General features: G+C 44.4%; 1 long non-coding RNA gene across 1 annotated transcript; it reads left to right on the top strand.

Moving 5' to 3' along the window:
- Nucleotides 1-36,438: 36,438 nt before the first annotated feature.
- Nucleotides 36,439-41,735, top strand: Gm31469. The gene is made up of 3 exons (XR_379585.2): nt 36,439-36,487; nt 37,283-37,329; nt 41,479-41,735. It is a non-coding gene; the product is annotated as a predicted gene, 31469 (long non-coding RNA).
- Nucleotides 41,736-72,089: the final 30,354 nt, after the last annotated feature.

Raw genomic sequence — 72,089 nt, 5'->3', positions numbered from 1 at the left:
CTTTTTGCTTTCTTTCTTTCTTTTTTTTTTTTTTTTTTTTTTTTTTTTGCTTTCATTGAGATGATCATACAATTCTTGTTTAAAAAAAAAGAGCACTGCTAGGGAGGTGGGGAAAGAAAGATTAAAGGAACTTACTGGCTAACCAGTCTAGCCAACCAGTGAACGCTAGGTTACTTTGTAAGAGTTATTGAGAAAGACACTAGATGTTGACATAGCTTGGCTCTGGATTCCATAAATATGCACTTACCTCAATGTGCTCCTACATGCATAACACACACACACACACACACACACACACACACATGAGACACACAGAGAGAAATATAAGCAAGTCATATATATATATATTCTATAATTAAACTTGCTAGAACCCTCTCATTGCATTTCTCTCGATAAACAAATTTTTTCTCATTTTGTTTCTCTTATAAATGGACCCAAAGTGTCACACAGCAACCACTGATGGTATTGCAATACTGTCGGGCTTCAGTGTAATTGCTAAGCAGCATAGTATATTTTAGCAAGAAAGTTGTTTGGATTAACACTCTAGCTTTGGGGCTTGTGGTGGCTTCTTTTTGTCAGTTTGACATAAACCCTGACATACTTGAGAAGAAGGAATGTCAGTTGAGGAAATGTGTCTGTCAGATAGTACTGTGGACGTGTCAGTGATATAGGTGGGCACAGTCCACTGTGGGTGGTGCCATCTCTAGCCAGATAAGCCTTGGCTGAATAAAAAGGCTAGTTAAGCAAACCAGAGGAAGCAAGCCAGAGAATAGCATTTCTCCATGGTCTCTGCTTCAGTGCCTGCCTCTAGGTTCCTGCTTCAGTTCCTGCTTGGTTTCCCTCAACAGACAGAGTATAATCTGTAAGGCAAATAAGCCTTTGCTCTCTGAGTTGCTTTGGGTTGGTACTTATCACAGCAACAGAGAAGCAAACCAGAGCAGGCCGAGCCCAGTCCTCCAGACTTCCTTATGTCAAATGTTTTGTGAATAATTGTAGGGAACAAAGACCATAGTGAGTTTGCTTTATTCCCATGCAAAGAAGACGCCAGCTCTCCTATCTCTGGGACACTGTAGTCTCTATTTTTTCTTTCTTAGTGAGGAAGTATTTGTGCTAAGCCATTCACACTGTTCCCTTTTGTCTTTCTGGTGGCCAGTGGGCTACACCAAAAACCTTGGACTCTGTATACAAAGATGTCAATAGCTACAGGAACAGAAGTCAGTAATGAGGGCACACTCCTAGGAACCCTTAATTTCAAAAGCTTTGCTAGTGGGGGTACTGTTGAGAGAATTCCTTCCATAGGAGGTTTAAATAATGCCTACTCCCTCCAAGACTCAGGAATCAGTGCAGGAGAGGGGGCAAAAAGAATGTCAGAGCCGGCCGAAGGGGTCGAGTTTTGTACAGTAGTACTCTCCTAGCAAAACAGCTCCCATCTTCATCAGCTCAGCCAGGCCTGCTTCCAGAAGACCACCCTGCTTCCACCTCCTGGACCTGTAGACTGTTGACATTCCCTCTGGGAATGAGGCTATGGTTGGGCCGTTGGGCCCTCGCCGGATACGCCAGTCACCCCTCCCAGTCATTTGCAGGAAATTTTGCCCTAATTGTGTGTGGCCTTGGGGTCTTAGGGAGGTGCAGGAGTGCATAGGCTGGGGAAGGTTAACAGAGGGGTGGTTCCATTTACTGGGCTATGGAGGGGATGGGGGCAGCAGAGCTCAGTTGAGGCCTTCTACTGTGGCTGCTTAGAGGTCACTTACACACTTACCATCAAACTCTAATGCATGTCCTGTAAAGAAGTCCTATAAATTCATTGATTCCCCAGGGTTAACTTCTCTGGAATCAAACTGTGGCTTGTTGCTGGGACCACATAAGGAAGAAATATTCATTGTTCACCTCTTCCCAGGGAAGGCATTCTCACAGACAGCTAACCAGCATACCAGTTCCTTTAAATCAGGCAATTTCAGTTGGTAAAACACCAAAGCCTTCTGGGAACTAGCATACACCCCAAATAAACTAGCCATAGACCCCACTGAGATGATGGCTTAGTGAATCTCAAGCACAAAGACTGGAGTTTGAATTCCCAGAACTGATGAAAAACAGCCAGATATAGTAAAACACAAGTCTGTGATCCTAGTCAGTGCTCCTACAGCAAGCTGAATGATGGAGCCAGGAGGTGATGGAGCCAGGAAGACCCCTCCTACAGCAAGCTGGATGATGGAGCCAGGAAGGTAAATCCTACAGCAAGCTGGATGATGAAGCCAGGAAGACCCACCCCCCCAGAAGATTATATGCTGGTTAGGGTGGAGTTTTCCACTGTGTAAAACAAGGCCCTGGTTCAAACAAGGTAAAATGCGGAGATTGACACTCTGACTTCTCAAGCATGCCATATCATGCCATGTGTGCACTTGGGAATGTGTGTGCACACTCACATGCACACATGAGTCACAGGGGGCTGCTTCCAGTCTTTTCAAGCTATCAAGCACAGAGGGTCACAGTGCACATAAGGATGTAGAACATTTCAGAGGCAGGCACTGTGTCATCTGCTTCTCAAGCGCAAGCATTTGTCACAGCTTGTCACACTGAGTGGCCTTGCCTACTAAGAAAGCCAGAGGAAAGGCATTCAGCAAATGTCTTGCAGAATTCCCTGGAGCATTGGAGTGGCACTGAGCATGGAAATCTTTGCTTCTTTCTCCCACTCAGTTCATCAAACCCAGCGTCGTAGCTACTGAGCCCAAACCACGTACAGGCCTTTAACCAGGAAAGAGAGACCATGACCAAGGAAGTTCCAGTAACAAAGCAAAGAAAGAAATGGCACAGTGAAAATGTCAAAACCACCAGGGGATTGGGAGGAGGATGGACAGGAAGTAGAGATCTGGTGGGACTTCCTGGAGGAGGCAATAGCTGACTTTAAAGGATTTCAACAAGGAGATGCTTATGGGTATGGGGAAGGGAAACTAATTCTGCTGAACTAAGGGCTGTCAGACATTCTCGGTTGTCTCTCCGGGGATGACGGTTTTTTGTTTTTGCCAACTTCAAGTGACAAAGAAAAGACATTTACTGCCAACTTCCCAAATTGCACAGGCCATGGCCTGGGGCGGGGAGGGGCGGGAGCAGGGAAGCTCCGAGGTCGTCCCTGTAAAAGTGGCCAATTTACAGTTATGGCTATACTTGAGTCAATTAAAATGTTTTATTAGCAGGGATTTGAATCCCTTACCTTCATTAACATTTAACAGTAAATGGGAGAAAAAAGGTAAATAAAATATTATCTGGCTTTTTAAAGGTCATTTCAGCCCTAGCATTATGAAATGTTGAGCCGGAGAAGGGCGTGCCGGCCCTTTGTGTGGGTTCAGTAGGCAAAGACACCATGCCTGTTGGATCTGCAGCCCGTAGTCCAGTGCCGGCAGCTGGAGATGCCTCCTGGCTGGTGAGGTGTTCAGAGGTGAATTAGTTACACTCGCTACATTTGGGCAAGGAGACTGGGAAGAAGGCGATCTGACACGGGCGAACTCGTTTCTTGCTTTAGATCTCAGATTATAAATCATCTGGACTCTGCCGTCCTTTGTAATTGCTCCCACGCTCAACACCTGCTTTTTTTTTTTTTTTTTTTAACAACCTTGGGCAAGTTGCCCAAGTTGATTAAATGACATACCTAGCTATCCCCCTAAAGAAAGAAGTTGAAGGAAGCCCAGTGCCTAGACTTAGAGAGGTTTCGTGGGGGATGGAGGAGAGCCACAAGCAAAATCAGGGAGACAGGGCCACATACCATGGACATTCTACATCAAGGCCTGCTGACTGGAAGCCAGCCAGACATAGAAGCAGGGTAACTTGGTAAGGACACGGCGTTCAGCTTGAAGGGAAATCCTTTTTGCTTTCTCGGTTTTCTGAAGTGGAGAGCCAGAAGTGATCTCAAAGCTGTTCCTAAGGTGCCAAGGGAACAGGTTATCCCTATTGGTACCCCTTGAAGTCAGAACTTAAGGGGAAAACCAGCATCCTTTTACCTCAGAGAGCCCTCAGAAAGCCCCATGATCCCCGAGTAAAAGGGAGAGAAAGTTCTATCATAATGAGCAGCCTAAGAAGATTGCTCTCTATCAGTGGACTGCCTGAGGATTTGGGGGTTTGACGGATACTATCCTTGCTCCAGAGTTGGTGTCGAGAAGGGCAGTGTTAGTCTCGGGTCCACAAAGCCCAGAGCGAACCCAAAGCTCTGCTGTGTGCTGCAGTCTAGAGCACAGTCTTGCCCCGATGAGTCAGGGTTTGGTTAAATCCCCCTCTTGGGCCTACTTCATCTGTAGGAGGGCTGACTTTACTACACCTGGAAACAGGGGGAGTGAGTTCTCAGCAAAATAAATATTTCCTAACTTAAAATAAATATTACTAATCACCGAGACTGTGTTCTGAGCACAATGAAGCTATATAAACACAAAGAGCAAAATTAGAAGGGGAAACAGAATATTTACATGCACAAATATAAATCCCAAATCTGATATTCATAGCTAAAAGCATCTAGAGTGGTTCTAAATGTCAGAGGCGGCTGCTCGCCGTCCTACTAGTGCTGCCTCAATTAGCATGGAGGAGACAGCCTTCTCAAAACCCAAACCTGAAGGTAAATACCACAGGCTCTGGTGCAGCACAATGAAGACATTTTCCCGTTCCATTTAACAGCTTTATTTTTGTCTAGCAAAGAAATAATATTTTTCCCTTGGAGATAGATATTCAAGGCTATAAACAATTACTCCCTAATCTGGTTTCATTTCTGAGATAGGGTCTTCCTAGCTCAGGGTAGCCCCAAACTCTCTGTGTACCAAAGGATAACCCTGAACCTCAGATGCCCCTGCCTCCACCTCCCGAGTGCCAGCTCCAGGCAGGAATCACCACACCTGCTTTATGCCGCGCTGAGGATTGAGCCCAGAACTTCCTGAATGTTAGCTGGTCGAGCACTTACCACCTGAGTCACACCCCTAACCCTAGATCTGGGTTCTTTTCTGGATTTTACGTGAATGCTTCTCTGTGGTGTGTATGCATGTGTATGCTAATGTGTTTGGGGGAGGAGGGAAGCACACGTGTGTGCGCGTGGAGGTCAGAGGACACTGACCTTCCTTAATCACTTGCTGGTTTATTTTTCCGAGGTGGAGTCTGTCCCAGGGTGTGGTCTCTCCCAGACTCTGGAGTGTGGTTGTTGAGCTGCTCTACCCAGCCAGCTTGAGCTGGGGATCACCCGTCTCTGGCTCCTGAGTGGCAAAACTGCAACAGCGCTGCCATGTGGGTGCTGAGGGTCTAATTTCCAGTTGTCATGCCTCTGCAGCCAGCACTTTGCTCTTTGAGTCATCTCTCCAGATCAGAGTTCTTAAGGCATAGATCTGTGTGCTTTCTATTTTCCAAAGATGTTGTTCTATTGGCACTTGTTAGCCACTGAAATGGGCATCCTTTAAAAAGATACACTGTACATACAGAAGAAGAAATCAGGCACTGTATTTTTTTGCCTCGGTGATAGATGATTCATACGTAGAAGACAGATAGACAGGTAGACAGAAAGATGGTGGATCTATCTATCTATCCATTTATCATACACGCATATACATATATGATAGATGGATAGATAGATTCATAACCATAGATGATGGATGGACAGTGTCTTAGTCAGGGTTTCTAGTCCTACACAAACATCAGGACCAAGAAGCAAGTTGGGGAGGAAAGGGTTTATTCAGCTTACACTTCCATACTGCTGTTCATCACCAAAGGAAGTCAGGACTGGAACTCAAGCAGGTCAGGAAGCAGGAGCTGATGCAGAGGCCATGGAGGGATGTTACCTACTGGCTTGCTTCCCCTGGCTTGCTCAGCTTGCTTTTTTATAGAGCCCAGGACTACCAGCCCAGGGATGGTACCACCCACAATGGGCTGGGCCCTTCCACCCTTGATCACTAATTGAGAAAAAAGCCTTACAGCCGAATCTCATGGAGGCATTTCCTCAAGGGAGGCTCCTTTCTCTGTGATAACTTCAGCTTGTGTCAAGTTGACACACATGACCAGGCTGTACAGATGGATAGATGGAGATGAAGCAATAGAGAAGATGGACAGGTGGATAGATGATTGACAGATAATAGATGGATGATAGAAAGATGAGAGAGAGAGATATTGAATAGATAGATGATAGATAAATAGATTTTAATGCTATTCCTACTTTGCTGTGCAACCGTACTGCTAACTAAATCTGAAAGGCTCATGGCTGTGTCTGTACCTCTGTCCAGCTCTTGGGGAAAACTGGAATGAGTAGTTAGCTACAGTGATAACAGGGGTGACCCTGTCTTTCAGTTCCTCCTAGGTTAGGATTTATTTTCAGTTCCTAAATTAGGCAAGAAGTTTCACCACACAGATGTACTGATTCAACCAATGAAAATGAACACCTCTGCTGGGCATGGATCAGGGTGCCTGTCAATGCCTTGTGTCATCTAGATACAAATCAGGTTCCATCTGCAGACAGAAAATCTGTATTCATACAAGAAAACAGAGGTTGGAAGTGGGATGCGTGGTTTGCCTGAGGGCTTACACTTTGTGGCGATTTGTGTCTCTGCACCTCCAGCCTCCTCTGCCGTTGCTCAGATCGTCCCACATCTCTGTCACACCTAGAGATCAGTTCCCACTTCTGCAATGAATGGATGGCCACAGGAAGTGCCTTTCAAAGCTGAAGATGACAGGTGGGCGAGGTCCCCGGGGGAGCTGAGTCAAAGGAGGACTCACTGAGATGGAGTTACTGAAAACCCCGTCCACATTTTCAAGTGAAAATGGCAGACACAACACATGTGACTCACTTGCCAGGGACAAAAACAAGTCTGAGGTGAATGGAAACCTCTTGATAGAGTTGATGTTGAGGAAATGAATGGTGAAAATCATGGTCATTTACCAGAACAAAGCCACATGCACACAGACGCATACACAGATACACACACACAGACACACAGAGACACATAGTCACATAGACACACACAGACAGACACACACAGACACATAGTCACATAGACACACACGGACACATAGTCACATAGACACACACAGACACACACATACACACTATTTCATCCCCTCCCCTCCCCTCCCCTCCCCTCCCCTCCCCTCCCCTCCCCTCTCCTCCCCTCCTCTCCTCTCCTCTCCTTTCCTCCCCTCTCCTGAAGTGTCCCCAGCTCTCATGTGCCAGTAGCTTGGTTGCCAGCCTGTGGTATGACTGGGAGATGATAGAGCCTAGTGGCAGGAAATCCGATCATCAAGAAGGCATGAGCCCTTGAAAGGGACGCCAGGATTCTAGCCCTTTCTTCTCTCTTTACTTCCTGGATACCTTAGGTGAGGCAATCTCCTGTACCCCATGTTCCTGCTATGATATTCAACTTTGCCACAGGCAAGGAGCCAGAAGTGGTAAACTCTGAAACTAGGGGTGGGGGGAATATAAATCTTTCTTCCTTATAAGTCGTTTCTCTCAGGTACTTTGTCATAGTGTTAGAAAACTGAGTAGCACACGTGGAGTATATATTACAGGGACTGACATGGTTCCCTGCGTAGGCTTGCAAGGGACTGAGACTGAAGAATAAAGAAATAAATAAGGTAAGAAATGTGGTAACATAACCCTCTGTTTCTGAGCTTACATGCATTCACAGTGAGCGTCTATGGAGGCCAGATGTTAACACCACATACCCTCCATCATGCTCTGCTTTCTCTTTTGAGACAGGGTCTCTCCCTGAACCTGAAGCTCACAATTTCAGCTAGGCTGGCACGCCATCAAGGCCCCAGTATCTGCCTCTCCCCACCTCCTATGCTGGGGTTACAGTCCCAGGCTGCTGTGCCCTGCTATTTACATGAGATCTGGAGATCCAAGTTCAGGTCCTCATGCTTGCACAGTAAACACTTTACCTTGACGAGTCACATCCCCAGCTCCAGGATGAACAATTTAAAATGGCATTCTGACAGTTTTTTTTTTTAAAGTGTCCTATGAAGAAGATTCCTCATATGAATGAGGACATCCCTGACCCTGAGACGCTGTGCCTTGGGTCCAGGGACTAGCAAGAGAAGATGAGGATTCTCTTTTAGCTAATGGGGGAGGCAGTGTTAGGAATTTCATAATTAGGCATATTTCTATTCGTTAATCACATCGAGACCAGCCTGGCTCCGGCCCTCTTGCCTGCTGAGAGGGCATGACAGAGTTACTCACGTGCATGAAGGATGGCACTCTGTGTGGCAGCCGTCGGCAGGCATGGTAACAGGGCTGAGCCTGTGGGTCAAGGATGGTGCCCTGATTCAGACTGCATGTAATTAAGAGGTTTGCATGGCGTAAAAAGTGGACCTGCACCATCACAGACCACATACCCCCCCCCCCCCGCCCACACTTCAAGAAGCCACTCCTACAAAGCAAAACTCTGAGCATCTTCCTTTTTGCTTCAGGGCTTTAAAACAATGTATAGATAGTGTAGTGCCTGGCAAAATAAAAGTAAATAGCCTATCGTGGTGACTGTGTTTCGAGTACAGAGGTTCTCAGTGACTGTGAACTGAGCAAGCATGTATGCTACGCTACACTGCACACACACACACACACACACACACACACACACACACACACACAGAGAGAGAGAGAGAGAGAGAGAGAGAGAGAGAGAGAGAGAGAGAGGCATGAAGACAGAACAAATACACTACTGAATAAAAATGTGAATTTGAGGACAAATGAGGCATGAAACACATTGGCCAATAAACAACACAAAGGAAGGTCATACTAAATGTTTTATCTAACCAGACTGGGGAGTACTAGAGCCAAGTATAGCCATAATTAAAAGACCCTCAAAGAGGATGCATTTCCTAACAAATACAAAGGATTAGTGTGCGTTTATTTTGCTGTAATTCAGATACAAAGACGCCTAGGAGCTTAGCATCCTGTGTTTATGAGATGAGACTCTCTGAATGCTTATGATGTCTAAAAGCACAACACTGACCTGTCATGAGAAACTAAACTATACCTAAAGGACCTGTAATCACAGCTCTTAGGGACTGAGGACATCTCACTTAGGAAGTCTTTCATCTTGACAGTGCACAGAGCCCCTTTGTAACTGGTCCATACATGGAGAAGGCGGGTAATGTTTTCCCCATTGTCTAGATGAGGAACTAAACACACTTAGGAAGCTTGGGAGATTTTCTCAGGTGCCTGTCTGTGGTCGAGGAGGAGTAGAGCCCAACTAGGATACCTCTGGCTCCTTAATCTACCTTTGTTCTGACAGGAGGTTAGACCTATCAGGACCACTCTAAGGCCTGATCTGATTGGTTCCTGTTATGTGAGTAAATGTGGGTGTTGCATGTGTGTGTGTGTGTGTGTGTGTGTGTGTGTGACTGAGGATGCACTCACTGTTGTGTGCACATGAAAGCCAGAGGACAACTCAATTTTTCTACAGGCATTGCCAATATGGTTTTCTAAGAAGGGGTCGCTCAGTGGCCTGGAGCTTGCTGATTCAGCTAAGATAGCTGGCCAGTGGCCAGCCTGTCTCTGCCTCTGTAGTACTGAGATTGCAAACATGTCCAGATTTTTTTTACAATGTGGGTTCTGGGTTCTGGGGATTGAACTTGGATCCTTATGACTTCCCTATCTGATCCATGTTCTCAGCCCTGCCTGTGTCTTTTAAGGCAAAGCTGACTTTAGGAGGGCATTTTTCATGGATATATGTCATTCTAACTATCCCTTTCTCAAAGGAGATAGAATGGTGTTCTAGGGACCAATAGCCAGTCCTGCTTGCAAATCTTGCCTCGGTTAGACACTTGCTGTGGAGCCTCTGTGAACCTCAGTTTTCTCTTCCACAATGTCTATCTGTCCTGAGGTTTGGCTGCTTGTAAGTGCCTTATGTTTTTGCTTCCACTCTCTATAAAGGTTATGCTGGAGAGATGTCTCCTCAGGGATGCTCAGAAGTCATGTGCAGCAGCCTGGACCTCCCACTGGAATCCACAGTGAAAGGATCCAGGCATGAGAACATTTCTGAGTACAGAGCATATCAGATTCTAAAGAACAACGACACCAGCTGTCTTCAAGAATCATCTACCCTGTCTCCAAACCATAGCACACCCAGGAGTAGGTCAGAAGAAAAAAAAAATCTATATATTCATTCAAGATTCTCAGACCAGTCTGTGCAAGGGAAAAAGGTTTCCAGGCCCTGCAGCTTCTGAGAAATACCTGAGCCTCACAAGGCTGGGATTACTGAGCTCCTCCGGGGAATCTCTGTCCGTACTAATTAGAGAGAGCAATATTGTTTCAAAGCATTCCTTACATCTGTCTTGCAATTCTTCATTTGCTCCAGGATTTTGGGGTGCTTGGAGGCTAAGGCCTGGCTCTCCCAGCCTGCCAAGCCCTTCAAAGGTGAAGAATGGCAGGAGCCGTGTGAACAGGTGTCGGGAGGAGCCGTGGCTAGACTCTCAAGTACTCTTCTCTTCACCTTACCCTCATTATCCTCGGCCGTCAAGCCAAGGCGGCCTAGTGATGCCTTCCACACCTTCAAAGGGAAATATTGGCTACACAGGGCTGCTGCTGCTACTGAGTCTCCTGTGGACCTGCTAGATCCCCACAGGGATCATGTCAAAAGAGGGATTCTCATTAGACTTCTTTCACTGACATCCAGTGGCCCAGGGGAGGAAAAGAGAGATGAAGGTCCAATCACAGGTGTGGTGACTTGTGCTGAGAACCTGGAAAATTCACACTTAACCTCCAAGGATAAGAACTGTACAGATAGGACCCATTTGCTTAGAACCCGGGGGAAAAATATATATACTTTGTGATGATGGATGATTGTAAAATTCCCCCGGGGAGTTTATTATTGGCCCTTTTAGTTCATATACAATGTTCTTCGAAGCACTCCATTTCTCTCTCTCCACTGCTGGAAGAGAGGTTCGTGTGTCTGAATATTTGGACTCTAGCTCATGATGCTCCCTTGGGAAGCTGTGGAACCCCCAGGATGATGGGCCCTGAGGCTTCTGGGACCTACCTTAATTCTGCCTTCTTCCAGACTAGGCTTGTAATATGATAGCCGCAGGCTTCCATTTCCAAGGATTCAACCAACTCCAGCTGTCTTGTCTTCCCTGCCAGGGTGGGCTCTAACCCTGAATCAGGGGCTAAGAGAAACCTCTCTCCTCGCTTGAGTTGCCTCAAGCATTTGGTCATGTTGATGAGATCCACCACACACCCACAAACCCATAATACTCAAACGTCTAGAAATCATGCAACAGATCCTTGACCCAAGACAAGAGATAGCACGCATATTGTGTTGTCATGGCAACCGGTATGGATGTGACCAGAGACAGAGAAACAGAGCTGTGTGGACCTGTGAGCTCAAGCAGGTGCGTCTGGTGTATTAGAAGGACTAGAGCAGGGTCAAGGTGAGTGAGCAGGGTGGAGAGGGAAGAGAGAGCATATGTTTATTTTTGTCCTACTCTGTTGAAGAAGGATCACAGATTGGAAGACAGATACCCCAATGCCATGGGAAACAGAAATTCTTCAGCCTTAGCATTCCTAGCAAATGTCCATGAACACATATGTCATAGTACGTGTGTGGAGGTCAGCTACCTGGCTCATTCCTCTCCTTCCACTTTATTTAAGACATGCTCCCTGTTGGTTTTCTACTGTGCACACCAAGAGAGCTGAACTGTGAGCTTCTTGGGATTTCCCTCTCTATCCCTCATCTCCTCGTAGAAGCACTGGGCTAATGGAAGCTCCAGCTAAGCAGCCAGCTTTCATGTGGGCTCTAGAGAGTTGAGCTCGGGTTCTCACAGTTCCTTGCAGGGCAGGAGCTTTTACACACTGGGTGATCTTCCAGCCATTGCTAAACACAATTATCAGTCTTATTCCCATAAAGATGGATGTATTGTTTTGTATATATAAGGAAGACATACAAAAATATTTTGATCCATTTGGGGGAAAAATAATCCCCATGAACTTGAATTTATCCTTAAGTAGATCACAGGGTATAAGATAAAGATTTGAACAATGGCCAGGCCTGGTGTCCTTCCTCGTTTCTTGGGAGTGGCTCCAAATCTTGTAGCAGCTTCCTGGGAAATTGATCCTTCCCACTCTCTCAGCCACACCAGTTCCATGCCTAGACTACCTTAGCCTATGCCCAGCTCTGGAGACATATCCATACTGTCCACAGACAGAAGCAATGGTCCTGAGAGTTCTACTAAAAAAAAATAGAAATTAAAAATTAAAAAATTCCCTCATGTTAAATATGGCACTCAGTCCCATGTTTACGTGGGAACCCAGAGCTGATATGCATGCTTATCTTCTTTGGAAACACAGAAGAAAAATAAAAGCTCTTCCTTTGTGGTTCAGTGCCTGGGGACTATGAAGTGAATGACCAGAAGACAGATTAACATTGAGGCTGGAGAGATGACTCAGCAGTTAGGGGCACTTGCTGCTCTTCCAGAGGTCGCAAGTTCAGTTCCCAGAACCTACATTGGGCAAAAAGAAGAAAAACTGGGTCATTGGGGTTTTTATGCACAAAAAATGTGTATTGAGGAACCTAATAGCCAGGCGCCAGGGCAGTTAGAAGTGGTACTTTATACACCATGCTTAACAGAGAGTCCAAGTGTGGCGAAGCTAGACAAAAGAAAGGGAGGTGGGGCTTGCAGGAGTAAGCTGTGACAGAGTTAGTAGGGACCGCATGGTGAACAAGGGCTGTCTCATTCAGCTCAGCCTGCAGATGAGTCGTTCGCCATTGTTTTGAGAAATAACTGAGTCCATCTTCTCATAGAGAAATCCATGTCCTGTTTTCAGACAGGAATGAGGAGAGCTAATTGCTTCCAGTTTAAAACATGTGCTACACCAGTGGTCCTCAACCTTCCTAATGCTACGACCCTTTAACAGTTTCTCATGTTGGGGTGACCCCCCCCCACATACCATATTATTTTTGTTGCTACTTCATAAGTATATGTTGCTACTGCTATGGATTGTAATATAAATATTTTTGGAGATAGTTTGCCCGAAGAGTCATGACCCACAGGTTGAGAACCACTGTGCTACACTGAAGCCATCTATGTGAGTGGTACTCTCTGGGCCCTTCAGTAAAGTGATTTTGATGTTGGCCAGCATGGAGAACCCTCCAAGGGGGTCTTGGAGCTGGGGTTAAAGGCTTGGGGAAAATGAGAGGTTCTCACAAGATCTGCCTGTCTCCATCCAGCCGGAAGAGTTGAGGAGGCACAGAGGAGGGATGTGCTGGGATAGTAAACATTTTCATTACACTGGAGCTCAAAGAAGTGCTGCGAGCTGGGGACAAAAGCTGGTGCTCAAAAGCTGGTGGAGCACCGTCAGCAGGGTGTCCACACATCCTCCACCCTAAAATGGGAGCCATTTGGCCAGGCATTGGTGAGAGCAGCCAACATAATTACTTCTTCCCAGATCTCACAGTTCAACGGGATGTAGGGACTGCCCAGGAGGGGACCAACCACTCCAGCTAGAAACCTGCAATGCATGGGGAAGATTTTTGACAGGGAGAATTGATGATGTCTATGTATCAGCCCATGGAAAGGGACAGGGACCAAGGTCAGCAGGCGTTCCCCCAAGGTTAAGACCTAGAAATGAAATTCCAGAAACTCATCTGCTTTAGTTGTAGTTGTTGTTGTATTTACTAGTAGGATCAGAAGAGAACAGTTCCCTTGCCTGTTTTGGGGGGAGGGGAGGAAGGGTATTTGGGGTGGAGGAACTGTTTTATGGCATAGCCCTGGCTGGCTTGGAACTCTCTGTGTACTAGGCTGGTCTGGAAGTCACAAAGGCCCTCCTGCCTCTGTTTCCCGAGTGCTAGGATAAAAGGTGTGCACTTTTTAAAGAAAACATCCTGACCACAGTTTCTCCTCCTTCCTCCCCCCACCTCTACCCACTGCCCTTCCCTTTCTCTTCAGAAGAGGGTAACCTCCCATGGATATCAACAGGTCTTGGCATTATCAAGTTGCAGTAAGACTAGGCACATCTCCTATTAAGGCCAGAAAAGGAAACCCAGTGGGGAGAAAGGGTCCCAAAGGCGGGCAACAGAGTCAGAGACAGTCTCTGCTCCTGCTGTTAGGTGTCTCACATGAAGACTGAGCTACATAACAGTTACATATATGCAGAGGGCCTGTGTTCAGTCTCTGTGAGTCCCTATGGGCCCAGGTTAGTTGATTTTGTGGGTTTTCTTGTGATGTCCTTGACCCCTCTGGTTCTTACAATCCTATCCTTCCTCCCCTTCCTCTGCATGATTGCCAAGCTCTGCCTAGTGTTTGGCTGTGGGTCTCTGCATCTGTTTCCATCAGTTGCCGGATGAAGCTTCTCTGATGACAGCTGGGCTATGAGCATGGCAGAATACCATTAGTGTTGGGGTCCAGGAGTCACCTCACAAACCACACAAACACGGATCTCAGTCAGACAGGGATAGTTTATTGAGCAAACGTCCCGGGACTGACTGACCAGGGCCAAGGTCCAGATTTGGAAACTGAACCATGACTCCGAGTTAAGACCCTACAGAGTTTTTAAGCCCCAAATCAGCAAGCATCTGTCTCACGTTATTTTACCAATCAGAATTTAGGGAGAGAGGATTTCCTTAGGAACATGTTCTTATTGTACATTTATCCCATTGGTTTGGGGGGTATCCATCTGTCACAGGGGACTTGCCTTGTCTAACATTTATGTCTTAACTTGTCTACCAGGATGGGATTTATATTGTCTAATATTCATGTCTTAACTTGCCAACCAGAATGCCAATTACCCACAAACACATCTCTTTCTGCTAAATAGGATGTCAGTTCCCAGGGAGATCTTGGGAACTTAAACTTTACTTGACCACTACTCAAAATGGAAGTCTTATTCCAAATAGTGTCTTATCTTGGTGCAGGTGTCTCTCTTATGTTGGGGTCCATTCCAGGGGCAGCTTATATTATAAAAGCTTATACACAGGTGCAGGAAGTGCTGTTTAGGTGGTTGGTTCAGGTCTGAGCTTATGGTAGGTAACTATATGAAGCAGTTGTACTGACTTCTATCTTGATTGATTTCAAGGAGCACAGCATATGTCAGAATATGTAATCAATCTTGGCATTAGAAAGAAATTACTTCATTGACTTATTTTTTATTTTGGTCAGTCTTGTTTGGTTCTATCCTATGTCTCTGGGCTATCCAGCCCCTGGTTCCTGGTCCTCCAGGCAGTGTCAGGAGTAGACTCCCTCTCATGGCATAGGTCTCAATCTGGACCAATCATTGGTTGGCTACTCCCACAATTTCTGTGACGCCTTTACCCCAGTACATCTTGAAGGCAGGACAAATTGTAGGTTGAAGATTTTGTGGCTGGATTGGTGTCCATTCCTTCCACTGGAAGTCTTGCCTGGTTAGAGGAAATAGTTGGTTCAGGCTGTGTTGTTGTAGGTTATTTGATCACATTGAACCCTGAGATTGTATTGTTTACTGGAAAACCCTATTTCTAATTGTGGTATGGCTCAGCCTTAGCACACACACTTAATTTCTCTGACTGGAATATACACATACACCTAGTACACACCTTTAATCCCAAACAATGAAGTTAGTTTGTAGAAGGGAGTCCCCATGTTTGAAAGTGATGTCTGATTGAGGGACAGACAAACTGATGAATCAAAGAAAGATTTGACAGAACGATACGCTCAACTCTCAGGAGAAGAGAGAGGAAAGGGAAGTTACTTAAGAAGCAGTGCAGAGAGAGGGGGCAGCTTTTACCAGGACAGTTATAGAGAGAAAACAAGCTAGACACAGGTGAAAACAGAATGACCCAGAGAATGAAAAGTAGCCAGAAGATTGCCAAAGTGAGTATGAAGCCAAACAGAGCAGCTCAGAGGCCAAGAGAGACACTAGGTTCAATCAGTCAGCCTGGAAAGGAGTGTGAGCCAGAACAGCTGGATTGAGCCAGTCATCCAGAGCTCAGAAAGAACCAGAAAAGGTGAGCTTATTCAGCAGCAAGTTTCAGAGGCTGAAAACATTCTAGACCTAGATAAGACTGTACAGAGGCTAGACGTTTGTAGGACTAGGCGTAGGTTAGCAGACAGAGGAAGTACGTTTCAGAGACTACAATTACTACAGGAGAAAAAAAAAAGATACTTATATACTCTGTATGTCCTATTGCTATGAATCTTAGCTAGGGTCAACCTCATAGGTTCCTGGGAGTTTCCACTGCACTAGAAATGTTTCCCCTCCACCATTCCAATTGTCCCTCCCATCTCCCAGTACTCTCTCTCTAAGTCCTCCCCACACCCTATCCCTCCTGTTTCCATTTTCCTCTCCTCATCCAGACTGCCCCTTGTCCCCTCCACTCACAATACCTATTCTATTGCCCCTTCACAATGAGATTCTTGCATTCCCCTCCCCAGCCCTCCTTGGTACTTAGCTTATCTGCACATAGAACCATACTACTATAGTCAATGTTGACCTCCCATCCCTGTTAGTGCTACAAGGTAAAGACAGACAGATATGGAGCACAACCCTAATCCTAAACCACCTTGTAATCTCATTTATCACTTTGTGTTTAAGATGGGGCTCCAGGGTGGTATATTGGGAAGTTGTACAACTTTTGGGGAACAAACTTAATTACCTTATGCGTTTTATTATAATGACTAGTACATTCCATTTCTTTTTTAAATTTTATTTTTAATTCATATTTATCTGTGTAAGTTTTTGCCTACATGGATATATGTGCACTAACTGTCTATCTAGTGCCAAAGGGGGCCAAAAGAAGGTGCCACTGTAACTGGAGCTTATGAATAACCACGTGGGTGCTAAGAACTGAGCCTAGTTCTCTGGAAGAACAGCAAATGGTCTTAACCTCTAAGCACCTCTCTTACCCCCATAGGCTTCGTTTCTATTATTGCTCAACTCTGCATAAGAGTTAGGGAATGATCTGATAAATGACAGAAATGAACTGTCTGGGCCTCCTCCTATGAAGGATATCTTGACCATCAAACCGCCAGGTTGTTCCTCTGCATCTGGTCCACAGGTCAAAAGCCCTTTACCCTGGAAGCCAGTTCTACCTTATCAACAGCCTCTTAGGAAATTTGTATATTTTATTCCTCCTGCTCTGGTTCAGAAAGCCCTCCTCTCCCCTACTCTCTGCCAAAGGCCAGCTGGACCTTAACAAAAGCAACACACTCACTGCTCCAGACCCCACAAGTCACACATGTCTATTAAGTCCTGCCTTAAAGCAAATTCAAACTTTTTTTTATGATCATTTGCAAGAATCAGAGATCTGGCAATCCACCTTCAGAATGACCTAACGCATAGTTTACCACTCAGAGCCTGGGACCCACAGGTTTTACTATAGCAATGCCTTCGGGGACTCCATACAGCCCACTAATTATCTGTCATGATGTAGAGATCAGGCACGAATCAAACAGGCACAGGAGAGAAGAATCTCACCTCTGCTTTCCTCAGTTTCTAAAGCTCTGAATGCTGCACAGAGCAGATCTTGGTGAGGGGCAGAGATGACTTTATACTCCCCAAGCCCACAATCCTCTACACAGGATGGCTCCTTTTGCTGCTGCGATTAATAAGTTCTATCAACTGAGACTGTCTGAACAATGGTGAGCTCACCTGTGCCCTCCTTTTCTTAGGGCACAGTGTGAGTCTGTGATAAGAATGTCTCTCGACCTTGGCCATGGCACTCTGCCCTGAAGGAGGAAACCGGAATTTGAGTTTGGAGGAGACTATCTGATTTGATTCATCTTCTCTGATGTGGACAGTTGTACCATGGCCCTTAGGCTGCCCTGCCCTTCTTGAAGTCTAGGAAGAAGCCCTACCCTTTGATAAGCAAACTGACATCAGTTGTGTTCGATACACCTATGGAGCTGTCCTTTATTCAATCTACATCATAGCAGAGAGAAAGGAAAGGATTGAGCAGAGTACCCCATGACACCTCCTATTACTTTTTAGGGTTTTTACATTACAATCCCAACGGCCTTTGTTAGATGAGAATTTGGTATCTATGACCAGTAGCTTCAGTTTTGAAGATTTAAAAAACATTATTTGTACTTATGTGTCTCACATATGTCTGTCTGCCATGTGTGTGCAGATGCCCTTGGAGGCCAGAAAGAGGGTATCGATCCCCTGCAGCTGGACTTCCAGGTGATCTGTGTGTGATCACCAGATATGGGTGCTGGGAACTTAACTCTGGTCCTCTAGTACAGCAAGAGCTCTGAACTGAAGAGACACCTATCCAACAAGAGCTCCGGTTTTTAAATTTTAATCTTTAAAATTATGTTTCTGTATGTGTGTCAGTGTCTTCAGAAGTCAGGAGAAGGTGTTGGATTCCCCCGGAGCTGGGGTTACTGGAGGCTGCGAGCTGCTGGATGTGGCTGCGAACTCAGCTCAGGTCCTCTTGTAGTGCCTTTAATTGTAGAATCGTCTCTCCAGCCTCAACCCTCTCAGTTTTGGAAGGGAGTGTTCTTTCTCACAAAGCTCCATGAGGACCGGAGCTCACTGAGGCTGCATCTCCAGCACTCTACCCTTGTCTGAGACACAGAAATACTGCTCTTGAATTACAAGGATCCCTGCGTTCAGTTGCCAACACCCACAACAGGCAGCTGCTTATAACTCCAGATCCAAGGGATCCAAAACCCCCATAGGTTACTTGTTGACTCATAGTTTCTGAGATCTGATAATCCATCATGGTAGGGGATGAGAGAAAAGAACAGGGCAGGGAGTGATGTGCAGGACATCTATGAAGTAGGATAGCGTATATAGGAAACCAGTTGGTAGGCAAACAAGACTGGGAAGGCTGACTGACGCACACAGGGCAGAGATTCTCGGGGGAAAGCCTGTAGTGCCCAAGGTTAGAACTCAGGGCTGGAGACTCCCATAAAGGGTCACAAGCCTCCTGACCTGGGGCCACTGAGCCTCTGATTTCCTGGCCCACTTCCCCACTTGGAAGTGTTCTCTTCTCTTAATTGTCTTTGCTTTTATCATAATCCTTGATCTGAGTGGGACACATTAACCTGCAAAACCCAGCAGGAGTCCTCCAGACTCCAATATCCATCTGTAACAGGAAGACATGACAGAGATGGTGGTGTTGGGAGCTTGTGGCAGTGACTGTCCACATTAAGTAGACTAGGAAACAGAACTTTGGGAACTAGGAGCCAAGTTATAACCTTTTAAAAAAGATTTTACTTTTCTGGGCAGTGGTGGCATACATCTTTAATCCCAGTACCCAGGAGACAGAGAGGCAGGCCGATATCTGAGTTTGAGGCCAGCCTGCTGATCTACAGAGTGAGTTCCAGAACAGTCAGGGATACACGGAAAAACAAGCAAGCAAGCAAACAAACAAATAAAACCAAAACCACATAAACAAAACAAACAAAAAAGAAAGAAAGAAAAAAAGAGAAAGATCTACCTTTAAAAATACCTTATTTTAAACTATGTGTATATGTATTTGGGTGTGTACACATGTGGGTCCAGGTTCCTGTGGCGTCCAGAAGAGTTTCCCTGGAATTAGGATTTAGAGTTAAAGGCAGCCGTGAGCTACCTAATGTGAGTGCAGGGGACTGAATTCAAGGTCTCTTCCAGAGCAGGATACATTCTTAACTGCTGAGCCAGGCCTCTAGCCCAGTGTTCTAACCACCTAAGGCCCTCTCTTCCCTCATAACTAACTGTCACCAGGTAGGCCCCATCTCCCAAAGGCCCCATAGCTTCCCTAAGTGGCGTTACTGGCTGGAGAATAAGCACTCCCAACACGAAACTGTGGTGTTATCTCAAACTGTAACAGCGGATGCTTAATGAACCACTGATGTCCTTCACCCGTAGAGCAGCAGGTAATTATCTTCTGTGACCTTTACCCAAGCCAGGGCTTCCGAATGACTAGCCCTTTCTTCTCACCGGCAAACTCGAGCACATGCCTACTCGTAGCCACTGGAAAAGCTACAGCGGATGAGTTTTGAGTAGTCTGAACGGACGGCTGCGGTATTCAGCCAAGACAGCATGCTTATGAAGAAGCCGGCATTTGTTGGCTGATGGGAATTTATGTAGCTGTTAATTTTCCTTTCTTCTCATTTCCTGTGTTTTCAAAATTCTGAATAGAGCGTATATGGCCTTAAAATTTTTTAATTATACTTTCTTTCCCCTTTCTCCTTCCTTTTTTCTTTCTTTTCCTCCTCCTCCTCCTTCTCTCTCTCTCTCTCTCTCTCTCTCTCTCTCTCTCTCTCTCGTGTGTGTGTATGTGTTTGACACAACACCTGTGTAGAGGTCAGAGGACAGCTTGCTTGCTGGGGTCTACTCTCCTGTCTACCCTGTGGGTCCAAGGATTGAACCTAGGCTGGATGGCAAGTATCTTTAACCACTGTCTTAGTTTGGTTTCTCTGCTGCTGAGATAAACACCAAGACCCAAGGAAACTCGTAGAGGAGAGGGTTTGTGTGGCTTACACTTCATGTCATAGTCCAGCATGGAGGGGAAGTCAGGCCAGGAACTCAAGGAAACCTGAAGGCAAGAACTGCAGCAGAAACCATGGAGGAATACAGCTTCCTGGCTTGCCTCCCCTGGCTTGCTTGGCTGCCTTTTGTATATAACACAGGACCATTTTTCCAAGGATGGCACTTCCCACAGTGGCCTGCGCTCTACTACACCCATTGTTAATAATAATGATGATGATGATGATGATGATAATACCTGCTCCATACACTTGCCCACAGGCCAGACTTCCAGAGGCAACTCCTCAGTTCATGTGTCCTTCCTTCTCCCAGATGACTCTGACTTGTGTCAAGGTGATGAGAAACCAGACAGTACAGCCACTGAGCCATCGTGCTGGGCTTCCATCGCTTTAACAATCTCATTTTTAACATGACTCAAAGAGAAATTATAGTTCAGGTTTTGACCTGACTTTATTCTCAGTTTGTGTTTGAGAGTTGATTTCAGTCCTTCCAGCGGTAAGCTGGAGAAGCTTGGCGGGAGAGGCTGGGCCTCCATGATGTGTCTGAGAGAGGTGTCATCAGCTCACCACCCCCACTGGTGATTGATTGGTGTGTGAAAACACACACACAGTGGCTTGCAGGCCTGGGTTCCCTTCCCAGCACCCACAGGGCCGATCACAATCCTCTGTAACTCCAGCTCCAGGGCTTCCGCCCTCCTCTGGCCTCCAAAGGCAGCAGGCACAGACATACACACAGGCAAAACACCCATACACAGAAGTGAGGGGTGTAGAGAGCACCAGAAAAGCTGACTGTGGGATCCTAACTGTGAGCAGTCGGCTGTATAGTAAGACAGACCACGACTAAAGAGAGCCACGGAACCAGCGATCACTTAATGGTAATGATAATGGTAATAAAAGTTGTATCTCGACTGATTCTAAAACCAGACTGCTAAACGAGGAGGAATGGAAAGCCATTTCTTTTGCAAATGCTATGCTTTCTCTCCCTTTCTCACCTAGAAAAGGGTTTAACTAGGATTTCAAAGGCTCCTGGCACTTCCCGGGAGTTTGGCCACTCTCGGATTGTGAGGCCTGAGTGCCAGCTATTTGCTCTGCCAGCAGTGTGTTAGGAAAACCATCCATTAAAAGGATTTCAACACAAGCCTTTCCCCAGAAGCCTTTGTCTAACGGGATAATTTATGACCTGCTCAGGAATCTGGTCTTTACAAAACAGTAAATTCACACTTGCGAAGGACTTCAAAGCCCTCATTATGAGGCTTGGTAGCAGAAGGCATCCTGAAGCCCAGAGAAGAGCTACACATCAGTGAGGTTTTAATGATCTTGTTCAGTTTTACCATGCTGTGCAATTGGGACAAGGCTCAACAGCCCCTACGTTTGGCCTCTGCTTGCAGAAATTCAGCCGTACATGTGAATCCTTTGATAATATTAAAACAAAACAAAACACCATTTTATCCACTTTCCATGAAGTGGGGAATCTGTGGGATGTGAATAAGAAGGAACTGAGTATCTTCAGCCGTTCAGTCCCTGGTGAAGTGTTGCAGGGATGGCCTTAGGAACAGGCAACCCCCTCAACCAGTCTTGGCCCCCAGGTATTTCTCTAAAAAGAGTAAGGGATGCGATGGTTCTCAGAGCCCTGGGCTATTTCAGCAGATGCTTGGGGCCAAGGGTTATCTTCCTAACACATAGTCATGTGCAATAGCTAAGCCAGGTGCTCCAATGGACAGTTAACCTGATTGCGCAAGATCTTTCCCTGGTGGTCAATTCCCAGCAGCCAGACCTAGGAAATGGGATTTAAATAAACTGTTGGGGTTATTCATACCCACACCAAAGTGGATAGAAGGAAAACAAAACAACAGAGTAGAGCTTTCAAACTGGGAGGTGGCGGCACATTTCTTTATCCCAGCACTTGGGAGTCAGAAGTAGGCAATTCTATGTGTGTTCAAGGCCCGTCAGGTATACAGAGTGCGTTCTAGGACAGCCAGGACTGTACACAGAGAATCCCTATCTTAAAACAAAAAAACAAAACAAACAAAAGTTAGGATTTCCAACTGGAGAACTTTGGGACAAGTAAGGTCCAGCCCTTGGCTGTAGAGTGAGGAGCAGAAATAGTCCCGAAGACGGATGGTTCACTCACCCCTCTAGCCCTTTCTGCCTCTAATTTTTCCCTCTGGAACTCCACCTTCCATTTGGGCAAAGGTGATGGAGTTCATCTTTCCTGTGTTTCCAAAGGCATGAAAATGAACCTGAACTGGAAGCTTTTCAGTTTGGCCAGGCTGGCTGACCACTGTGCTCCAGTGCGCGCTTGCTCTCTCTCTGTCTCTCTCTCTGTCTCTGTCTCTGTCTCTGTCTGTCTCTTTCTCTCTTCCCACAGGGCTGAGTGTATGTACTACACCCGGCTTTTTACATAGGTGTTCGGGATCTGAACTCAGGTCCACACACTTGAACACTAGCTGCCTGAGTCTCTGCCCCGCCCCCTTTTGTGCTTTTAGACCAATAAGATCGTGTCTCAGGTAAATATTTTTCTGGGACCCATTCTACTCATCAGTTATCTCCCTGCAGCTCACTGTGCTGCAGGGAAAGCCTCATCAGCCTCCACTCAGCCTCCCTGCTCGCCTCCGCATTTTCAAAGGTCCTTCTCTAAGGCACCATGAACAGCTGCGCTGCGGCAAAGGGCAGGGGGGGGGGGGAGGTAGAAGCTGGGAGTTAGCAGTCACTGAAGCCATGGTGACATGGAGCTATTGGCAACATTGCCTACATGAGGGACACAGGAGGGGACAGAGCTGAAGGGGGAAGGCAGTGAGCTCAGCTTCTGATACACTAAGCTTGACATGCCACGGGGGAGAGCCTCTTTCAGACAGCTAGGAGAACATCCGGGAACTATGCCCAGAACTATGCCCTGAAGCTTTTGCACAGTGGAAGGCTGCTCTCTGTACAGCCCAGTGGTTCCCAGATGTAGCTGCACTTCACAATGACCAGGGAACAGGGAAGGTCACCTGCCAGAGCTGTGGCTGGGCACTGAGGTGAGTCCCAGCATTGAGCCACAATTAGAAGTGATTGCTATTTGAACAAAAGATGTGTTCCTCTGAACACATCTCTGAAGCTATATGCAATATCTACATCCCTAGAACACCAAAAGGCCATGATTTGAATGAGGAGTTGTGCCTAATCTTATTGTAACTTGTTATGCCATGTTTGTTGAGACCCCTGGGCTCTTTTCCAAAGAGAAACAGAGGCCGGATGGATATAGGAGAGAGGATGTGTATGTGTGTGTGTGTGTGTGTGTGTGATGTTGGGGTTCTAAGAAGAGAGGATGGAGGTGAAACTGTAGTAAGGATGTGATATATGAGAGAAGAATAGATAATAGATTAGATAGATAGATAGATAGATAGATAGATAGATAGATAAATTTTAAAAATTAATTATTTCTTGTAGATGCTGTAACAAATGATCACAAAGCTAGTAAAATTGTGTAACAAAATAAATGAATTATCTGAAAGCCGTGGAGGCTGGACATCTGAAATCAATATCACTGGATGGAATTAAGGTACAAGCAAGGCCAGTTTCCCTCTAGAGGAGTTTGGGAAGAATGCTGTGAGAATTCTGGAATTTTGTTGCTTTGTTTTTTAATCCCAGGTGTAGAGACATGGGGCTGCTTCGGACTGTACACAGCAGCCAATTGTGATCGGTCTCCTGCCCTAGCAGAGGTGTGTTTTTTGCCAACTGCAGATAGTGTCTACAATTGTGTAATGTTTGGAATTCTGGGAACTTTTCAGAGGGCATATTAATGCTAGAGCCCCAATAGGTGGGAGTTGGTGGTTGGTGGTCATTTAGAGGAGGTGGTTAAGGTTTGTTAGCAGTTGTGCTCAAAGAAGAAATGAAAGAAATTAGATTCAGGGATCTCTCTCTCTCTCTCTTCTACCCTTCTTTCTCTCCTATATAGTGATAGGGGATGAAACTGGGGTGGGGTGGGGTGGAGGAGACAAAGGATGAGAAAAAGAAGAACCCAGAAAGTAGCAAAAACCAGCTACAATCCTGTAATGTATACACACATTGCTCGTCTTTGGTTCTAGCAGCTTCTAGCATCCCAGCTTCCCATGGCCACGCCCTCTTCATTTCTGCCTCCAGAGGTTCATTGTGTTCAGTTCATTTTGAAACTCTGATTCCTCCTCACGCAAGACTGCAGATGATTGCACTTAGGTCTCACCTGGATGCAGAGTGACTGTCCTGGTCTGCCTTCTATTGCTGTGACAAATGCAATGACCAAAAAGGCAACTTGAGGAGGAAGGGGTTCATTTTAGCTCATAGCTTACAGGCCATTACAGAGGGAAAATCAGGGCACGATCCCGGAGGCAGGAACTGAAGCTGAAGCCATAGACGAATGCTGCTTAAATGTCTTGCTCCCTGTGGCTTGTTCAACCTAGGACCACCTACCCGTGAATGACACCACCCAAATTAGGCTGAACTGGTACACAAAAATCATTAATCAAGAAAATGCCCTACAAGGACTGGACAGATAACTCAGTGTTTAAGAACACTGACTGCTCTTCCAGAGGGCCTGAGTTCAGCCGGGCGTGGTGACGCATGCCTTTGATCCCAGCACTTGGGAGGCAGAGGCAGGTGAATTTCTGAGTTCAAGGCCAGCCTTGTCTACAGAGTGAGTTCCAGGACAGCCAGAGCTACACAGAGAAACCCTGTCTCAAAGTAAAACAAACAAACAAATAAACAAAAACAAACAGAGGACCTGAGTTCAATTCCCAGCACCCACATGGCAGCTTACAATGGTGTCTAATTCCAGTTCCAGGGTATCTGACATCCTCACAGATGTACATACAGGCAGAACACCGATGTACATAAAATAAAAATAAATTACTAAAAAAGAAGAAATAAAATGTCCTACAGACTTGCCTACAGGCCAATTTGATGGAGGCATTTTCTAAATTGAGATTCCCTTTTCTAGATTACCCTAGCTGGTATCAAATTGACAAAAACAAAACAAGAAGCAAGCAAGCAAGCAAACAACTAAAAAGCCCACAGTAACCTTCTCAAGCCAGATGTCTCACTTAGGATACTTCTGCAATGCATTTTGTTGCCACATAAAGTGATATTCATAGATGCTGGGTGTTAGGCCAGCTATCTCTGAGAGACTCAACATCCCAGCCATCCTCCCAAGTTCCTGTGTCTCCACATCTAAAGTACCTGTATCTTCAACTTCTCAATCTCCAGTCTCAACCTGTTCCACCATTAATTTATGACCAAACTCCTACTATCAGCTCAACAGTTTCAAATTGATCAGCTAACTCAGCAAAGTCCTAGTTTCTTAGACTGAAGGTCATGACTCCATGTGAGGTCAGGCAACGGAACAGTAGCATTGCAAAAAGTTAAGCCATAGCTAAAGTTTTCTGAATGTACAGTATCCAAAATTAATTCAAAGTCAAATGCATAATGAATCAGGGATTATGTTCAGCACTCTTCACCCATGTCACATGGTGTGACTTGATGACAGACAGCATTGGTTCCTAGTGTGTGACAGGCACACTTACAGTGCGCAAGCTAGTAGTATATCATGAACTCTCAACCAACACTGCCTGGCATACTTTGTCGCAGAATCAAGACTACAATATTTCCCTGTCAGCATCATCTCTTAGTATATAAGTATCAAGGTTTATCTTTGGGTTATACTCTGCTAGAATGCCTGATCTTCTAAAAATTGCTGATTGAGTTTCTTTTCTTTTTCTTTTAAAGATTTATTTCTTTATCTCTCAGATAAATCGAAGAGCTACATGCTCAGCACCTTTCAAGTTTGGCCCCACCTGCAAATAATGTGACTGTGTAAGACAAATACTTTATGATTTTTAAAATATGAAGGAAATTAGTTTGGTCTACTGAGAGGATGAACACTGACCAGGGATGAGGTATATATTTCAAGCACACAGCCCCAGTAACACACTCTTACTGCAACTAGAGCCTCCCTCCTAGTTTCCAGACCTTCCTAATAAGGCTGCCAAGTCCTGAATCCATCACCTGAGCATGTAGCTCAGTTCACAGAGCGCTTGCCTAGCGTGCACAAAGGCCGGGTTTCCATCCCTGGCTTCCCATAAACGGCACATTTCTGTAATCTCAGCACTTGTAGGGTAAAAACAGGGAGCTCAGACATTCAAAGACATCCTTGGCAAGTTCAAATCCAGCCTGGGGTACATGAGATACTGTCTAGAAAGAAAGGAAAGAAGATGGGAGGAGAGGGGAGCGGGGGGAAAAGAGAGGGGAGGGGAAGGGAAGGGAAGAGAGAAGAGGGGAGGAGAGAGGAGGAAAGGAGAGAAGGGAAGGGGAGGGGGAGGAAAAGAGGGGAGAAAAGGGGAAGGGAGGGGGAGGTGAATGGAAGGGAAGAGGGGAGGGGAGGAGAGGGGAGGGGAGGAGAGGGGAGTTTCAGTTTGGAGGAGGTCTCTGTGGTCCTAAAGTACCTGGCTTTTAAAGTCCTGCACAGCTAGGGTGTAAGAAACTCAGACAACAGTATCAATCTCATACAACCTTTGGACAGGGCCGTGTGTAAGTTAACACTAGCTTTGGCCACGTGATTGCTTCTCTCTTGGAAGCAGAAATAAAGACTCTCTGGGCTTCCCACCCAGGCCCTGGCTTTGAGCAGGCTGCAGCTGCCTCTGAGGTTGCTCTCTGGCCAGGATGTGATTGAAAGTTCACACTTTAAAAGTCCACTTAAGAGGATTTAAAAGAAACAACAACAGAAGCAGGTGGCACAGGAGTGACCTAGTCACCTTTTGCCCCTAGCACCATTTCAACAGCTGGGAAGACCTGGGCCAACCAGCCGTGCTGGACCATAAACCTCCCTGTGACGCCTGACCACCCGCTTCTGCTGTGAATAGAGTGCCTGGAAGGGACTCAGGCTAAAGCAAAATAACCTGCAACATGAGACACAGTCCCAGCTAGAACACAGGCACATGTGCAGGCAGGCAGAGTCTAATCTAAGGACCTGTAACTTAGGACCAAAGGTGTTTCTGCCAGCTCACTTGCCAAGCAGAGGTCCTGTGTTTGTGTCTTAGATCCGGTGAAGTGGACAGGAAGCCTGGCCGTTAGACTGCGTAAGCAGCTGTAATGTCAGGGACCTCAACCCACAAACAAAGCAGTTCAGGAATGAGCCCAGCTCAGGAATGAGCCCAGCTCAGGGCCTTTGTGAAGTTTAGATCTGGGAGTTAACATGTCACAACAGCAGGAGATCAGCAAGGACAATCGGGGGTGGGGGTGGGAGGATGTGAAGAGGCCCAAAACTTGATGATGTTCTCATTCAAAGGAAAGACTATTTGATCTTTAGAGATCATGTCTTCTATTTTGATATAAACTGCCAAATTCAAATGACATATGACATACGCCCTTCAGACTCCTTGCACACCATTTGGTCTCTTCAGTTCTGGGGTACCCATTCGAAGTGATTCTGAGGAGGATTCTTTATAACCGGGTTCTAACCAGGCTGGCTAGCCAGCCATTTGTGACAAGGACTGAGGTAAACTTGCAGAGCTGACACTTCTGAAGTCACAGACCTACCAGGAGTATGTAGCTCCCTACTTCCATGTAATTAGCAAACTTAGACAAAGGAATGAGGTTATGGGGGCCAGTGCTACAGGCTGGCCTTTCTATTTACTACTAGTTATTCAACTACTAGATATTATAAACAAAGTGTCACTCATTCCTGCTCCCTCTCCTGACACAGTGGCCCTAATGCCCCGCCAACTATAGTCTTAGAGACTCTTGTCTGCACTCAGCTCCTTCTCTTGTATCAAAATCATGCCAGTTCAATGACAACTGAAAGATAATGTCACCAAGAAGAGCAGGAAAACAAGGCTGTTCACCCTACTTCAAGCCATAAATGTCTTCACAGAAACCACCATCTTACATTCATCTTTAAAACTTAATTTATCAAGCACAGTGCCATGTATCTTTAATCCGAGCACTCAGGAGGCACAGACAGACAGGTGGATCTCTGTGAGTTCAAGACCAGCCTGTTCTACCTAAGTAGATCCTACCAAACAGACAAAATTTTAATTTAACATTTAAAAATGTATCATCTGTTTCCACAACCTGTTCACAAGGTTAGTGAACTTAATCTGTCCATAAAAATTCGATCTTGCGCTCTGCCGTCATATTATACACATGTATCAGATACATTCCCATAGATGCTGCAAAGAGGACAGACAGGCAGACAATTCATGCACAGGCATACTCAAGCATACTCACAGGACACACACACACACAATCACATACATACCCAATATACAAAGAGATACATACATGTGAAATCTCTTCATAGAGTATCTTTTAGTTATTCTTTGATAATGTCATGCATGTTAATATATCTTGATCATAAGCATGCACAATGATTGCCTCCTACTTTCTGCCTCTACCTCCAACTTCTCCTAGTCTGTGAACTTACAACTCCCCCCTCTACTGTACCATGGTACTTCCACCATGTCTAGGTCTTCTCTTCACAGTCTCTCTCTCTGTTTGTTGTTGTTGTTGTTGTTTGGCTTAATAGTTTTCTGATATCAATTAGTGCTGCCTGTTGGAATGTTGATTGATCTTGACTTGATCTTAACAATTGTAGCTGCTGTGAGTTCATGAGCACAATGACCACATCACGTTTCAAAGACTGCATTTCACAGGCCCTGCCCCATCATCCTGCTTGTACATTCTTTATATTTCTCTTCCACAATATTCTCTGAGCTTTGTGAGAGTGAGGGTTGGGAGAGATGTCTCATAGACTTAGTCTTGATAAGTCACTTATTCTCAGTATTCTGACAAACTATGAGTCTCAACTGGTATTTGATTCTTGGAGGTAGTTTAGCCCATCTCTGCTTCTTCCAGGTGGTTTGACTTGTCTGAAGGTCCCCTCTGCAATGTGGCTTGTCTAAGAGTGACTCTTGGCAGTTGTTACTGTTTACATACTCTTGGAAAGGGAGGGGCCTAGTGAACCTGGTCAGTTTCAGGAACTTCCTGAAACTCTGGTTGTTTACTTCCTGTCTTAAGGACCTTCTATGCAGAGTGCAGCCTCTCCAAGGAAACTGCAGCAACAACACAGACATGGTTGGCATGGGGGATATGTTGACAACTTTTTCTCCCACAGCAGCCTACACAGCACCTTCGAGTACTATGAAAACCAGTGAGAGTGAGCAGGAAATATTCAGCTTGATTTCTTTATGTATTATGACCAACATGTGTTATAGCTTTGGCAGTAGGGACTTATCATCTAGTTCTAGTGGTAACAAGAGTGATGGCAATAGTATATACTGTTTGGAGGCTCTAGTGCCTCTGTATGTAGCCCATGCCTAGAGAAACCTTTTTTTGAACACAACACATTTAAGTAGAAGTTAACCCATGAACACACACACACACAAACACACACTTTGAAACTAGACTAATTTGACATTGGAAACATATGCTTCTTTGTAAAATCTCTCCTTTGAGGAGTGAAATTAAAATTTTCACTGTACCCTAAATTACTGGTTGATATATGCTTCTGTTATGTGCAAGCAAAGATTCTAACATTCTCACGATAAAACATTTTGCTTTTGCTTCTTTAAAAACCACAATATTAAGTGTTATCTAGAGTTTTGAATCTATAGTTGGACCTAGGAATTGAAGCTTGTAAGAAACACACATATAAACAGACCAACTTATGGTTCCCGTGGGTTAAAGCAAGAGCTGATGGCTGGAGATGAATCACCAAGAACAGCTCACAAGGTGATAAAGGAACATATTGGAGATGTTTATTCTCTTGTACTAGCAGAAAAGCCTGACTCATGCAAAGTTGTACATCACTGAGATAAGAGATGAGGTCACCAAGCAGAACTGATACCAAAGCAGATTCTTACAAGTTTGCCCTCTCACCTCCATTACACAAACATCTTGGGAGGCAAGAGGCTCTGTTGCAAAGTATATTTGGATAGTGGAAAAGTAGCTATTTTAAAGATAAAATCAGGGTGAGCAAGATGGTTAATACTGATTGTCAACTTGATAGGATCTAGAAACACTTAGGAGACAGTCTTCTGGGCATAGATGTGAGAGAGTTCCAGACTGGGTTAGGGAATGGATGGCCCATCCTGACTGGGCACCACCGTTCCATGGTCCAGGATCCTGGACTAACCAAAAATGGAAAAGAAAATTGAATGTCGGTATTCCACTTTTTCTGTTTCCAGGTTGTAGGTGCTGTGTGAGCAGTGGGATAAGACTCTTGCCCTGTGTCTTGCTCTCTGTGATGGACTCTACCCTTGGACTCTAAGGTCAAGACTCTTAAGTTTCTTGCCAAAGTGGCTATCAAGGATTTTGTGAAAGTAACTAGCACAGCAAACGGGCCAAGTCTTCTACTAGTAGCCATTCCCTGCCAACTGATCCCTCTGTCAGACTTCACCTGATATGTAGTGCTAGAGAAAAGGATCAGGGCAGTAAGCCCGATGGGCTCCTGATGGTCAGGAAAGCAGAAGTGGCGATGAGTTAGGCTTCAAGGGGCTCAGGCTGAGAACCTAGAGAGGCAGCAGCAATGAGTGCGGTAGAAGTGAGATCATACCAGGAGATTAAAGAGGAGCTGTCGGGGCTTGAGATACATGAATAGGCTGTAGCACTGAGGAAAAGACTAGAAGAAGAGAAGAGGTTCAAGATGCAAGACGGGGGATAGTCTCAAGGAAGTCAAGGTGTGATGTTCCAAAAAAGGGGCTGTGAATAAGCTCAAAGGCACAGGGAAAGAATAAGCCTAGGATTTGAGAGTGACATCCTCTCATCCAAGGATGGAAGAAGACAAAAAGTGTCATTGGAAAGTCTTCCCATTAGGAGAAATGAAGACTAATGCAATATTAAAACAGGATTTGAGTTCCCTTGATTTCTTCACTAGGGCTTGTATGAGAGGGAGACTTTCTGTAACTGCCAAGCTTCAAGTCCTAGGCAGTGAGTTTGGGGGAAGTTTCAGGTCTTTTGTTCCATTGGGCATGTGCACACACATACACATAATTAAAAATTAATAAAATAAACTTTTAAAAAGAAGGTGGAGAGAGAGAGGGAGAGAGAGAGAGAGAGAGAGAGAGAGAGAGAGAGAGAGACTAGTCCAATATGAGGTGACCTGAATGAACACTAGGGACATAGGAAAGAAAAGAGGAATAAACTAAAGGTAAGATGATTTTTGTGTGTGTGTGTGTGTGTGTGTGTGTGTGTGTGTGTGTATTAGTGTGTGTGTATATATATATATATATATATATATATATATATATACATATATATATACATATATATACGTATATATATATATATATATATATAGAGAGAGAGAGAGAGAGAGAGAGAGAGAAATTTTGTTTATGCTCAGTGAGCCAGGTTACATAAATATCCATTTCTTCTATTATCTAGTACACTGTTATGAAAGACCATGATAAAAGCAGCCAGGAAACTATAAAAAGCCTTGAATTCTTGTAAAAAAAAATAGGTGAAGTGGTTGACAGATCAATGCAAGGACAGAGTGATGGATGGGAAGACAGAGTATCTAGCTGAAGAAAAAAGTATGCAGTAATCTTAAACTGCTACTTTTTAAATGTGACTTCAGAGCTAGGCACAGTGGCCCAAGCCTTTCGTCTCAGTACTCAGCAGGCAAAGGCAGTGCACTTTAAGTTTGAGGGCAGTCTGGTCTACAACGTGAGACCCTATCTCAAAACAAACAAACAAACAAACAAACGTGACTCGTGCTGGGGAGAGTATCATTGCTGTATCACAGAGTAGAAGAGGATAAAGGAAAGAATTCAGTCTTTCCTCTGAGCTGGGTAATATCAAGGGAGGTTGGGATCTTTATCTGCAAGTGTTTATGTGATGAGAACTGAAGACAAAGCTTACATGTTATTAGTTCTCCCTCTGTCGTGTGTGTGTGTGTGTGTGTGTGTGTGTACATCCAGTCAAGGGCTTTCCTGGGCAGCCTCCACCTGGGGGACAATACAGGAGCTCTGTTCTTCCTTTTGACTCTACCACAAATGGCTTCCAAGATCACTCTGAAGTGCTCTCTAGTCCATATGAAGAGGAGGGATTATGAAAAAAATCACACATGGGGAGGTTCTTAAGAACCATGCTAATTTCCCTGTCCATCCTTTACTGGAAAAGAATCAGAGAAAAGCGGTCCAGAGGTGCTCAGGAATAGGAAATATCCAAGAAAATATAGATGATCTGCTATCACTCTCTCTGAGGAACCAAAGTGTCCAGGGACAACAGACGTTATTGATACATGTCGAAGATAGATGGCGAGTGATGTATTTCTACAATAGGATGGGAGTCTGTGTTGGGAGTGAACAGACAACACTCACCACCACACAGATGGGTTGGCCTTCCTGCTTAGATGGGGAGGTGTTCTGGGACTCAGAAGCCCAGGAACCACCTAGCTCTGAGGTAGGACAGTGTCCCAATGGAAGGTCATCCTGAGACACGGGAGCCCAAGAACCACACAGCTCTGAGCGGAAGCCGCCTCTGCAGAGGCACTGCAGCTCCCAGGGGAGAGGATCCGCAGCTGAGCAGAGGAGCCTGGAGCCTCAACTCTGCTGTATCAACTCTTCTCTTCTCTTCGTTGCTGCTGCTTCTGATGAGAGTCACGCCAGGCAGCAAATCTCATAGAAGGGATTTATTGGAGGGTCCAGGGTGTAGAGAGACAAATCCAGAAGTGGCTGCCTGTGCTACCAGGAGGGAGCAGACAGCAGGGAATTGAACACAGTTCAGAGCTTCTTATAGGGGTTCTTGGAAGGGTGGTGGTGGAGATTTCCAGGGTGAGAAGCGGTGGAATTTTAAGTCCTGAGCTTGAGGGAGCTCAGGGATTGGTGGGTTTCCAGTTCAGAGATTGGTCAGGTTTTGTGCCCGGGGATCGATAGGTTTCAGTGGTGTACTGGCTAGTTTTGTGTCAACTTGACACAGCTGGAGTTATCACAGAGAAAGGAGCTTCATTTGAGGAAATGCCTCCATGAGATCCAACTGTAAGGCATTTTCTCAGTTAGTGATCAAGGGGGAAAGGCCCCTTGTGGGTGGGACCATCTCTGGGCTGGTAGTCTTGGGTTCTATAAGAGAGCAGGCTGAGCAAGCCAGGGGAGGCAAGCCAGTAAAGAACATCCCTCCATGGCCTCTGCATCAGCTCCTGCTTCCTGACCTGCTTGAGTTCCAGTCCTGACTTCCTTGGTGATGAACAGCAGTATGGAAGTGTACGCCGAATAAACCCTTTCCTCCCCAACTTGCTTCTTGGTCATGATGTTTGTGCAGGAATAGAAACCCTGACTAAGACAAGTGGGAAGTTCAGGGATTGGTGGGGTTTACTCTTCAGGGATTGGTGGCTTTTATTCATACTTTACACCTAAAATTAGCATAATCTGGGAAGGGTCCTGTTGAGGGGCTGGAGATGACCTTTGTGATAAGTTACAGAGGCCAAAAGCACCATTAATTACAGTTAAGGAGGTCTGGGGGAGGGGCTTGGCTGCTGGAGCCCTGACCACTTTCCTGTCTTAAGGGTTTTTTAAAGTTTACAAAGTATACAAAGTTTACAAAGGGAATCTACTGCAAGGGAAGTGTTTTCTGCCATTCAAGAGGGCATGAATATCTAACAATTGGACCTAACAGCCTACAGTATGATTTCATTTATATCTCTATCTATATGATTTGTATATATGCCATCTAATTCTTTCAAAACAAATATAAACTCCCAAATAGACGACATGGAAACTATTGTTTAGAGAACTATGCTTAGACAATGAGCTTCGGTGACATCACAATTGATGAAGTATCTATCTTACAGCACAAATACCTGAGTTCCATGCCCAGCATCCACAGGGGTGGGGCGAGAAACTACCACACACACACAAAAATTGGGTGGGGTGGCTTAGATTTATAATAATCAGCTCTAGGGAGGTAGAGAGAAGGGAATCTTGGGGCTTGCCCACCTAGCTAATATGATGAGCTTCAGATAGATGAGAGACTCTGCCTCAAAACACAAGGTGGATAGCTCCTGTGCAATGGTACCTGAGACTGATCTCCATTCTCCACATAGATGTCCACTTAAGTTCACACATACAAATACACACACACACACACACACACACACACACACACACACATGCATGCATGTGTGCACACATACATGCATACACAAATACAGGGAACTATTACAGCAACACCCAGGAGCCTTTTTGAGGAGCAGGGAGCTTACTACATCCTCCTATATCACAGTCAGTCTCTGCCATCAACTTGACACTCCATGGAGGGCCTCCATTGAACTGGCCTGGGCCATGTCAGTGGGGCATTTTCTTCCTTGTTGGGATGAATGGCCCAACCAACTTGCCACCCTGGGCAGGCAGGCCTGAGGTGTGTGTACAAGGAAGGCATCATAGGAAGCTAGTAAGCAGTGCTCCTGTGTGGTCTCTGCCCCTGTTCCTGCCTCAGGATCCTGCCTTGCTTTTCCCAGTGAGAGACTGAAACTCACAAGCCATAGAAACCCTTTCCTCCTCAAATTGAATCCTGATGTTCTGCACAGCAACAGACAGCAAACTATACCACTGAGCAATGGCTCTCTCTGTGCTCAGGAATTTATTCTCCTCTCAAGTAATTTGTAGCCACATGTAGAAATTCAAAAAGCTAAGCGTTTCCCACATAAGAGGATGGGGCTGCAGGGCACAGAGAAAGGTGTTTTCCCTCAGGCAAGAACACCATTGCCTCTGGCTAGCTGAAGCTTTCCCTTCTCATCTATTTGACACAAGCCCTCTGGGCTTTTTCTTTTTCTTTCTTTCTTTCTGATTTACCATGTTGAGGGGGAAGAAAAATCTGTGCGCCCACTTGACATAATTGCTGAACACCCAACCCAGTCCCCACAGGTCCTGCGTAAATGTTATTATCTGCTCTTGTCTCCCATAATTACCACCCCTTTCCTGAGTTGATGAACAGTTTCTGCCACCGACTGGCTTTGCAGTTAGCAAAATGCCACTTTGCTACGGGCCTCGCTACCCATCTCACGATCTCTTTATCTATGTTTCCTACAGTAACTTGTAAATTCCAGTGACTCATATCTCTCTTGTTCCAGACACTTAACTTTCAAATCTGTATTTTCCACCCTCCAGTGCACAATTTGTTTTACATTCTCCCGCTTCTCCCTTTCATCATCCTCGAATCCTACAGCTGGGAAAAGCCTTCCTCCTGCAACTCGGCCCAGAACACCTTTGTTTGCCCCACTTTGCAGCCTCAAACATGCGCTTTTGAAGGTAGATAATTTGAAGTATTCCCATGTCCTCTCGCATAAAAAGGCATTTGTACTGGTGTCCTTCAGCCGAAACTTCTGTCAGCCTCCTACTGAGACATCCAAAGAGCCGGTTGGCTTGCAGCCGTTGTTCCAGAAAGGGTGGCATTTCTGTGGCAGGATTCCCACTACCTCTTGACTATGGGATAGACTGTGTAAGTCTCAGAGAAGGAAGGAAGGACAGGCAAAGGAAAGAGCAGTCTCTCAGGTTTCATTCCAGAAACGACCTGCAGGGAGGAGGACTCTAGTTCAACAACCAGGGAAGGTGGCATATGTTTACAGGCTGTGGTAGATAGGGCAGAAAAAGGGAAGAGGGGCTGTGGTTTCCTTCTGGGGCCCTGTGGTTGGCCATTGCTAGGTGTAGTTGAGGAATTAAGGTGAATGGCAAGCTAGACGAATGATAGGTGAGGGTCATTACCAGGGTGATGGATGGAGCAGGCCGGACAAGAGTCTAGAAAACCAGAACCGAAGAGCTTTACAAAACGGTGTGGCGACAGCCAACAGGTTGGTCAATGCTGAAAGGACCCGTTGCAGCTGGGTGCTTCCTCTAGACTAAGTCACCGGCAGGAATGATGTCACCTAAGAGAGAAAGTTGGTTTTTTAAATTAGGGGGTGGGATAATGCTTTTCTTTTGTTGTCTTCCCTTTTTTCTCTTTCCCTGTGTCAACTTGCAAGGGCTTTTGAAGGAGTTTTCAGGCTCTTTAGGGTTGAACAGCTAAGCTGGTTGGTAAGACTCATAGGCACTCTCCAATTCAAGGACCAGACAGCTGTAAGAAAAAGAAGCCAGCTGTAGATCCAACACTGGTGAGTGAAATAAAGCCCAGGCCCCAATGTTGTGAACTCAACAGCAGTCACCAAGTCAAGTAAGACACACTGTTCTTGTTCAAGGCTTAACTGCCTCACCCACTAATGTCAGTCATTTTAGTGGGTTTCACCTTCAGGTTTAAGGGTCTCTGATCAGGGCAGGCATTTGTAAGTAGTATTTGGGGGATAGAAAATCCTGTGACACCTAAGTGAGAGTTTATTCACTCCCACCCCCCACCCCCAGAACTCACCCTCTTTCTATTGTAAATTTCATTGGATAAACTTATGGTGAAGAACAAGACCCTATTTTGATTTTTTTTTAAATCTTTTTTTAAAAAAATATTTAATGTATGAGTGCTCTATCTGCATGTACACCTATATGCCAGAAGAGGGCATCAGATCCTGTTACAGATGGTTGTGAGCCACCATGTGGTTGCTGGGATTTGAACTCAGGATCTCTGTCTGGAAGAGCAGCCAGTGCGCTTAACCGCTGAGTCATCTCTTCACCCCCCCTAAAAAACCTTTATAAAAATCATTTACAACTTTTAAAAAAATGAAGCACACGAGCATAGTTAATGTTGGTTACAGAAAGCAGTGGATGGTTTGGTTTAACACGTTGGATAGTTTAAAAGAGCATTTAAAAGAAGACAAACCCAAGAGCCCAAGGACATTAAACACTCAAAATTGTGCTCCCCCCATCACTAGAATGGTGTGATGTTAGTATTTATCATTTCAAATCCTTAGCTCTTCCTGGACTAACTGAAAACAGAAACTTCTTCCCCCCTCCCCCCACAGGGACCTATATTCCTTGTGGGAAAACGCGAAAACATTTCCAGCTAACGGTATGTATTGATCACACAAAGGCTCACCCATTTTATCAGATCCTTAACGGTGCTCCCAGACCTCTAGGACCACTTTAAGATGAATTGATTTTAAAAGGAATAACAGAAGTCACATCGAATTAGACATTAGGGGGGGGTTGGTTTGGTTTAGTTTGGTTTTGCTTTTCTCTTCCTTTTCGTTTCATTTTAGACTTTTCCCTAACTGAATAAGGTAAAAATTTTTAGAAGTGCTTTCTTATAAAAGGATTATTTAATAACATTTTATAAATAGCCACACTCGGGAAGTGATAAATTAAGGCTACTAGCCACTTTCAAATTAGGCGCGCGCGCGCACACGCGCGCGGACACACACACACACACACACACACACACACACACATTTGCACAGGTTGAACTGACAGGCTGGCAATTTTCGCCTTAAATTGTCTGCGTTTGCCTGGTTAATCTCGCATATTAAATAAAAAACACGAAGTGCTTTATATGGCGTATAGACGGTAATGTTTGATTCCTAGAAAGACTCCGGGGTGGGGGTGGGGGGAATGGAGAAAGATTAAAGAACTCTCACTCTCCGGCCCAAGATCCAAAGTTCCACCTACCCTCCTCTCTTCAGCAAGTGTCTCCTCGGAGAACAATATTAAAGGGATCTTAAAATACAATCAATCATAAAATATAATTTGCATGTCAGTAGGGTGTTTGGGGATTGAGGAAGGGGCTGTGTGGGTAGGGCTGCGGGGCGGCTGGTGGGGGAGGGGAGGCTTGGCAACCCATCCACCCTCAAAGGCATGAGGCACTAGAGGGTGTCCTTTTCGTGCTTCTCCGGGCAGGCAGCATCTGTTCTCCAGCACCCCCAGAACAGGGATGCTCTCCTCCCCTGTCCAGTGCGTCGGGTTGGTTCCCTCCAGCCCGGGTGTGAGGCAGCCAGCCAGGGGGCTCGGCCGGCCGAAACCCTGAAAAGTCACAAATCACTGGTTCAAATAGACCCGCTTCTTCAAAGGAGCGCTTGGGGGTGGCGGGGGAAGAGGGCGGGGACATGCTGAAAGCGATTTGAGACCCCCCTCGGAGAGCGGTTTTGGCACCTGGGCCATTATGCTGAAGCTTGGACTATCAGACCAGTAACAAGAGACATTGAAATGTACCCTATTAGGATGGTCCATCTTCCCTGGATTAGTCAGGCATTCCATATAAATAAGTAAACACCCAAGTCACCCCCACTAGACCCCAAAACACCCCCCTTCCACTTTCTTTCTCTTGATTTTTTATTTTCTGAGAGGGACCAGAGATTAGGGGAAAAAAAGAGGTCTTGTGTATTCAAAATGCTAATTCAGACTTCTTTCTCTAATGCACTCATGAAACATTTTAATTGTCTGACTTCGCATTCAAAAGCCTTGTTTGCGACTCCTAATTGCCGGCTGCTTTGAACAAATAATTGAAATGCATGACTTGTGGGGTCTGCTTAAACAATTATAATGTGCTTTGCCGCTAGGTGCAGGTTCCCCCGCCCGCCCCGAGTCCCCTTTTGCATAATGACTAGCAGCCAGCTTGGTATTTGCAGCCCAGTTAAAACCGTGCTAATTTGCTGTGGAGAGCTGGGGCTGAGGCGGTGGCAGTACCTGCGTTAGTGCTTGCCACAGCAAAAACGCCTCCAATAGTTCAAGTGAATGTTACCAAGACCTTTTCAATTTCTGCTGAGAGAATCCCACTGGGGTTTGCTTTTCAAAATACAAATCTTTCACGGGCCTGTTAGTTTTGGATTTCCACGCAATTTATGGTGCCCTTTCCCTGCAAATTTTTCCCAACCTGATTTTTAACAGTTTCCAGCAAATAGGTCCCTGGGTCTCCAGTGGCCGCAGTTCGAGTTTAGAAATGAAACAAAACAAAAGTGCAGAGATCCTGGGAATGCCCCAGGCGCTGGCCACTGTGGGCGGCTCGGGACCACACACCGGGATGCCCGCGAGGAAAGGCTCCCACTTTTAGAATCTAGAACACTTACTGCCAGATGAAGAAGTTCTTTCTGGCCTCTTTCTGGGGACTCTGAAAGGAGAAGAAAAGTGGGAATTCTGCTCGCTTTCTTTTGGAATATTTGATTTTTTTTTTTTCATGGTTGCAGCGGAGTTCCGAACCCGGCACAAACCTCTTAAATCAGACAGTTCATTGGCATGAGGTATCTCCACACATCTGGGCAACCATCAGTACTGTACCCTTCATCAAACAGCCAAGCCCACAGCCTTTCACACAGAGCATTCTTTCTCCCTCCCCTCAGCCCCTGGCAGACACCATCCTACTTTCTGTCCCTATGAATTCTACAAGTCTAAATGAAGCAGACACACAAATGAACCATCTGTAAATGTGCCAGGAAAGAATCAAGTTTTTACTAATCAAGCACATTTTCGAAAGAACCATCAAGTTGAACAAACCATTGGGCATCCTTTAACTTAGTTATTTCTGTCGGAGGCGTTTGTGGGAGGTACCTAGTAGGTTAAAATGGTACACTTAAAAAATAAACTGTTTGAAGTTCTTAACTCTGCATCGAGGGGTGGGAACCCATTAAACATGACATCTTTGTTCCTGGGGACCCCCTGCATGCTCGCAGCAGTCTGGTGAGGTGACCACAGAAGGCAGTGTGCGGTGGCCCCCGTACTGCAGTTTTACATTCTGTCAGTGTTCAGTGCTTACGATGGATGACCCGGTGAGGATGTCTGTCTTACACAGGTGGGAAGATGAAGGTCAGAAAAGCTGGGTAACTTGCCCAAAGTCACACAGCTTCTCGGTTGGGGAGAAAGGGATTCAAGCCGGGTTAGAGAGTGAGACTTCAAAGCCCCTTTGAGGCTGCTGAGCTGCGCAGCAGGAAGGAGCCACAGGAAGTGGTACTTCAAAGATACTTGGCTATTTGGCTGGGGGAGCAAGGATTAACACCAGCTTGCCCCAAGACACAGGTGTAACACTTGTGAGGAGGCTGAGGAGAGGGAATTCCTTACCATTGTTATGAGTGCTCGGAGGCCGGACCAGGTTGTAGCCAGCGGGTGGTATTAGAACCCTCTGGGAACCTTTCTGGCCTGGTGTTTCTTGGTTTTACTAATCTCTAGAGAAGAGTCTAAAGATTATCTTCATAACCCACTTAGGAGCTGAGAAAGACATTCATTCCAGGAACAATAGCTGGCTTTTATTGGGTGGTTAACGCACACCCAGCTTTGGGTCATTTGCAAATGCAGGCAGCCTTATTCTCAAGTTCACATACTCTGCAATACCCTAAATAAACACTCCTCAGCTACAACTGTCCCTGAGGCTGCACCACTGAGCCCTTCATCCCCATTTCTCCAGTGGGAAGCCCACACATCTGCAATTGTGGGGGCTACATTGCCCCAGTGAGATGCTCAGCTCTGGATGGGCCAACCATGCCATGCAAAATGACAGAAGCCAACTATGTGGCTTTTCTAGGATAAATCCAACCCTCTGGGTCACTGTCTTAGAAATATTTGCATTGTTAATCTTGTTGCCTAAAGCATCACCAAAGATCTCCCTATCCCCCAAAGTTAAAGTTAAACCTGCAGATGTGGTCTACGATGGAGAGACTGGACATCTACGACAGATTATGTCAGGAAATATTCACTCCTCGAAGAATGCAGGAGAATGTAAGGATCGGTTTACATCAGACCCACGCCCTAATCCTGTGGCTCTGTGAGCTTCAGCAAATTCCTTCACAGTTCCAAGTTTCAGCATCCTCTTTGATAAAATGGAGATTACACCCAGGATTAGAAAAGTGGCTCAATTCAGAGAACGTTTGCCTTGCCGAGCAAACATGTGGACCTAAGTTCAGCCCCCCAGCAACCATGTGAGAAGGTGGGACATGTTCATGTCTAATTTCAGCATCAGGGAGGCAGGGACCGTGAACTCCAGGTTCAGAGAAAGACCCTGTCTCAGATAATAAGGTTGAGAATGGTTGACAAAGACACTCAATGCTGACCCCTGATCTCTACGTGGATGCTTGCATACACATGCACCCTGCCCCACCCAACCAGTACCTACTTCAAATAGTTGAAAGTGTTACCTGGGTACCAGTGCACACAACCCACAGTTATTCTTGCAATTGGAAATATAAATTAGCTGTATTATTTCACCAGAAATAAGCCAAGCTTTTGCTCTTACTTGTAGATTTCTGGGAAGAACAAGCTGCAACATAACCACAAGAGACAAATAGCAAGCAATTGGACAGCTGATGAACAGCCTCCTGTCAATCATCATCCTAAGTGAGCCAATTGTTCTGACTGTCTGGTCTTCCAGGATTGTGATGTTGCCATTGCTGGGCACCAGGCCAGCAGGCAGGCTGAGGCTCCTTCTGTGGAAGAGGAACTTGATTTGCTTGCCATAGAGAATTGCCTGCCTTGCCTTGGCCGCACAGCTCATACGCCATACAGAAAAAAAAAAAAAAAAAAAAGTAACTGTTCTTTTGCCAACACCTGCTTCTGTCAACACCCTCTACCTCCACCCTGTCCTCTGCTACTGTGTCGAAAGCGCTGAGGTCACTCTCAGTTGGCTTTTGTGACTGCAGTTAGAGGAACAGATAAACTGGCAGAAACACAGAAAAAAAGAAAACCCACCCAAGATCTCCGTTCTGACTTATTTTCGAAGATTTGACTCACTGGCTGCCACCTGCTGTGCCGGGCAGCATCCCTGGGCACCAGAGCTGACTCAATTTGCCCATCTAGTCTGGAGCAGGAGAGCACACTCAAAAGCACGCCTACTCAGCCTGCTCTGTTCTTCATTCACAGAGACTTTCAGGACTTAACCTCAAGCATTCATGGCTTCTTTTTATCCTGCACCCAGACCAAGGTCAAATACAGTCAAAGACTTGAGGGGGGTGTCTCACCAGCACCCTCACTGTTAGAGAGGCAGCTGGCTGGGACACTTACCAGGTTGAGATAATTTAAGCATCAAAATGAAGAAGGCTGGAGCTGGGAAGAGTAAAGAGACTGCTATGCAAGTCTGAGGACCTGAGTTGAGAATCCTTGCTGCTTTGGCAGCCAAGCATGCTTTGGCTGGGTTTGAGTCCTGGGACCCATGTTAGGCAGCTTACAACTTCCTGTAACTCCATTTCTAGGAATTCAGGGACATTTTCTAGCCTTCATGGGCACCCAAATTCTCACAAGCACATAACCCCCAACACACATAATCAAAAATAAGATGAAATAAGTCTTTTTAGAAAAGCACAAGGTAGATGGAACATGAGGAATAGCCAAGGTTGACCTCTGGCCTACACACAGACACACGAATAATTGTAAGTTCATTAAATTTATAAACAACAAAAACAAACAACAAAACAAACAAACAACAAAACAAAACAAAAAACTTCCCCTGTCCATAAAGATAACTTCCTGAAGCAGAAAGGCATCCATCCCTATTGATGATCACTGGGATAGGCCATTATGCCAACATCCTATTCTAGAAGTTGGTAAATAAATGTAAAGAATTATGCTGATTTCTATGAAGCTGGGGAGATGTCTCAGCAGTTAAGAGCACTTGCTGCTTGCAGAAGACTCAGGTTTGGTTCCCAGCACCCACATGGTGACTCACAAGTATCTATAACTCCAGTTCCAGGGTCTCTGATACCTTCTCCTGGCCTTCATGGGTGCCAGGAACACATGCAGTGTACTTACATACATGTAGGCAAAACACACACACACACACACAAACTTGAAAACCTTGTCTGGCCTCACTGGGAGTGGATGCACCTAACTTAATGAGTCAGGGTGGGGGATACCCAGGGAGACCCCAGCCCTCTCAGAGAAGAAGGAGAGAAGAGATAGGGGAGGGACTGTGGGGAGGTGACGGGTGATCAATTGGGATATAAAATGAATGAATGAATGAATAAATAGATAGATAGATAGATAGAGAGAGAGAGAGATAGAGAGAGAGAGAGATAGAGAGAGACATAGGTAGGTAGATAAATGGAAAAAATAGACTTAGAAAAGAATTATTGTACTTTCCTGTCAAAACTGTCTTAAAGTAATGGTTGAGCCTTTGTGGATAAGGCATAGCCTTCTTTCGTGAATGCTGGTGAATACTTAATGTTGAAGGAACTGTCAGGGCTCCCAACATGTGTCTCCCAGATACTGCATCTAGAAAATCCAGAAATCCACAGAAGCAGAAACATGTAACTTTTCTTCTCACCTTGCTTGTGCAAGGGACGACTGTAAAAGGATGCTCAGACCTTCCTTGCCTGACAGTGAATCAGTCCAGAGATCCCATGTAATAGGTGTCCTGCTTTATGCTGGAAGAAAGGAAGGAAGAGGCAAAATATCAGGAAGTCCTTAAGCAACCAAGCCTTAGTAAGCTCTCCTACTTCACTATGATGTCTAACCCCTCTGTGCAACTGTCCATTCATCATGCCTTTATAAGGAACACACAGATTATGGGACCAGGGCTGTAGCTCAGTTGATAGAGTGCTTACCTATCTTAGTATACAGTATAGCAACACATCACCTATCTATCTATCTATCTATCTATCTATCTATCTATCTATCTATCTATCCATCCCCATCTCCCCATCTACCCATCGTCTACCTACCTCTTATCTATGTAGTATGTGTGTATGTATGTATACATGTATCTATCAATCTATCTATCTCTTTATTTATCTTATTATCTACCTACCTACCTATCTATCTATCTATCTATCTATCTATCTATCTATCTATCTATCTATCTATCTACCTATCATCTATCTGTTATCTATCTTCCATCATCATTTATCATCTATCTATCATCTATCTATCTATCATCTGTCTACCTACCTACCTATCTACCTATCTACCTATAGCTTGCACAAGACACTGCATTTGAATCTCAGCACTAACATACCATAATATCACGACAGAAACCCGTTGGATACTCTAGAACTGTGTCTTTAGAATAACTGGTCCTGTTTCCTTGACAGATGAAGTCAAGAAAATGAAGAGGAAACCAGGAGTTGGAGCCTGGTGTAGATAACCCACTAGAATGGTAAACTTGCAATTCTGTTACTTTGAGAGCCCACAGAAAACAGTGTGGTCTGTATAAGAGCCTGGCCACATTAGAAGATCTGGTTGGGTGCTGTGCTTAGTAGCAGGTGGTTGATGGAGCCAGGAGTAAAGCTTGACTTATGAACTCTGGATATTCCTTTTCTAATCCCTCAACCAGTTTCTGGTTAGTTTAAATATTTGTTGCTGTTTTTGTTGTTACCCTTGCTTCAAGTGTTTTCAACTATTGTTTGTACGTGTGCATGATGTGTATAGAGGTGCAATGCGTAGCACAGGCATACCCTTCAAGGTCAGAGGTCAGCTTTGTGGAGTCAGCACAGTACTTGTGTGGATTCCAGGGACTGACTGAGCTCAGAGCACCAGGCTTGCAGAGTAAGCACCTTTACCTGCTGAGCTCTCTCACCAGCCAGACTTTTCCTAAATTGTGTGTATAATTTTGGTCTACATGTGAAAAAAACATACAAGATGTACTAACTAAATCTCATGTGTCATTCCTGAATGTGTCGTGGTACCATTAAGCCAGCTGTAAAAGACATTTTAAGAACACCATGAAGTTGACCATCTATTGGCTGCAGAGATGGCTGGGAGATGACATCCCAACATCAAGTGAGATGATGGAGATTTGTTTATGGGGGCAAGGATCCGTTTTTATTTGTGTTTGACTGCCATTTTTGAAAGAAAAAATCACGTTAGTAATGTATTTTTTAAAAGATTTATTATTTATTTATTTATTTATATGTATATGGGTACACTGTAGCTGTACAGATGGTTGTGAGCCTTCATGTGGTTGTTGGGAATTGAATTTAGGACCTCTGCTTGCTCCTGCCAACCCCTCTCTTTCTGGTCCAAAGATTAATTTATTATTATAAATAAGTACACTGTAGCTGTCTTCAGACACACCAGAAGAGGGTGTCAGATCTCATCAGCACGTGGTTGCTGGGATTTGAACTCAGGACCTTCTGAAGAGCAGTCAGTGCTCTTACCCGCTGAGCCATCTTGCCAGCCCCTAGTACTGTCTTTTTAAGTGTTCCAGTGTGAAGATCTTAGTAAACCACGTGAAGGATCAGGTCAGTAGCTGCTAATTGTAGAGAATCAGAATGAGTGTTTATTGGATTATTTTCTTTTGAAATGCTCATATAAATAAGACAGAAAGAGAAATACCAGATTGAAAAAGAGCCCAGAATGCTTGCATTTCTGTACAAAGTAACCAAGTAGTTTTGCCTAATCAGGATACAGTCAGAGGGGAAACATCTCCAAGCAAGTGTGTACAAAGGTGACTCCTGAGTAGAGGAAACTTTCTTCTTGACAGTCTTTAACTCAGTGCATTTGTCCCACATCAAAGTGTGTGCCAACATGCAGGGTGTGTTCTTTAGCATGCAGGACACTGTTCCCTATGATGGTCCACTCAGAGGAGGCTCAGGAGGCGGTGCAGAGGATTCGAGAGTCCCAACTAGAGGAGCTTTCAGCTTCTGATGCTTAAAAAAAAAATATGAGGGGAAATACTGACTGGCTTATTTAAATATGATTCTAAGAAGTTACCAGACAGGGCTAGCAACTCAGTTTCTCCTTAACACATGGACCTAGAAGAATGTGGGTATCTGGACAACTCTAGGTTGTATGGAAGTGGGATGGGATCTGCTCAGTTTTTCAATAACATGGAAGGATTTCTCTCTACTATTATCTAACAAAAACCGGGGTGGGGGAGCAACAGTGTGGGATGAGGAATGATAGATATTTTCAGAAAAATGGTATTGAGGATGCAATGTGACTACGTGAATTTGAGTGTTTGTGTGAGGAGTGTGTACGAGCACGTTTAAATGTGTATAATGAATGTCTGTGTGTGAGCTTGAGTGTGTGACTGTGTGTGTGTGCTTGGGTGTGTGAGAGTGTTTGAATGTGAGGATGTGTGGCTGAGTGCGTTACTTTGTATGGACATGTGAGGACGTGAATGTGTGCGTGGTCTGTTTCCCCAGGTCCTATTGGTCCTCTGTAGCTATTAGGTTTGTGCTCCATCCTTGATGATAGGATGGGTTTGTTTGTACTTAATCTGACTCTTAGAAGAATCCTTCTGGAAGCTAGCTGCTTTTTAAAGCCAAGGGTTAGGGGAACAGGGCGAGATGGAGGAGGAGAGAGCGCCCTCTTCCTGTAGCTTCCCAAATACAGCAGAGAAGGCGAGAGGCTCAGTATTAGATGGGAAAATATGGCTGGTCCTTTTTCTCATGAATGCAGTCAGGCTTCAGAAGGCAAGAGCTTGACCTCACCAGGCAGCTGAACAGAACCTGCTCAATCTGGACTCCTATGTCTGCCTTTCCTCCTCTTGAAAGGTGACTCAGCCTTGGTGAAGGCGACACAGCAGTTTCTCTCAAACCGTGTTTCCTTCATGACCGAGTACCACAGTTTGGTATGTGCTGTCTCCATTCCCAGTGGATGGTCTCTGGTGGGACCTCTCTTTCTGCCCTGGCATTAGAAGCCCAGCAAACCAAGCTCCCAAGGAGCAGGCGCCTCAGCAGCTCCTCAAAACCTCTCCAATCCACTGAGAAGCATTTCAGAGCCTCGAGTCCATGTCTCACGTGGAGAGAGGGTATGCTCCCACGGAAATGACACAAGGCCAAGACAAAGGAAGGATGGGTAGATAGCTCCCCTATAGTGAAAAGGACAGCAGCTCACATTTCAAACTCTTTGTGTTTGAATTCAATGAGATAATAAGCAAAAATATTATCACATGTCCAAACCATGTCAGTTCATACCGGAATACCTAGGTAAGCAACCCAGTATGTATTTAGCTGTAATTGATGTTGTCCTAGAGAGATCAGATAATCATAGTACTTTTTTCCCAGAGTGTGGGAAAATTGCAGTTACAAAGGAGATTTTGAGCAAAGCTTACAAGGAAGGACAGAGCAGTTCTACAGCACAGACTTTTCCTTCCTACTTCCTCTTCCTTTTCCTCTCCTCCTTCTTCTCCCTCTTCCTCCTACCTCCACCTATTCTCCCCCATCTCCAAGGGACAGTCATCCCCCAATTTGCTTATCAACACTGCCCTGCTCTAAAACCAGCATGGAGCCACACATGAATCCCCTCCTTCCTCAGTACACATTCCATTATTTTCATAAGCCAATTTCTCCTTCACCAGGAGGCATCCTTCCTACCTGAAGACACTTCTTCCATAGCCAGCCCTCCTCTCCGAAGGACCAGGGCCTTCCAAGGCACTATTCAAACACATAAAATAAAAATAAAGAAATCTTTAAATGTATCTGGTTACCCAGATCACCATTATCTGGTGCTGAGGCAAAACACCATGACCAAGGCAACTTAACAAAGAAAGTGTTTAATTCAAGTCTTTTGGTTCTAGAGGGTTAGAGACCATGACCATCATGGCGCGGGGGTGGTGGTGGTGGTGGTATGGCAGGTGGAGGAAATCATGGCACTGGAGCAGAAGCTGAGAGCTTAAATATAATCCACAAGCATGAGGCAGAGAGAGCACACTGGGAATGATGTAGGCTTTTGGAACCTCAAAGATAACACCAGTGACACACCTCCAACAAGGCCACACCTCCTGATCCTTCCCAAACAGTTTCACCAACCGGGACCAAGTCTTCAAACATAAGACTCTATGGGTACCATTATTATTCAAACCACCACACTATCACACATCACTTTTTTTTCCTGCCAGTCCCTATATCTATGTAACCCCAAACACCGCTCCCACTGTTAATATTTTCTGATAGTGGGAAATCATTCTTTAATTTTTCTTTTATCAGATTGCATTTGCTTTGTCCAAAACAAATACATATTTCCAGTTCAAAATTATCAGTTAAGGCGGGGGTGGTGGCGTACACCTTTAATCCCAGCACTCGGGAGGCAGAGGCAGGCGGATTTCTGAGTTTGAGGCCAGCCTGGTCTACAGAGTGAGTTCCAGGACAGCCAGGGCTACACAGAGAAACCCTGTCTCAAAAAAACAAAACAAAACAAAACAAAACAATCAGTTAAAAAGAACCCACAAGAAGCGCTGGGATCAAAATCATGCATCTGTGCCCTGCGGTACCATGGCACATATAGAACACAGGGAGATGTGCAGGGAGATCTGTTTGACTGTCAGTTCTGCTTTGATTTCTGTTATTGGGATAAAGTACACAGACTGAAAGCAACATGGGGGGGGGTGTACTTTAGCTCACTGTAGGGAAGTCAAGGCAACATCCCAGGCACCTGAACCCATCACATCCAAGGTCAGAGAGAAACAAACACGTCCACACTGCCTGTTGCCTCTCAGCTAGCTTTCTCCTATGTACTTCAGGGCCCAGCCCAAGAAATACTGCTGCTCACAGTAGGCTGGGTGTTGATACATCAATTATCAATCAAGACAATCCCTTGCAGACATGCCCACAGGTGGGCCTGATTTAGGAATTATATAATTCCCCAACGGAGACTCCCTTCTTGAGATTTATTTTATTTTATGTGCCTGGGTGTTTTGCTTGCATGTATGTCTGTGTATCGTATATTTTCATTGTCCTTGGGACCATGAAGAGGGGTTTATATCCCTTGGAGTTGCAGACAGTTGTGAGTTGTCATGTGGATGCTGGGAACCAAATCCAGGTCCTCTAGAAGAGCAGCAGCCAGGAGTCTGAACCACTGAGGCATTTTTCCAGATTTTAGGTTGTGGCAAGTTTACATTTAAAAGTAACCAGCACAGCTCTCATGCCTCAAGGGCCCTTCTGTCTTTGCAGGAGAAGGGATGTCATACAGGGATGCCGAGGGGAGTCTGGGCAAAGAGGTCGAGGTGAGCTCTTCTGAGCTTGTTACTATTAAGTCACACCTTTTGTTCTCCTCGGATTATTCTTCTGTGTGACTCTGGCTTTTATAAACACTAACAGCTGTCCCTATATCTTAAGCTTCTGCACACAAAACTTCTATTTAAAGAATATGTCTGCTTTCTTCTGATTAATCTGTCTTTGTTCCGTGGGGGTGCCTTGATGTTAAATCTTGCCATGGCTGAAGGAAAGAAATCTTTTTCCTCCCTTACAGTAACTAATTTAAGTTGGGGGAACATTCTAAGGATTGAGTTGATAGGTGTTTCCTGCCCCTTGCTAGGTCCCTTTGGGAATAAAAAAATGTGTTCAGTCCTTACCATGTGCCAGAGAAAAGATGATGATTAGAGTAAGTGACTTCTGCCTTCACCAAACAGGAGCCACTTACAGCAAGTAATAGGAGAATAACAATGGACAAAGAAGAAGTGGAAGGAGGAATATTTGAATATAGGAATTAAAAAAAACATTTATTTGTGAGTATGGATGTACATGTGTGTCTGGGAATGTATGCACCTTGTATATAGAGGTCAGGAGAGGACACTGGTGTCCTTTCCTGTCACTCACCATTCATTCCTCTGAGGCAGGGACTCTCCATGAATCAAGGGTTTGCATTTCTCAGCTGGGCTGGAAGTCCAGGAAGCCCCAGTAACCCTCTTGTCTCCACTCTCCTTGAAGCTAGGGTTATAGGTATGTGGGCAGGTCACCTGGTTTGATATGTGGGTGCTGGGATCCAAATTCTGATCTTCATGATTTTGCACTAAGCACTCTTAACTGCTGAGTCATCTCTCCAGCCCAAATAAAAAAATGTAGTGAATATATTAGAGTAGCAAAGAAAATTTTTGAGCTGAATTGTCTCTAATGGTGCCTCAAATGACAAGATCTGATTATGCTTCTTATGGGGAGAAGCATATAGGCCAGCTAATTTGCCTTTTTTAAAAAAGTTCAGTAGTGCTAGATCTTTCTATCAGTGTACATCCTCTTCTGCAGTATCCAGATTTACTTGGTAGACATCTTCACTACATTACCTGATGGCCTCACACACACAAAATATCCAGAAAGATGCTATGAGTTGATCACAAATCCAGATACAAGGTCTTGTAAACTTTTTGGGGATGGGATGGTCTCCAAAGAGACCTGGAAGAGAGAGAGCTATAAATGTATCCTAAAGACTCATGGTAAGGTTTCCAACAGAAATGTCAGCTGATTGCCCATTAAACGCAAAACATATGGCCCAGCTGCCGCACTTGGGAGAGCAGACCCTGCACCTTGACTGGGCAGCACAGTAGAGCTGGGTCTGATGGTGTGGGCACTGGGAAGCGGGCCCAGAAAGCATGAACACAAGAGAGAGAGCTGGTTCCATTTGTCTGCTGCGTGGTGGCATAGGCACAGGGTGGGGGATGCCCTTACTTCCTTGCCTCTTGCCACCTCCAGCAGATGGGAGAACTGGCCCTGTCCCTGGCTAGCTGGGCATTGGCTGAGTTAGCTGGGGCAGTGCTGGAGAGCTGGCAGACTGCGCTACCTTGCGGGGCTAGATCCATGGCCTTGAGTTGACTCACCCTGACATCTACCCCATCTATGAACTGCTGGAGCATTTGAAGGGGCCAGTCTTAGCAGATCCAAAGCTGCAGATCTCCATGATACAGGCAACAACAGGATAGCTGATCGTCCCTGTGACGATCCAGTACTGAGAGTGTAGCAGAAGCCAGAGGCCTCAAACCAGACTCATTGTAATGAACATTTGTAAGTAAAGATGTGTGGCCAAAAGGGCGAACTGTGGGATACACTGTGACATTTTACAGCTTCCACAATGAGATTTTTTTTTTTTGGTGTGGGGTGGGGTTGCCAGGGTCTAAGGTAGCTATGAAAGGTTGGGGAGATGAGTGGGATTGGGGTGCATGATCTGATGTTCACAGAGAATCAATAAAAAGTAAAAAAAGAAAGAAAGAAAAGAAAAAACAAGCAAAGCACATATGTAGGAATGTATAGTCAAGAAGTGAACACTCGGAAGTCCTCATGTCTCATTGCGGAGGTCAGCTCAAAAAGTGTGTGTGCACACGTGCATGTGTATGAGCTTGTGTGTATATGTGTTTGTGTAGGGGATATATTTACATGTACATATTTGGGAAAATTTGTATATGCATATGTGTATGGTGTGCGCATGTGGAGCCCAGAGGTCAATGTCAGACATCCCTCTCCCTTTTTATCTAGTTGGTGTTTAGTTTGTTTGGTGTTGGGTCTTTGGTTTGTTTGGCTTTTTTGAAAAAGAATTTCTGGCTGAACCTGGTGCTCACTGATTTGGTTACGCTGTCCAATGAGTGCCAGCATTCTGCTTGTCCCTTCCCCTTAGTGAGGTTACAGATGTGTACTACCACATAGACTGGGGGAAGTTGGGGTGGGTGTGTGAATGCAGGTCCACATGCTTGTATGGCTACTGTTTTCAATCTGTGGGCCACAGTGAACTTTTCACAGGGGTCACCTAAAACCATTGGAAAACACAGATTTACATAACCATAGGAAAATTACAGTTATCAAGTAGCAACAAAAGTAATTTTATGGTTAGAGCTCACCACAACATGAGGAACTGAATTAAAGGGTCACAGCATTAGGAAGGGTGAGAACCACTGTTGTACGGGGAGCACTCCACAAAGCCTTGGTTCAAGTTTTTAAGTTTGATTCTCTGCTACTCCATGGGGAATTCATCCTTCCTTCTGCCAACATTCCTTTGCAGTAAGCATTTTCCCCAGCTCACCATCGCTGCTGGATGAAGATGGATGGGTCTGCATTTGGCATTCTAATTATATTCAAGAATAATGACCAGGAAGATCGTGGGGAAGAGATGATAATTTATTGCTCACATTACTTCCCCCCCCCCTAACTAAGAAGTATTCAGAAGGGAACTGTCAAGTCTTCCCAGAATTCACCTGGAACACTTGGAAAAATAGAAGACAAGGTGAAAACAAGGAGGGAGCCTCAGTCCCTTCCCACAGGCTCATGACAGGAGCCCAAAGATATCCCCAAACATTTCTGTTGACTTCCCAGCCAGGGAACAACGTTAGCTATCAGAAAAGGAACTGGTGATATTCTACATTACAAGCCTGTGCTAGGTGTATGTTGCTTTCCAAATCAGCTCTGCAAGGTAGATGGAGTTATACCCATTATGCAGAAGGAACAAATGGAAACCCAGAGCATAACTTGCCCAGAGTCACAGATCAGATACCTGATGGGACAGGAATCTGAACTCAAGTATGACTCTAAATCCAAGTGATTACTCTTGTGTACATCTGTCAATTACATGACACTGGGAGCTACAACTGGAGCATCACGGTCCCCAAGGCCATCTTGCCAGAGTTCCCAGGGCTTTGAACAGCAGGGAGTAAATTCAGTGTCTTGTATGTCTTGCCATTCACTCCAGAGCCCAAACCAGAATTCACAGATAGAGAGGTTATTGTATTCTACTGGCAGGGAACTGGGGCTAGCTCACTGATTCTCATGGGCTGTGCCTCACACACCAGCAAACAGTGGTCTCCTAGGTTAATCAGTGTTCTCTTGTCACACAGAGCTAGATTGACTGGTGGAATCATTGCCTTCTCCATACTGTCACCCCTCCCCCCTGCACCCCCATGCCTGCTGTTCGGTGGGTGGAAGGAACAGATGACTTTGATGGCATAGGAAGTGAAACTGATCACACCGAGAAGTATGTTGAGCAAAGCACTTCGCAGTGTTACTCATGTTCCCTCATGAGCAAACGGTGTGTGTGCAGAATATCCCTACCATGGGTGGAATTAAACACACATGGGTGTGACCTGCACAACACAGCACAAACGGAACAGGAAGGAGGGGAGAAAATTAACTCTTCATCGACCCTCATCCTGTGTCCACTCTCAATATCTCCTAAATATGCAAGCGTATGTGACACATCTGACAATGGTGGTATCCATCGCTCACTGTACTCTGCAGAGGAGAGGTGCTCCACCACTTTGCAGATGAGGAAACAGGACCCTCCAAGCCAGCTGATTCCACCGAGATCCACAGTGAATTTATACCAAGTAAAGTGAGTGGTACCTGATCTCTATAGTTCCATACTACCTCACAATGCAAAAACTGGACATGCAATTATGATAATAATAACCTGGTTCTTGCTGAAAATAATCAAATAATCTGCAAGGGCAGATTAGTTACTTAAGTGTCCACTAAGTGTGATTGTAAATTGGGGATCTAAGGGGAGCTGTACGTGATATACCTGTGATTCTGTAAGTTACACTATCATCTGGTTATTCATTTACTCTTTTTAACACACATTGATTGAGTATCTATGTTATGTGATTGACGTTGTCTAAGGAAAAGCAACAAATGCATATTTACCTCAGATAGGGCATCAAAGATAGACCAATGAAATGTCTTAACCCAAGTCCAGCTTAGTGAACCCATGTTTATTGGTGTTACAGGAACTCGGGTGACTCAAAGGCAGTTGCATCACTGAAGAAACCCACCCAGCACAGGTGACAGCTCACAAGAGCTGCATCCCTGGAGTATCTTCACAACTCGTACGCAATCAAAATATCTCTCCAGCAGTGGTTATTACTTACATGTCCTTGGGAAGGTACCTTGTGGATCCTGTAAGTTTCCAGAACATCCTCAGACTTGTTTGATTACTTTCTGAGACAGCATTCATTTACTTCCTGAGTCTTAAAGGCTTAAAAGTTCCCTCCAGAGGGAATTTTCAATTTACAGAACACAGCTGCACAGAAACCTATTATGTGTCACAGTTGAGCACAGGGACAGAGTGGTAAATATGTCAGTCAAGATAGAAAATAAGGATGGATTAAACAACATTATGATAATAAGATTCTGGGAGGCCATAGGGAGTAATGAAGATCCCTTTACATAAAAGGGGTCAGGAAAGCTTTGTGAGCGGGGCTATGGAAACTAAGGCCAAGGTGAAGAAGAGGCAGCCATACACCGATGAAAGGACAACTGAGAGGAACAGAAAGAAGACTACTACCAATGGAGGGTATGACTCCATAATGGAGGGAGTACACAGAGGTGTCAGGAGAGGCAAACAGCACTAGGCTGTGTTCAGAAGTCTGAATCTTACTCTAGCTGTCCTGGGAGTCTCTCTCTCTCTCTCTCAAAAAAAAATCAAAACAAAACCAACCAACCAACCAAACAAAAAACCCTCTTGGCTGTGCTCCTCACCCCATGTTTTTCAGACAATTCCACTGCATTCTGCTTTTGTATATTTAAAAAGAAAGTACTGTAACTCCACAAATTACCTAGGTCTTCATGGACCATGGCTGCATCCAACACACATCTATCCATTTGCATCTGGGCAAGCATGTGTATTCTCTGTGGCAGGCAATAGCCAGCATCATCCTGAAGCTGCCAGGCTGTAGATGGCTCCTGTTTCTCACAGGTCCAAGAGGTATGTAACTGTAAAGCCATAGATCCCAGGCTGCCTCTCTGACTCAGCAGAGGTCAGCTCCCATAAGGTCCCAAACCCACAAAGACGCCTGGTAAATTCTGAGTGACATGCCAAGTGTGATTCAGCTTCTGCCACTGTGACCACAAGATGATTGATTTGTAAGTGAGAACACTTATGGTTTCAGAGCCTTTGGCCCATAGTTTTGAGCCTGAGAAAAGGCAGAACATCCATGGCAGGGTGTGCAGAGCGGAGCAAAGTGGCATACATTAAGGTGACCATAAAGTGAAAAGAGAGAGAAGAGTGCCAAGATCCTATTATCTCCCACAAGGGCACATTGCCAATGACAAATTCCACAAGCTATCCTTCCAGAAGGTTCTACAATCTCCTAATAGCACCACAGGCTAGCCACCAAACCATTAAACACATGGATCCTTGTGGTCACTCAAGATCTAAACCCTAACAACCAGCACACAGCACACAACTACTTTCCACACATGCCTCTCCCTTGAGCGACTGGGAGGATCTTGCGTGCGCGCTGGACTGGCCAGCAGTAACGACGCTGCAACAGGATCCTTCTGCACACGTTTATTGGGAAAGCTTGATTGCAGAGGCGAAGAGACCCGAGCCCAGAACTGGTGCTGCTTTTATAGGCCTAGGAGGGGCGTGTCTCACACCCGGATTGGTTATGCACTACGCCTCATTTGCATGTTCCTCATCTGATTGGCTACTCTCTCTCTCTCTGTACCTCACAGAGCCTCATTATCATACCTCATTTGCATGTCTCACATCTGATTGGTTATACTCTCAAAGCCTCATTATCATGCCCGGGCCAGGCAGTGTCTTTGCAAAAAAGTTTACTGCATATGTACACATTGGGTGTTTGTCCAAACTTATGCGTGGTGGCCAGCAGTAGTCAGTGCCACTCTGCAACGGCACATGTGGCTTCCCACAGGAGGAGTGAGCTTCTAAGTCTATAGTTGTGGTATAAACTACGTTTGGACTCAGGTTGATGAATAATTTAGAATCCTATCTTTTCTTCACGGAGTGAACTCCTTTGAGTCTAGTTCCCTCATCTATATCTGGTGGCAAAGAAAAAAATTTTTCCATAGAATTTTGGTGGGATTAAAACAAACAAACAAACAAACAAACCAAAAGTATGATGAGTCCTTTCATGGATGAAACCTGTAAAAGAGCATATTTTTAAAAATGGAAAGATCACACCTTGTCACTTGAAAGTAGGATTAACACCACCTGGGACTCTCGCTAAGCTGTGCGTCCCCTGCCTATCTGTGAGGCCTGAGAGAAGCAGAAGGGATGCAAGCTCATCCCAACCCAAAGCCCCACTTCAAAATACAAATATCTTGAGCATTAAGAAAAATATGGAGCTTAAATATCAGGATCAGCTAAACTTGGGAGACAAGAAAATGAATAAGGAATTTAGAGTTTTGTTTTATGCATACAAGGGGAATAATTAACTAATCTCAAAACATGTAAATTAGGGCTTAGAAGCATTCTCAAAACAGTACATCTGACTCTAGTTACATATGCAGAATTTGCTACATTATAATAATTAGGGCTTTTTTTTTTACAAAAGATTTATTTATTTTGAATAGAAGTATTAAATATTATACTAATTACTGGTTATTTTACTTTGTACCCAGGGAAAAAGAAATGAATATTCATTAGCTCCTTAAGCTACCGGTCCTCAACTGACTAGACAGATTCGACATTACCACGAAGCTGTGGGTGGATGGAAAATACTCTGTAAAACGAGGCTGATGATACAAATCACAGCCCAATCTATCCTGCTAATGTGTACCTGCTGTAACCCCAAGTGAATTCTGTTGGCTTTACACTGCTCAGAGCTCCCAGCTAGGCAGCCAATAAAGAAGAATCATTGTTAAATTGATAACAAGGCAACATTTTCCCTGCAGTCTATATAACCCAGTGATCTTGAACAAGCCTTACAATTTTAAACATGATTTCATAGGCTAAAACCAACACACCCATCTTACTCACTGGGAAATGTTTTCCTCATGCATTCAATCATTTCAGCACTATTGTAAGAATAAAGTCCATCCTAAACAGCCCAAGCCAGAGATTTTAATTTAGGGCTATTTTTACCGTAGCCCAATGGATACTTTTTTCTCCCTTGTCTTCTCTCTAGTAGAAAGGAAAACTAATTAGGTGACATATTTCACAAGCCATCCGTCTTGTTGACTTCCAGCCCTGTTCTGTTTAGGAGGTTACTACCCGAGACGGTGAACTGCTTGATTTTTTACTTTTTGGTTGGTTAAGTTTTGTGAACCAGTTTAGTGCTTGAGCAAGTCACACTCAGGGGAGGTGGGGGGCAGACCACTGGCTCTGGGGAGAGACTGCTGGCTCTTGGGAGAAGCTGGCCTTGCGGAGGGGCCATGGGCTTCCCTTGTGCTATGGCTTATGGGGCTAATGTGCAGCTCTAGTTAGGGGCGCCTCTTCTGCGCAGAAGGTGCAAATTATGAGAGACTGTGTTAGGGAAAGGTGACTAGGATGCATGCTAGGATGACAGGGATCAAAAGCCCCCGTGAGTAGGGGCAATGTGGGGCAAACTTCTAGGAAGCCAAGAAGTGCGCACAACGCTTTAATTGAAAGCAAAACTTTCTCAGTCTTTTCTTACCCAGAAAAGAAGAGGATGTGACGTCACAGGGGTTGTAAGTCACCGGTGATTGGAAAGAGACGATTCACTCAGCAGACGTTATTAAGCATGTGTTACTCTCAATGCTTTGTTGGGGGTTCCCAAGCCAGCCATCTTTTCAGAGCCTGGGAGTGTCTTAAAAACCGGTCAGCCAAACTTTAATCCCAGCTCTCAGGAGGCAGACAGGCAGATCTCTGAGTTTGAAGCCAGCCTGGTTTACAGATGAAGTTCCAAAACAGCCAGGGCTACATAGAGAAACCCTATCTTGAAACGAACAAACAAAAATTGAAGTCAACTACAGGTATAGTAGATTGGTTTTCGAAGTAATTCCTATACTGACGTTTGAGGAGAGTTCTGTGGGATACTGTGCTGGGTGCTCACATTTAGTCTCCATTTAGTGCATTATAAAAGTACCTAGAGCTGGGGATGTAGCTCTGTGGATAGAGTACTTGCCTAGCATGCACAAAAGTCTGAGTTGGAACCCCCAGCTCCACATACACATCACACTCTAGGTATGGGGGTGCATACCTGTAACCCCAGAACTCAGGAGGTGGAGGCAGGATGATCAAAAATTCAAGACAGTCCTAAGCTATATGAATTTGAGGCTATCCTGTGGTATGTAAAAATTCAAGCCAAACATCTACCAAAAGTTGTCATGCCATGACTTTTTTTTTTGACTTACAAAACTTTATTTGTGGACAGTTGAGCAGAGATCATACAGGAGCACTCCTGTACTCCTTCCAAAGTATACCACTAGACAAATATAGTGATGTGAGCCAGACATAGCTTATTTCAATAAAGACCCCATGGGCCAGGTCGATATAAAGCCTTCCTTCAAAGCAATTAAGGGTGTTCCTCCCACTAACAGGAGTCTCCTGATTAAATTTAGGTTCCTCGAGATTTCTTGAACAATCTTAGGTACAAGGGGGAATCCAGCAAATGCGGCTGTTCTCAGCTGACGTCCACCTGGTGAAGAGAGATGGTTAAAAGGAAAATTATCCAATTCATTTAGCTTCCTAATTTATTTAGGTCTTTCTGGTGAGAGGCCCTTTGCATAAGAGACATCACGTAAGACAGATCAACATCAGGGATGGGATGTCTCCATTGATGTCACTGAACCATTGTCCACCATTTTATCTTCATTTTCTGCTCTGATAGATGCTGCTGAGACCCCTTGATTGGTTGTGAAAGCCACAGATTTCCCAAAGCCGAATGGAAGTGTCTTTAAAGATATTGTAGAAATCAATGAGCCATGTGGCTTGTTCCGTGAACTTTTCCCTAGGCTCCCTGGAGCTTCTTTCGGGTCAATCTTTTATCAACCTGTCTATTTCCCAGCATCTTATTATCACATTAAATTGTTGTTAGTTACAAAAGTAATGGGGAAATTTGCATTTAAAATTCAAATAGCATAAAATGTAGAAAGAAGTGGAAATTTCTCTTTTTCTCTATTTATTAATCACTGCCAAAATTGGGATGTGTTTTTCAAACTGTATCTTATGAATTATATGTACTGTATAGGAGTACATCAAGAGTGGGCCTGCCCACTAGGCACCAAGAGGGCCCGATGGCTTAAGAACTTGGTCACTCTTTGAATCGTATGGACCTGCTGGAGGCATGATCCACCACTTCAGATCCAGTGAACTCTGTCTACTGTCTGAATCTGTGGTTAGGCCCACAGGCTCAAAGGGCTCGAAATAACCTCTGAGACCACAGCAGTGTAGACTCTCTGTCCTGCACTGACAACCATATCACCAGAAACCAGAACTCCCCACCCACAGTGGCCTTAGAACAAACACTCCAATCTCTCAGGAGACACTGAACACTTTGGAACAGAGCTTGGGCCCTGCATTCACCTTGGATGCCCCTTGGCTCTAGTCCTGGTTACAGATGCCCTCTGGTACTGCAGAAGTTGGAGGCCTGGTCAGTCAAATAGAAAGACTGCAGACAACTGTAGCAGTTTGGATGAGCATGGCTCCCATCAGTCCATATACTTGAATACTTGGTCACCAGCTCATAGAAATGCTTAGAAATGATTGTTAGGCATGGCCTTGTTGGAGGGGAGATGTCACTAGAAGCAGCCTTTGAAGTTTCAAAGGACTCATGTGATATCCAGGGTTCTCTCTCTCTCTCTCTCTCTCTCTCTCTCTCTCTCTCTCTCTCCCTCAATATTATAGATCAAGATGTGAGTTCTCAGCTGTCCCTTTACTGTCATGGGCTATAACCCTCTAAACCTGTCAGCCAAATTGGACACCTTTGGTCATGGTATATTATCACCATCATAGAAAAGTGTCAAGACAGGAGTTGGCATCAGGGGAAAGGGACATTGCCTAACAGACCTGACCATGCTGGTTTTTTTTTTTAATTTGTTTGTTTTGTTTTGTTTGGAATGTAGAAGACTTTGGTTTAAGAAAGTGGTTGGTTGCTGTAAGCAAAATGTAATGGGCCATCCCAGCAGGAGTATTGGAAGGCAACAGTTTTGAGAGCTCTGGATTGTGGAGTAGCTCAAGTGGTTTCTGAGAACAGTATCAGCAATTGGGCTAGAGACCATTCTTGTTATGTTTTAGCAAAGAATGTGGATGGGTTTTTTGTTGATTTGTTTGTTTTGTGTGGGGGAGGTTGTTTGTTTGTTTTGTTTTGTCTTGTCTTGTCTTTGTCCTCAAACTCTGCCTAAGGCTAAATTGAAGAGTTTGGGACTAATTTTGTTGACAGGGGAAATCCCAGTACAGCTTAATATTGACTCTGTTGTGTGGTTATTAGTACTCATTCCTATGTAGATCTACAATGAAAAAGGGCAAAGAGGACAAAATAATTAGTTTGAAGAGAAAAAGAGTAATTGTGAATCAAGAATGCTATCCCCTGCAACACTATCTTTCAAAAATAGATGGAGAAGCAACAGTATTTTAAGGCAAATACAAATTAAGAAAATTCATGACAACCAAGAAAACATGGCAGAAAATTCTCAGTGGGAAAGTTGTTAGTTAGGACTTCTATCACTATGATGAAACACCATGGCCAAAAGCAAGTTGGGGAAGAAAGAGTTTATTTTGCTTATGTTTCCACATCACTACTCCTCATCAAAGGAAGTCAGGACAGTTTCCACATCACTACTCAAACAGGACAGGAACCTGGAGGCAGGAGCTGATACAGAGGCCATGAAGAAGTACTGCTCGCTGGCTTTCTCCTTGTGGCTTGCTCAGCTTGCTTGCTTATAGCACCCAGGATCACTACCTGTGATAGCACTACCTCAGGGGTGGTACTACTCACAATGGGCTGAGCTTCCCTCAATAACTGATTACAAAAATGCCCCGTAGGCTTGCCTACAGCCCAATGTTACAAAGCCAGTTTCTCAGCTGAGGTTCCCCTCCTCTCAGATGACTCAAGCTTGTGTCAAGTTGACATAAAACTAGCCACACAAGGGAAGAAGGTGAAAAATAGCCTTCTAAATGTGTATACATAAAAGTGCACACTTTATCAAAATTGCAGGTAAATAAACTAGACTTGGGAAAGAAGTACATCAAAATATTATAGTTTCACATATTAAATTTATGATACTATTAACTCCCACAAGTTTCTTTTTTAAAGTTTACTTGCCCTGCCTCCTGATCTACATAATATTTTCAAAGCTACAGAATGTTCCATTGTGCAAATTTATTATGGTTAACTGATGAGTACTTTGTGCATAAAAACTCTATTATCATATGAGTTTTCAAGGTGACTAGATGTAAGACTCTAAGAAAATCAAAGACATCAGCACATATTATCAACTTAGAAACTCAATTAATAGTCCAAAGTGTACAAGAAAATTTTGAAAGAAAATCTGTAAACTTTGTCTGACTGATATAAAGACAAGACAAACCTATACCTTATTTCTAGGCAAAAAATAAAAGACCCTAAATATTGTAAGTTAGTTGCAATAGTTTTCTATAGGAGAGATATTTCTTAAGGAGATGCAGCACACACATCATCACTTTGGAGGCAGTGGGACATGGGGGGATGGAGCTGATACATAGGTGAACTGAAGTCTCATCCAATAGCCAACTTTATTCAGAGCATCAGACAATTTATACTCTGAAAGCTTATCTGAGTGACATTCTCATGAGTTCAAGCTGTCTACAATCACAAGGACAAGTCACACATGGCAAAAGCATGTTTTTCCATACAGGATAGTTTAAATATTTAATTGAATAATGGCAGCAAGTAATAATGAGTAATCTGAAGTAAACCTATCTGCTGAAATATGAAAACACATTCCAAGAATAATTCGGAATTTTGAAGAAACTGAGGTCCCAAGATGCTTGTCTTGGTTTCTCGGAGTGTACTTGGAAGCACCGAGAATTCTCCTCACACGACTCCATTCTTGGACCATGTTCTGTCTCCCCACCTCCACCCCATGTCTGCTCACTTCAGACAGGGAACCCATGAGAGGCCAAAGTCATGACTTCACCAAAGTACAACTTAATGAACTGTTGGGTTTTTACTGGGGTTGCTAACAGGAGTATGGGTAAGGTATCACTTAGAGATGGCTCAAAAAAGCAGCCATCTCTCTCTCTCTCTCTCTCTCTCTCTCTCTCTCTCTCTCTCCCTCTCCCTCTCTCTCTCTCTCTCTCTCTCTCTCTCTCACACACACACACACACACACACACACACACACACACACATACATACACACACACTGGGCAAGGACTTGGCAAGGCTGCAACCCCTAGAGCTCTCTGCAAAGCTTGCAGGCAGCTCCTCAGGTTTGAGATCTCAAACTGTTTAAATAGTCAGAGTCTGCTCCACCCCTGCATCTCCAGCAGCTGTTTGCTTCTTCTATCAAACTAGAAAAGAGCCTTCAAAAATCTTCCACATTTCCACTTTTCCCAGATTTTGTTGACCATCTGAGTCTTCAGAGTCCTGGAGAGAAAGTCTTCATTTGAAGGAAACTGCCCTACCATATAGGAAATCTTCATTTCACCTTGACTAGATTTAGAATCGCATAGAGGCTAGCTGCATGCCTTTGGGCCTGTGCCAGTGAGGTAAACCTGTTAAGGTGAAGGAGTGAATGTAGGTGGCCTCATCTCATGGCCTTGTTTAGGCAGCTATGTTGTTGCGATATTGTAGGCACAGCTTCCTCTTTGTATATAGAAAACACAACTGCACAGAAGACGTCCTCATCCTTTGGTTCTTACACTCTTTCTGCTTCTTCTTCCTCAATGTACCCAGAACCTTAGGTACAGAGGTTTTAGTTCTGTCAACTGGGGCTGGATACATCATGTCTCTGCTTTTAATTAAAATATCTATTTCATTTTCCTATAATATAGTTTCTGATGTTTGGGGCTTTAACTTTTTTTCATCATTTTAGTGATGTAACCTCCTGCTTATGTTGCTTTCTCCCATCTCCTGTCATTTACTGGGTGGATTTTCCTGTGACTATTACAATTTCTCTTCACTTGGCACTTATGGTCTCTCATTATCGTTCTTCCTTGTTTCCCTAAGTGTGAACAGTGAATTCTTGCCTTCTTAAATTCCAAAACAGCTTAGCATTTTTAAAACTACATCCTACAATAGATGAGAGCTTGGAACACTTGACTTACTAAACTTTTTACCACTGAGCTATCACCTAAACTTCATTCCCTGTGACTCTGGTATATGGAAAACAACTTCCAGTGTTTCCTTGAGGCTCAAATTATCACCTTTTTTTTTTTAATCTGAAAATATTTTCATTTTAGTCTCATCTTCCTTTTAAAGGATACTTTCGTTGGCTGTAGAAGTGTAGATCTTCAGCCATTTGGGGGAGTCTCTCAAAGACTGTGTTCATTTTCTTCTTTCTTAGCTTTCTCTTTGAGATAGGAGGAATGCCTTTAAAATTCAAGGATCCTAAAACTAGAAGCATTAAAGAATGATGGTGCTTGTAATTAATGGATTAACAAAATCTTATCATTTATTATATAATAATCTGTGGCGGATGTTTGAGTTATCTTGTGCTGTGGAAATTCTTAGTTGAACATATAGATGAATATGAATAAAGTATTAGGATTCATCTCTGTATTTTATTTTCAATAATACATTAAAAAGACTCTCTACATATTTTGCAAAAACATTTACCCTATTTGATCAAATATTTTCTTGGCCTCTAATTAAATCTGAACATGCTGTTTCATACTGAAATAATGTCATTTTCCATCTCCTCCCTGAAGTTGGGAGATCACTTGACTGTCTGAATAGGTCAAGGTGACCATGACAACTCCAGGATATGAGTTCAGATGGTTTAGAAAGGCTGGCTCTAGGGAAAAATTCCAGAGTTGTGCTTAAGTTGGAGAGAAACTGAGCAGAAGCACCAAGGGTGAAGTGAAGCATTGGGTTCTGATGTTTGGGTATTACTTTGCACAGTGTGTCCCATACAGCTAGGAGATCTAATTTTAAAAACACATTATTGCTATGCTTTTCTTTGTAGATGCAATTAGCATTCTTATGAGTGGAACCAGCAAATGCTAAATTCTTAAACTGCTAATGACTTCCCCAGGCTTCTGATCCTTTGCCATGCACAAGTTCTGAAATACAAAAATATCCTGATGTGTGCTCAACGGTTCCCAATCCCAAGGCTTTCCCACTACTGAAAACAGCTTCTGGAGTGGGGAGCCAGCCACTGGTGTTCATTTCTGTTACTGTGACAGATACCCTGGCCAAAACAAATTTGGAAGATACAGGGTTTATTTGGCTCACAATTCCAGGTTATATCACTGAGGGAAGTCATGTAGGGGGGATCGAAATCATGAACAATGCTACTTGCTTGCTGGCAGGCAGGCTTATGCTCAGCTACCTTTCTGATACAGTTAAGACCACCTGCCTAGGGAATGCAGCTTCCCACAGTGGACTGGTCTCTTACTAATCAAGACAAGTTCCCATAGACCTGCCCACAAGCTTTTCTGAGCTGGGCAATTCTTTGCGATTCTCTTCCCAAATGATTCTAGGTATCAAGTTGACAGTTAAAGCTACACAGGACAATACTTCTGACAACCTTGAATACATTCCAAGAAATATTCCATACTGTTTGTAGATGCTTGAACTTACCTAACAACAGAACAAAATGTGGACAAGGAAGATACATTCAAGATTTGGGATCGTGGATACCTCTAGAAATGGGAATAGGTTGTAAGGGTTGTTAAACTATATTTATAATATTTGATTTTCAACTATGAAGCAGATTTAACCAATAGTGTACTTTTCATGACTACTCTGGAGTCTGTTATTTTACATATCTCTGACTTAATTTATAAATATCAATAAAATTATTTACATATGTAAAGAACAGTGGATTTCAACATTTTAAGATAAATATAAGGTCTTCATGCCATCTTTGTTTTCTAACACCACTCAATGGAAGCCAGTAGGATGGGACAGAGAAAGTGCAGCTCGGTGTGCACATTTGCTACAGCAGGAGCCCCTGCCTCTGGCTGTCAGACCTCACCAGGCAGTGAAGAACAGTCTCCTCGGAAGATCCTCCCCAGATGTGTTTCTTCCCAATGGAGCCCTTGAGGAGCAACAGTTTTGGCTTCAGTTTTATGCTTTATCAAGCACTAACATTATCTGTTAGTTGCGGTGGCTGGAATGTGCTCCCAGAGGACCACGGAGCCCTCTCAAGTCTGAAATAAGATGCCCCACAGCAACATTCAGACCTCATTTCTTTTTCAAACAAGAAATTTAATCAAATCTTAAACTTAAACTCATAGTTGTTTTTCTTTTTAGAAAATTTTATTTTTAAATTACATGTTTGCGTGTGTTCATATGGGACACAAGGCTCCTCTCCTCCCGAAGAGCCCAGCAGAAAGTGTCAGATCCCCTTGAGCTAGCATTACAGGTGGTGACCCTAATGCGCTCTTGGAACTGAACTTAGGTCTTCTGCAAGAGCAATACCTGTTCTTAACTTCTGAACCATCTCTCCAGTCTCAACTTGTGAGTGTTTGTATGAAGCTTCATAAAGACATCAAACAGAGAAAGCTGTTTGGGCAACTCAATGACATTCCATACAGCTGGGAATGCCATCATGATTTATGGTACTCTTTTTCCCTATGTTATCATCATTGCACTAGATCACCAAATAAACAACCTTGGACACCTTAAAGCAGGTAGAATCAAACTGTTCTCTGACTCATTAATAGAATATCATTGAAAAAAAAATCCAGAATAGTAGTGATAGTCCTGGATCTTTCCATGCAGACAGTCCTCCTGTAGCACCACCCCAAGTCTCACCAGGAAGACAAAACAATTCTATTCCGACCCTCTCTTCTGTCTGTTCTTCTCTACCTATTTCCAGACTTCCTGTGATGAGCTAATTAGAATTACACCTGTACAGTGATCAGAGCATGCCCTTGTGATCCAAGCCCTTGTGATCTAGAACACCTACCAATAGGATGCTTGAGGGGACATAATGAACTGTTTCAATAATTCTTAGCTGGTGTTGTTAAGTTATACTACCCAGTTATACTACCTCCTCAAAAAAGAAGACCCAACTCAAAGTCTGCCTGAAGCAAACCCTCATCACCATTCCAAGCCTCCAATAATCTCACCTGTAAAATGGATCATTACACCTGATCAACTTATATCACTGAGCTGGGGTAGAGAAAAAGTAAGTGTAAATATATGTTAGAACAAGCTAGCTAGCCACACTCATGGGCCTGGTGGCATGAGTCTCCCCGTTAATTGTGATGTGGACCCAATGAACCATCTCTTTGCAGTTCCTTCCACCAGCAGATCCTCCACCTGCTCTGTAAAGAGCACCCAATTCATACTGAAAGCATCAGTCAGTGTCCCACTGGTTATCATTTTAATGTCTTGGGTAGTACTGCTTTCAATATCAGATATTCTTTCTCCTCCACGGAGATATCATTCTCACTAAACACTTGTTTTGTTTTGTTTTCACAGTGGTTTCCATCTGAGTTAAAAATATGCCAGTTATCTGCCTTGTGGTTGCCCTACAGTCTGTAGGGTGATCACACCAAAGATAGACAACAATAATAGCTATTCATCCAGAAACTCTCGAGAACAAAAGACTCGGCAAAGGCTCCACATAATCTCACTTCACTGGTTTCTCGGAATTACCCACCAAGCAAGAACTTCATATGTCAATCTTACAAATAGGGAAAGCAGGTCTGAGAGGCTGCGGGACTTGACCTAAGTTTTCCAACAATACAGAGGCCATCATTCTAGGTCCTTTGCAGGGAGGCATACTCTTTGTACTATGGGTACTTTTTTTTTAGCACTTTGAAAACTGACTATACAAGGATAGAAATTGAAGTTGAATACATTAGAGCACCCCGTGTGCTCCTCAACAGGACAACTGTCATTCAGTTATGGTTTGACCGTGAAGTGTCCTGCAAAAGAACTCATGGACTGGCAGTTGGCCATCAACTGCTGGTGCAATTTGAAGAGCTTCTAGAAACTTTAGGAAACAAGGCCTAATGGAGAGGGGATGTCACTGGAGGAATGTCCTCCAGGCCTCCATCTTTCGCTAGATCCTTTTCTGTCTCCTTTCTACTTTCTGTCTTCCATGAGGTGGGAACTTGGCTCTGACAGCACTTCCACCCTAATGGACAAAGACTCTGAAGCAGGGTGACAAAGTCCTTCTTCCCTAAATTGTTCTGCTCAGGTATTTTGTCAGAGTCACAAAAAACAAACAAAAAAATCACCAAGAAACAAAAAACCAAAAACCAAGCAAGTGGCACAAACACCTCAGGAACGGAGAGAAGAACGAACATCTGATGTGGGTATATGAGAAGCCTAGAGCTGGATAGACATATGTTGAGCCAAGCATTTTGACAAACCTCCTGCTCTTAGTGTACTCTCTGGACACTGTGGAAGATTTTCAGACAGCAGATCAACTAGAAGAACCAAGACTCGAAGCCCAGCCTTCTGTAATGGCTATTTTTATTTTGTTTTATCATAGAGTCTGTCTTGAAAGTACGTGTGAATGTGCCCAGGAGGTGGTGATGGACACTAGCTACTGCCCCCATTGTTTCCACAAAATACCTGGTAAAAGCGACCTGAGAAGAGAATGGTTCCTTTTGCCTCAGAGTTCAGGGGTAGAGTCCATTATGGTGGGAGAGAAGTCATGACGTCAGGAGCCTGAAACAGCTGGGCACAGTGTGAATGTGGTCAGGACCCAGACAGGAGGAATGAATGCCATTGCTCAACTAATGTTCTCCTTTGTATGTAGAATAGAATCCCAGCCCACGGAAGGGTGTCCATCACACTAACGGTGGGTTTTCCTACCTCGGTTTACCTAATCTAGAAAATCCATCGCAGACACATGCAGAGATTCAGCTCCGAGGTGATTCTAGATCTTGCCAAATCGACAAAACATGTAAACCTTCAGTGGGAGAAAATGTCTGTCATTTCCCAAGCGCATGGACTGAAGAATTGCTCCCCAGATATATCTGAATAAATTAACTTGCTAACTCAACTGTAAGTGCATTGTAATTCCGCAGAGCTCTTCATTTCGGGCCTGAGTTCTGTAAGACTCAGAGGCATTCGCTTCCTTCGACTTTGGAAGGAGACCCTGTATCATTCATTCCTTAGCTGTCGCCCACGGACGATGTGAATTTATGGAATGTTGGTCTGAACAAAAACAGCACTACAACATAAAATGCATCATTAATACTTTAAGACCCAGTATGATTTATATTTATATAAATAACATAAAAGAAGCCAATTAAACCAAAGTCACTGGAGTGTAAATAACATAAAAACTTATTGTTCTGTAAGCTACTGAGAATAAACTAATAATGAATGTATTTATCATATGTCTAAGAACCAAGCAGGTAGGAGTGGGTTAAGCAGGGAAGTATGCTCTTCTTGAAGGTTGACCCAACATTTTCATCTAATCCAGATCCACTTAAAATGTGACATTTTCTCTGAATGTTACCTTATGTCCATTTGAGTAATTAATAATTTAAGTATAACAAGGATGCCTAGATTCAAACACTTTGTAATCTAACTAGGAGGATGTTTAAAATTCATTACAGTACATTAAACTTGCAGGGAACAGTTAGCTTCGTTACAAAATAAATAAATAGCCAATTTGCTTTGATCAGCAGAAATTCTGATAAAATCAGCAAAACACCAATTAAAATGTGAAAAATGTCACCTACTGTAGTTATTCTAATGGAACATGGACTCAAAGGAAGAAACCAATTCAATGTTTATTTTCATATTGGCTGTGGCTTTCAAGTGTAAATCATTTTCCTTTGCTAGGGTGTCTAGCTTTTCCACAGCCCAGCCTAAGCCTATGCACAAATGGTAGAATTACAAAGGCACCGTCCAAGCTGGGGTTGAATTCTCTCCATTCTCGATAAGTATTGGTGTGTGTGTGTGTGTGTGTGTGTGTGTGTGTGTGTGTGTGTGTGTGTGTGTTGAGACAAGGTCTTACTAGGTATCCCTGCCTATTTTGGAACTAGCTATGTAGACCAGGCTAGCCTCAAACACATAGAGTCTCCCTGCCTCTGCCTCCTAAGAGCTGGGATTAAAGACAGGCCACACCTGACATGTTTTGTATATTTTGATACAGAGCCTCATGTAGAGTTGCCTAGAACTCAATATACAGTTGAGGATGACCTTGAACTCCGGATCTGCTTGCCCCAACCTCTCAAGTGCTGGGATTACAGGTGAGATTTATCAGGCACTAGGCTTCAAACCCATGGTCTTTGTGCATTCGAGGCAAGCACTCTACCAACTCAGCCACATTTTCAGCACACATCATCATTTCCTTATTTCAATAGTCTTAGGTTTTTTTTCTTTTGGGAAGCTCTGTTATCTGACTGAATGGGGAAGGAGTGGCCAAATACACACAGTTCTTCCATATGAGAACCGCCCTCTTAGAGGGGTCCCAAGGCTTTGGTCTCATGTATCATCATGTCAGTTGTTTTAGTTTACTGCTACAACAGTGTATTTACCATAAGAAAACCTATAGAATCAACTGATCTGGGCCCATAGGGACTCTTAGAGATGGGACTGCCAACCAGATGGCATGAAATGGATAGACTAGGCCCTCTGCATGTATGTAACAGTTGTGCAGCTAGGTCTTCATGTGGGACTCCTAAAGCAGGAGCAGAGGCTGGCTCTGACTCTGTTGCCTGCCTTTGGATCCCTTTCCCCTAACTGGGCTGCCTAGTCTAGCCTCAGTAGAAGATGTACCGAATCTTACTGCAACTTGATATACCAAGGCTGGTTGATGTCCGTGGGAGACCTCCCCTTTTCTGAAAAGAAGGGGAGGAGGGGTGGATGGGAATGGGGAGATATGAGAGGGTGCCCCTGGGAGGAGCAGGGGGAGTGCAATTTGCATGTAAGTAAATTAACCTGATTAATTAATTAATAATAAAGAATTTCAGGACAATAAGTTCAAGTTCAGTGTAAGCTTTAACCCATAGAAGTGCCTGGTGACTTATCACTGTGAGGATCCAGGAGTCTGTCTCAGCTAGATAGGTAGCAGGTGCCTGGTTCTCCCAACTCCAGAACAAGATGAGTCCATTTGCCTTCTCCTGTGATGGTTTGGAAACCAAAAAGAGTAACAGAGAAAGACAAAGTCACCGGGCACCACTGCAACACCTTGTTTATTGAATTAAAAAGAAAACAAAAGGCAGACTTACTTAGAATTGCAAGATGGGTGTCCTTCCCTCAGCTGCCTTTTCTTCAGTATAGGCAGTTTCTCCCTGACAGAAACCATGAGTTAATTTCTAACAAGCCTTGTGGATTCTGCCAGTTCTGGCCCCTTCAGAGATCAGTAACAGGAAAGAAATGTGCAAACAGCATGGCAGATCTGCTTTTGAGTCTTCTCAAAATGCTGTGCCATCATCTTTCAATCCTTAAACACACTGGGTCTTTTAAAAAGGTGTTTCCAGTGAGATCTCCTTCCTGGGCTCGGCGCTACCCACGGTTTGCTCATTCCCCAACTAGGAGCAGCCTCGACTCTCAGCAAATCCACAATTTCAAAACCCAAAACAAACCACAGTTAGTTCTGAAACCCAGGCAACCCACAGTGAACTTTAAATGCCAACTGTAATGAATTTGAAACTAGCAATTGCCTGGGATGGGTTGCCGCTCGTTCTGTGTGTTGTTGAGCTATTTATTTTGTGGCTCACGCCTTGCATTTGTGTTTCTAATGTAGTTGAGAGTTTCCTTTTCATAACAAGTCCTTTTGAAACTATGAGCTCTTCCTGTCTACCTAGGCACACACTGCAAACCATCACCATGATTTTATGTCTACATGTGGATCATTCACTCATTCACTCATTTAGGGGCAGAGTCTAGTGTAGCCCAGGTTGGCCCTGAGGTCACTCTCGAGCCAAGGATGATCCTGAACTTCTGATCCTCCTGCCTCCACCTCCCAACTGCCGGGATTGTAAATTTGCACCATCGTTTTGGCTTTTTTGCATTGCTGAGAATGCAGTCAAGGGCTTCAAGCATGCATTCTACCAACAGGACTTCACCCCTGGTCCCTATATTATTACGAATCTGAAAGAAGAGCATGCATAATTGTTCCTGCAGCTGGCCATCTCTTTCCACTTCCTTAGAAATCATAATTATGATAAAATCGCAAAAACCTTTGCACATACCAACATTCATCAGCATACGATCACTGATAAGGGCCCTTGAGATGTCACTTCCCTGCATTTGTAAGATGAGCAGACAGAGCACCCAGGTGACAGGTTGTCATGAAGTTGAATGACTGTAAATGTGAATCATGTAGGACACTGGCCAGTTCACAGGATCACTCAGATCACATTTAGTCATGGTCTTGTAAGTCTAAAGGACAGCATGAGGCACAACGATAATGCAGATGTGCTCCTCAACAGGTGCTCCTCAACAGACTTAAATATGTAGGATACAAATATATAGGACATAATTTATACTACAAAGAGTGTGTGTGTGTGTGGGAGGTATGGTATACAGACATGTGTGGTCTGTTGCTCAGACCTCTAAGTGTGCATAGAGGAGGACCTTGGGTGTCCCACTCCATCATTTTGCCCCAGAGACAGAGTCTCTTAATAAATCTGGAGCTAGGCGGTTGACCAACAAGCCCGGTGATTATCCCATTTCCGCCTCCCACAGTGCTGTGGTTACAACGGCACATGGGCAGCTCAGCTTTTTGCAAGGAGAGGAGATGCAAACTCAGGTGTTCATGTTTGGAAAGCAAACGCTATTGCCCACTGAGGTGTCTCCCAGCCTATATCTGAAATTCAAATGGAGCACCTTGTGCTCTTCTCAGTGCTCAGCGCTATGTGCTGCTGGACCTTCCAGCTCCCATCTCTTTCAAAGTCTTCTGGAATTCACGCCATGGGAAGAAGGTCAGGAGTGGAATGTCAAGGTGCCGCCAGGTCTTACAGCTGCCCTTCACTTTGGAGAGAGGCAGAAAGTTTGTGCTCTCGCTCTGGGTGCCCTTGAGATGTTGTGGCGTGCTGTCGGCGCCACCTGCATTGGCTGATAACTCAGGGGTTATGATGCTCTTGTTTATGGCTCCTTCACCTCCACTGACATTTTTACTTGACTAATTCACTGTTTCAAACCAGCCTGAGGTGAGGGGCAGGGGTGGGGCAGGAAATCATTCAAACTCAATGCTACTTTGAAGTCCAGTTACTTGGCTGGAAAACTGCAGATAAATTGATGGCTGCAAATGGCCTGAGATTTGAATGATTCTTCTTCCACTTCAACTAAATCTATTGAGCACACCCAAATAATTTAAAAGCACTGAAAATAAGCAGCATCGGGGATTAATGAAAGCAATATGCTCAGTCCGTTGCGTTTATTATTTTTAAATTATAGGGCTCCCACTTGAAGAAACGCAACGAAGTCGAAACGAAGCAATTTTGTTGTTA

This window comes from Mus musculus, chromosome 9 (genome assembly GCF_000001635.26).
Source record: "Mus musculus strain C57BL/6J chromosome 9, GRCm38.p6 C57BL/6J".
NCBI classification, from domain to species: Eukaryota; Metazoa; Chordata; class Mammalia; order Rodentia; family Muridae; genus Mus; species Mus musculus.
The sequence above is the reverse complement of the archived record's forward strand: the minus strand, read 5'-3'. Positions and strand labels throughout refer to the sequence as shown.